At 39.6% G+C, this 72089-nt stretch overlaps 2 protein-coding genes across 2 annotated transcripts; both read right to left on the bottom strand.

The window, feature by feature from the left end:
• Nucleotides 1-33920: 33920 nt before the first annotated feature.
• On the bottom strand, nucleotides 33921-56473 carry LOC139760370 (uncharacterized). The gene is made up of 24 exons (XM_071683459.1): nucleotides 56362-56473; nucleotides 55672-55895; nucleotides 54893-54988; nucleotides 54108-54197; nucleotides 52658-52777; nucleotides 52341-52463; nucleotides 51788-51959; nucleotides 51314-51482; nucleotides 49591-49844; nucleotides 47854-49482; nucleotides 47393-47632; nucleotides 46573-46892; nucleotides 46211-46294; nucleotides 45252-45458; nucleotides 44536-44689; nucleotides 44208-44371; nucleotides 43916-44023; nucleotides 43548-43685; nucleotides 42867-43025; nucleotides 42432-42521; nucleotides 37577-37733; nucleotides 36148-36362; nucleotides 34678-34843; nucleotides 33921-34491 (listed from the first exon to the last, which is right to left on the bottom strand). The coding sequence occupies exons 2-24, from the start codon at nucleotides 55810-55812 to the stop codon at nucleotides 34277-34279; spliced, it is 5211 nt and encodes a 1736-aa protein (XP_071539560.1). The 5' UTR covers nucleotides 55813-55895; nucleotides 56362-56473; the 3' UTR covers nucleotides 33921-34276.
• LOC139759326 (uncharacterized) lies at nucleotides 55851-63623 on the bottom strand. Its single transcript, XM_071681455.1, has 10 exons — nucleotides 63600-63623; nucleotides 63124-63243; nucleotides 62407-62626; nucleotides 60871-60971; nucleotides 60564-60677; nucleotides 59387-59489; nucleotides 58714-58841; nucleotides 57752-57960; nucleotides 56362-56473; nucleotides 55851-55895 (listed from the first exon to the last, which is right to left on the bottom strand). The coding sequence occupies exons 1-10, from the start codon at nucleotides 63621-63623 to the stop codon at nucleotides 55851-55853; spliced, it is 1176 nt and encodes a 391-aa protein (XP_071537556.1).
• Between the last annotated feature and the right edge of the window lie 8466 nt (nucleotides 63624-72089).

The following is a 72089-nucleotide window of genomic DNA, read 5'->3' as shown; positions in this document are numbered from 1 at the left end:
TTCTAATAATCAAAATGATAAAATCCTTTTACGTACAATCTAAAGTATCTAAATCATATCTTGTATAAAGTATTGTTTTCCTAAAGGAAACCAATAAAATTCAAAATCATAATACAAAACTGAGCGTAATGAGAATGGTTAAGAATTTTCCTCTAGATGCTGAGAACACCACATGTTTCCACAAAATGAGGTCAACTTAGTTTTCTACCATTAAGGACCGAGAGAGTTTATCTAGCATACAGTGGACGTGTCCGATGTGGAAATACAACATGAGGGGGCAGGGTGTCTAGAGAGATGCAAGCAAGAACGAGTGCAGTGAACAGTTCATGGATAATAATGTAGGAATTTCCATGAGTGCCATAATGGATAGTGGCATACGTATTTGATATAGATTGACAAAAAAGAGAAAACCAGACTTCATCAAGGGATGCAAAGATATTAGATGGAAAGATGAAGGTGAAGGAAAAATATCACCTGAAACCCCATAACAGACTCATTCGAAAACATTTAAACAATTAATTTGAACTTCTGAAAAGCCAAGGAAAGTAGTGGAAGTGAAGAAAAATACGGAAAACTAAAATACCATTGCGTTTTCAACAAAGAAGCTATCTGCAGTTAAAGAATGTAAAGAAAAAGGAGAATCAATACAACCAGTGTTGAAACAGAAGTTTATCACTAGCAAAATGATCAATCTGGAAATGGTGAAACAAGGATCCATAAATGTTTATGTAGAGCATACAAATAAATTCCAATGTACAAAATGCATTCCGATCAACGTAGATCTAAATGAAACTGTGAGGTACTTTCTATTCTTTGACAGCAGAGTGAATGGGGACTAGTGCAAGCCTCTTTTTTTTCTTTTTTGCTTTCGCTGAAATGTTACCGCTCAACAAGGAGTATATATGCAGTGAAAGCACGTATGATCTTAGAATTATCTTCAACATCTGGAGATGGTGTTCAAGCTTACAAAAAGGATGCTGTCGATTTTAAAGGCCATACAGTCGATAGGCCTCTCTAACCGTAATAACCAACTAATCCGTGGGTCACACTCTTATCATTCGAATTCTAAAATAACTTCGTCTTTTTGAGGCGTCCTTAGGCCACTCATCTATTCAAGGTAACCTTTACGTGAAGAATACAGTGGTCTTTCATTTAAGATGAGGCGAAATGCTAGAATGGTAGTGTTACCCCTACGAGAAAACGTTTCGGTGTAATACAACCAAAGAAAATGATATTTTAAGGTATTCTACCTTCAGATTCATCGTTCTACTAACAGATGATGTTTATTTCCAACATATTTTGCAGCATTACAGGGAACAAAATATATAAACTAATTGTGACTGATAGTAGCATCACTAAATACAGGATGATGATTACATACATAAGATTTGCACTAAGATCTGATACTTTCTATATCGCTGAGAAGACCTTTGTGGAAATGATCAAAACGGTAGGTATCTTAGGCTTGAAATAAAAGCCAGAGCAGCAGGAAATATCCCGGAACGTCACTTTAACATTAGCGAATTAATAAAACTTAAGTATCGTGAAGAAACTCAAAATGGTAACAACTTATATTTCATTATGATTGAATTTAACAGATCCTGGCCAAAAGATTACAAAAAAACCCCGAAACATCAGGCTCCGTAACCCTTGGCTCACTTAAACCGATGCATTTTACAATCAATATGATCAACGCGATCATAAGGAAAAAAAACACACCAAAACCATCTTCATAACTCAGTTCCGGGCTCGAAGGTCTCAGCTCAGCGAAAATGGCACACAGACAGTGGGGTATCTAGGGTATGGCAGGTGCCCTAGGCGCCACTTGAAGAGGGGCGCCACTCAACAGGTTTGTTTTTTTGACATATGCTACCCGATTGACATTTTCAACAGTTTGGTTTTGTGAGACAGAATAGAAACTCGCCTACTTTTCAACTATCGTAATATTTTGCTATCAGTTGCATTACCGCTTCTACGTTACAATTTTGATTAAATAAGTCTTTAAGTCTTTAAGAGTTAATATAAATCTAAGTTTAGCTTAACTCTTCACAGTTTATTATTACACTGTATATATTCTTAAATACATCCACTGTATGTGCATTTTTTATCACGCCAGGGGCGCAATTTCAGTGCTTGCCATAGGCGTTATTTCCACTAGATACGCTCCTGCATAGAGGTATTTTTTTTTAGCTCAAAATGCGTTTTGTTTCAAAACAGAAAGATAAGATATTCAAGCACTTCTATACCTAAAATAATCATGGAAAATCTATCATAATGCTCTAATTTACCGATATATACTCATTAAATACGATGCAAGGGAACAGAAACATTTTAAAATTGACTTCATATAAAAGCTTAACCAAGTGTCATTAGGAGAACTAAACATTATTTTAAACCATATTTGTACTCAGCATGAAATATACTTCTTATAATGAATTTTTGAAGGAAACCTTTTTTTTTCTTTTGAGAAAAATACCAAAAACTGAAGATAATGGTTCAGGGTATTTTTAGCTCCCAAAACTTTTTGTTTCAAAATTGAAAGATAACATATTCAAACACATTTATACTTGAAATAATCATAGTTAATAAATCATAATGCTCTCAGTTACCGATACATACCTAGTGAATAAGATGCAAAGGGTCAAAAGATATCTTTAAATTTATTCTATTTAACAACTTAACTGAGTGTCATTAAAACGACTAAACGATATCTTAACACCATATTTGTATTCAACACGAAAAATACTTCTTACGTTAAGTTTTTAAAGGAAATCTATCTTTCTGAGTAACATACCAATTATTGAAGGTAATAAAAGGTTCTAGGAATTTTTTAGTCCAAAAAACGTTTTGTTTTACAATTAAAATAAGATATTCAAATACTTCTATGCTTGAAATAATCATAGAAAATATATCAACATGCTCTGAGTCACAGATACATACCCAGTAAATACGATACAAAAGATCAGCACCATTTAGAATTTAATTCATTTAACAGCTAAACTGAATGTCATAACGACGACTAAAAGATATTCTAAAACCAGATTTGTATTCAGCATAAAATACACTTCTCATAATGAGTTTCTAAAGAATATCTATTTTTCTGAGAAAAATGCCAATAACTAAAAAGGCAATACTTCCAGGAACGTTTTGGCTCCAAAAACTTTTTATTTCGAAATTGAAATATAAAATATTCAAACACCTCTATACTTGAAATAATCATGGAAAATATATCATAAAGTTCTCAGTTACCGACACATACCTAGTAAAAACAATTCAAAGGAGCAGAAAATAGTCTAAAATTGACTTTATTTAGCAGTATAAGAGAATATCATAAGAAGACTAAACGTATTTTAACACCAGATTTGTATTAAACATGAAAAATACTTCTTATAATGAACTTTTAAAGGATATATATATATATATATATATATATATATATATGAACATAGTGCATTGAAACGCGCACTTCATAGAACATACAAACCTCCAACAGCCAGGATCGAACCCGGGACCCCTGTGTAAGAGGCGGGAATGCTAACCGTTAGGCTATGGGACTGGCTAATAGGAAACAACTATTCGAATATTATGTACTCGAATACACTTCGTCTCACGTTGGTGAGCAACGGGGTCTACATCGGTTATTTCCCATCAGGCGCACATAGCCAGCAGATAGCATTTTACCGAACCTAGCATTTTACCTAACTAACTATAAAGACGACTAAACTATATTCTAATATCATATTTGTATTCAGCCCAAAACATACTCCTCATAATGAGTTCTTAAAGGAAATCTATTTTTCAGAAAAAAAATTCCAAAAATTTATGGTAATACTTAAGGGTATTTTTTGGCTCAAAAAACTTTTTACGAAACTGAACCATAAAATATTCAAACATTTCTATACTTGAAATAATCATGGAAAAAATATCATAATGCTGTCATTTACCGATACATGACCAGTAAATACAATGCAAAGCAGCAGAAAATATTTCAAAATTGACTTTTTTAACAGCTTAAATGAATGTCATAAAGAAGACTAAACGATTTTTAACATCAGGTTTGTATTATGCATGAAAAATACTTTTTATAACGAGTTTTTAAAGGAAATCTATTTTACCAAGAAAAATGCCAAAAATTGAAGGTAATAGTTCAGGGGATTTTTAAGCTCAAAAATTTTTTTGTTTTAGAATTGAAAGATAAGATATTCAAACACTTCTATAGTTGAAGTAATCATGGAAAATATATCAAAATTATCTTAGTCACCGATACATACCCAGTAGATACGATGCAAATGATCAGAAAACATTTCAAATTTAATTCACTTAACAGCTTAATTGAATGTCATAAAGACGTCTAAAGGATATTCTAACACCAGATTTGTATTAAACATAGAACATACTTCTCATAATGATTTTAAAAAAAAAAAATCTATTTTTCTGATGAAAATGCCAAAAACTAAATGTAATACTTCAGGGTATTTTTTGGCTACAAAAACTTTTTGTTTCGAAACTGAAAGATAGAATATTCAAACACTTCTATACTTGAAATAATTATGGAAAATATATCATAAAGCTCTTAGTTACCAATACATACCCAGTAAATACAATGCAAAGGAGCAGAAATATATCTAAAAATTTACCTTATTTAACAGCATAAATGAAAGTCATTGAGACGACTAAACTATATTATAACATCAGATTTGTATTATGCATGAAAATTACTTCTTATAATGAGGTTTTACAGGAAATCTATCTTTAAAAGAAAAATTCTAAAAAATTGAAGGTAATTTTAGCTCAAAAATTTTTTGTTTTAAACTATGAAAGATAAGATATTCAAAGACTTGAAATGATCACGAAAAATATATCAAAATGCTCTTTATCACCGATACATTACCTGTGGATACGATGGAAAGGATCAGAAGACATATGAAATTGAATTCATTTAACAACTTAATTAGATGTCATGAAAACGACTAAACGATATTCTAACACCAGTTTGGTATTCAGCATAAATTTGCTTCTCATAAAGGGTATCTATTTTTTCTGAGAAAAATGCCAAAAATTGAAAGTAATACTTCAGGTTATTTTTTTGGCTACAAAAACCTTTTGGTTCGAAACTGAAATATGAAATATTCAAACACTTCTATACTTGAAATAATCATGGAAAACATATCATAATGCTCTCAGTTACCGATACATACCCAGTAAATACAATGCAAAGCAGATATTTTGTAATTGACTTTATTTAACAGCTTAAATGAATGTCATCAAGACGACTAAACAATATTTTAACAGCAGATTTGTATTACGCATGAAAAATACTTCTTATTGTGAGTCTTTAAAGGAGATCTATGTTTCCTAGAAAAATGCCAAAAATTGAAGATAATAGTTTAAGGAATTTTTTTAGCTCAAAAAACTTTTGTTTAAAAAATTGAAAGATAGAATATTCAAACACTTCTATACTTGAAATAATCATGGAAAATATGTCAAAAAGCTCTTAGACACCGTTAAATACCTAGAAAATACGATGCAAAGGATCAGAAAACATTCAAAATTGAATTCAGCTTAATTGAATGTCATAACGAAGATTAAACGATATTCTAACACCAGATTTATATTCAGCATAAGATATAAGTCTCATAATGAGTTTTTAAAGTATATCTATTTTTCTGATGAAAGTACCAAAAATTGAAGGCAGTACTTCAGGGTATTTTTTGGCCTCAAAAACCTTTTGTTTTTGAAGTTCAAAACTGAAATACTGAAACACTTCCAAACTTGAAATAACCATGGAAAACATATCATAATGTTTTCAGTTACTGATACATACCGAGTAAATACAATGCAAAGGAGCAGAAAATATTTTAAAATTGACTTTACTTATGAGCTTAAATGTATGTCATAAAGACGACTAAACGATATTCTAACGCCAGATTTATATTAAGCATGAAAATTACTTCTTATAATAATTTTTCAAGGAAATCTATTTTTCAGAGAAAAATGCCAAAAATTGAAGGTAATAGTTCAGGGAATTTTTTACCTCAAAAAAACCTTTGGTTTTAAGATTAATAGATATGATATTCAAACACTTCTATACTTGAAATAATCATGGAAAACATTTCACAATGCTCTGAGTCACCGGTACATACCCAGTAAATACGATACAAAGGATCAGAATATATTCAAAATTAAATTCATTTAACAGCTAAATTGAATGTCATTACGACGACTAAACGATATTCTAAAACAAGATTTGTATTCAGCATGAAATATACGTCTCATAATGAGTTTTTAAAGGAAATCTGTTTTTCTGAGAAAAATACCAAAAATTGTAGGTATTTCTTTGGCTCCATATACTTTTTGTTTTGAAATTGAAAGATAAAATATTCAAACACTTCGGTACTTGAAATAATCATGGAAAATATATCATAATGCTCTCAGTCACCGATACATACCCAATAAATACAATGCAAAGGAGCAGAAAATATTTCAAATTGACTTTTATTTAACAGCTTAAATGAATGTCATAAAGATGACTACACGATATTTTAACACCTAATATGTATTAAGCATGAAAAATACTTCTTATAATGAGTCACCAAAGGAAATCTATTTATTCGAGAAAAATGCCAAAAACTGAAGGTAATAGTTTAGGGGATTTTTTTTTAGATTGAATAACTTTTTCTTTTAAAATTGAAAGATAAGATATTCAAACACTTCTATACATAAAATAATCATGGAAAATATATCAAAATGCTCTTATTAACCAATATATACATAGTAAATACGATGCAATGGATCAGAAAACATTTAAACTGAATTCATTTAACAGCTTAATTCAATGTCATAAAGACGACTAAACGATATTCTAACACCAGATTTGTATTCAGCCTAAAATATACTTCTCATAATAAGTTTTTAAAGGAAATTTATTTTTCCGAGGAAAATGCCAAAAATTAAAGGTAATAATACTTCAGGGTGTTTTTTGGCCACTCAACATTATTGTTATTCGACATATGCTACCCGAATTGACATTCATAACAGTTTGGTTTTGCAAGATAAAAAAGAAACTCGCCTACTTTTCGACTACAGTAATATTTTGCTACTATCAGTTGCATTACCCGCCTACTTTTCGACTATAGTAATATTTTGCTACTATCAGTTGCATTACCGCTTCTGCGTTACAGTTTTTGATGAAATATGCCAAACTTTAAGTCTTTAAGAGTTTTTACAAATTTGAGATTGGCCTAATCCTACAATAGCTTATAATCAATACTTTATATAATCTTATATACATCCACTGTATGTACACTTTTAATCAAGCCAGGGGCGCAATTTCAATGCTTGCCATAGCCGCTATTTCCCCTAGATACGCCCCTTACACGTAGAGAAACTTCATCTAAGCAATGCCAACGAGAAAAATCGCAGACTTCACCTTCAAAACTCCGTTCACAGGTCTAAATGCCATTGCTGTCACATTTGCTCAGAACATTGGTTCTGAACGTCTCTGCTGAGAGACAGTGACACACATTACTTAAAATGAAAGTGATCTACACAGATTGAACGAGAAAGTCTCTAGAGTCCTACTATTAAACCCTGTTTTGGGCACTAAACAGCATTACTGGCACATATTCTGTTCCGTAGGTCCCATGCGAAAAATAAAACTATAGAACATCTTTATATCATATAAATCGGAAGAAAATGCCTCCCAAAAAGCAGTATAACTTCCTTTGTATTGATGTAGGCTGGCGTACTGTGTGCACTACATGTACAATCAATTTTTTGTAGGTGGATGCTTTACGAAGGTCGCACAGTCCCCGTCTTACTGTTCTTGAATATTGCACCACAGTAGGGTATGGTTCACGTGCTACAGCTTCACGGCAACTGTTTGGCCTGGATAATGTGTATATCAAGAATTATATAAAGTCATGGGACAGTGAAATGCTCCCCCTATCATGACCCACTAGTATCAGTCAACAAAGTCCAGACAGCACCAAATACGTAATCAGCATGAAGGATGGTTAGTCCTATCAATGTTCAAGGTGAAGGGGCTTCCCAGAATATATATATATATATATATATATATATATATATATATATATATATATATATATACATATATATATATATATATATATATATATATATATATATATATATATATATATATATATATATATATATACATATATATATATATACATATATATATATATATATATATATATATATATATATATATATATATATATATATATATATACATATATATATATATATATATATATATATATATATATATATATATATATATATATATATATATATATATGTATGTATATATATATATATATATATATATATATATATATATATATATATATATATATATATATATAGAATACTGACAATATATTACATTATGCTTACGACATTACGAACGTCAGTGATGCAAATCAAAGACCAGCGTTCTGATATTACAAAGGCCTTCTTTGAAGAGCAAGAAAATACTAAATGCTCATCTTTCTTATCTGAAGCGACGCGGTCTTCCGAAAGGGTGCCTTCAAAAAAAAAAAAAAGAAAAAAAAGTTTTTGTGCAGACATGAGAGCTATATCCATTCCTTAGTCTCGTTAAGATTACGGGCTGCATAAAACCCTGTATATACTACACTGATGGTAATGATGTGGCGATACATGTGGAAGTCCTGATGTGTATTACAATTGTTGAAGTTATAAACTCGGTACAAACTACTGGAAAACCAGACACGACATGAAACTGGCCGGGTTTGTTTACCTCTGGCGTCGTGAGGCATCTTCATCACTGGGTCTTCAACACATTGTACAAGATGCGTTCGACTGACTACAAAAATGCGAAGGGCCAAGGGATGCAGGGACGATGGACTCCACGTCATCTGAGGAAGTCTTGCCCCAGGAGGTGGAGGTGGCCAAGTCCAAACCCCGCAGGAGGAACTTAGCAAGGCAACGTCAATAGAATTATCAGGAGCTCATTTCACAGGATCATAAAGATGTAAATTTTTCCGATACGTTATAATCTCAAAAGGCAGTCGTCTCCGAATCCACACGTGACCTGCATGTCCATGATGTTTTTAGAGAATGACAACCAGCTGGAATGAAAGATAATTAACCTACCAATACTGAACGTGTGTAAGAAGGCGACCAAGATGATGCATTGTGGATCACGCCTACACTGCGTGGGAGAGGCTACGTTGAAGTACACTGCGCAGAGCGGAGGACTCTGGGTAAGGACAACATTCCAGGCAATGAAATGATCCTACACTGGCTGGAGGGAGTATATGCAAGACACTGGAAGTATTTCAAACACCGAGTGTACGTTGTAGAGCCGACAAGGAGTTATAGGTGTCACAACTGTGGGTATACGAGACCCCGAGGACTAGGAAGAGACTATGAGAGAATTCAAACAGCGGTTTCCATAGACAGTGTAGTGATTGTCCCACAAGCAAAGCTAACAAGGCATTTCGCAAGGAAAACACAAACTGCTTAGATACCTCGCAACGAGCAAAATTTTTGTTTCAAGAAAAACGCACCTCCTCAGCAAAAGATGGAAGAACTAAACACTTAAGAAGCCTCATAGCATCCGACCAGATATTATCGAAGACACTGGTTAGCAACGCAGTAGACAGCGTCAGCAATAGCCAAGAACATCATGCAATCCACAACTCCATTCGTATAACAGCCTCAGTTCACACGAACTCTGGCACGCACGCTCCATCCAGAAACACCGTCGATGGGACACAAGCAAATCAGCAAAACTAAAACAGCGAAATATATAAATATCTCGGTTCTAATCGTTACTAACGAATGAACAACTTTCCCAACAGGTTCGAACGGGTTTGGATCAGGCATCACGAGTATCAATGGAATAGTTACTGACTGGTGTGGAAAGGAACAGAAGGTATTACAGGAGACCCATGATGGAATAAAATGAAAAATGAAAACATATTCTCCAGCCCATAGCGTCAAGAATTCACGCCCCCACTACCTCCCTGGTAGTTCAAAAGCTGAAAAAAAGGAAGGGATGAGCTGTTCAGGAGAGAATGGAGTTAGTTCCTGCAGGGTGAGGTCTGGATGGCAGCAGTATACAACAGTTTCACCTCCCTGGAAGTTCACGCTAACCTACGTGGCACAGGACCGGATCTTCCACTTCTAGTATTTACTACCGATAACTCCCCCTGGGCCTCCCCTGTTGCTCACCTACCGTTGTTCCAGCCATCCATCAGCAGATCTCCTTGAAATCCATAACAGGAAAATTCAACTGCTCCATCAACCTTTCATCGTAACATTTCTACAAACTCTGCGGTTCATTATACTGATGGTTCTGTGGACCACAAGTCACTACACATCATTTTCCCCATCACTTTCTTCCAAAATCTGTCCAGTCACTAACAGTGCTTTCACATTACAGACGAAATTAATCAATAACGCAACAGCTCATAATCATAACGCAGTGACAGAAGTATTGCAACAGCTCAATCATAATGTCGTGATAGACACCGATTCGAAACCTGCTATAAAACAAAAAGAATATGAAACCTCATGAATCCTACTGACAACGTAAATCTAATTTTAAGGATAATTTTACAACTCTGTAATCTACAGTTAGAGGGTACATGCGTTATCCTCGACCTGGTTCCGGGCCGTGTGGGGCGAAACGGAAATGAGGTTGCTGATAGATCAGCCAAACGAGAAACGAATCCCTGCAAGTGTGAGCCATCTGTAGGGAAGGTTGTAGTCAGCGGGCTGGAGGCGTGTCGTCTGCTTGACCGCCACCACAACACTCAGCAACTTTCCTCCTTCTGCCGTCTGGTATAAAGTCATAACTAGCTACCAGGATCCCGTCTTTGGGGGGACAGGACTACCAGGAGTGAGAAACGCCCCATTACCCCGTCTTCGCCATGGTTACCCAAACGCTTCGAAGCTTGTGGATTGAACCCTTCGGATGATGGAGAGAAATGCTGATAATGTGGCCATATCAACAGACATTCTCTAAATCATTTGTCACTAAACAGTGATGAATTGTTCTTCATGTGAGAATATGACTTGAAACTAACCATACCATGATAAGCGTACCAAGATGTCTGTTTTTGTAAAGGTTGTGTATTGTACGTTCTCGCACGAACGACTTCTGGTTCCAGTCAGGTGACTACTTGAACTGTAACTTGGAATCAGTTCAAGGAGATCATAGAAGTACAGCATCACGGTCACTCTCAAAATACTACAGCCCAACGAAAAATTGAAGACTGATCCTTAATTTTTTCTATATGAAAATTTTTGACTGAGATTGTACTCTATTTTTATCTTTTGATGTAACCTTTGTCCAACTGATTTTTTTTATGACGTGGGTAATTACATGGTTTGTTTTTGTTTTCTATAAATTTCCTGTTTTACTCGCAAGAGCATGACATATTTCCTCAGCAAAACTGTCACTGTTTAATATATATATATATATATATATATATATATATATATATATATATATATATATATATATATATACATATATATAAAATATCATCTATATTACCATTATCAATATACTTTGTCGCTGTCTCCCGAGTTAGCGAGGAAGCGCAAGGAAACATACGAAAGAATGGCCCAACCCACCCACATACACATGTATATACATAAACGCCTACATACGCACATATACATACCTGTACATTTCAACGTATACACACATATACATACACAGACATATACATATATATACACGTGTATATATTCATATGTGCTGTGGCGGGGTGGCGACGAGAATCAATAATGGCAGCAAGTATGAATTATGTACGCGTATATATGTATATGTCTGTATATGTATATATATGTATACCTTGAAATGTATAGGTATGAATATGTGCGTGTGTGGACGTGTATGTATATACATGTGTATGTGGGTGGCTTGGGCCATTCTTTCGTCTGTTTCCTTGCGCTACCTCGCTAACGCGGGAGACAGCAACAAAGTATAATATATAATATATAAATACATATATATATATATATATATATATATATATATATATATATATATATATATATATATATATATATCGAACATTCTCCACGATTAACGGGTTCTTGAATCTATGTATACTGCCTGCGCTTTAGAAATTCTATGACAATGACCAAACACTTATACTGTAAAATACTTCTTAACATCTTTAACAAGTTTCTAGTTCAAAGGGTGTGATCAATTCACCCCTTACTCTTTCAAAGAGTGCAAATTTAGTTTCTCGTATGTATGACTGTATACAGTGTATTCATATGTGTATATATATGCTTCGTGTTTTCAATGGAGCTGTTTTATCCTGCTCGATCAATTGGATTAAAGTCGTTTGTGTTCGTAGATTCCCTGATCTGAAATTCTAATTTGCTGTCATTGTATGTAAAAGTCTTGTTCCCAGTGTTATATAGATTTCTTTCATAACAGCTTGTAAATGTCTTGTATGATTATGTTATCAGTAATCAATTTCTGCGCTGTTTAAAGAGCCTTCTACGTAATGGTTCGTTTAGATAAGGTCGGCACTGTCTGTTCCATTCATTTCTTTACAATATGAAATCCCTTCCTTTCGCCATACTTTTTTACTTAAATCTCTGAAAATATTTTAATAATTATATGTCTTTTGATACGCATCAAACAACTGCCATCCGCCACTTTGTTGATTTTCGTTTTAAAAACTATTTACCCGGCGCTTATAATAGAAAATAACACGTACAGGGGAAAGTCGCCATTTAGTAATTACCATGATATGCATGAAAACAATAAAAGAAGTGAAGCGTTGATTCGTGGCGAGAAAAACCTATCAGTTTTAGTAATGGAAACTTTTGAACAGGAAGAAAAAAGATTCTAATTATCAGAATATCATTATTTTGCTCATACGTGAATTATCAAACCAATTCACGCTAATTTTCCTTTAGTTACAGGAGGGTAAAGCGTGAATAACCATAATTCTTCGAAAGATTCGAAACATCCATACCTGAATCAGATTCGAGGTCGTTTCTGTTCTCATTGTCCATTCACTTCGTCAAGGAACCCTTAAACAAAATGAAACGCAGATATGAAGAGACCGCAAGTCAAACGACCGCCAATACGAAGATTAAACTGACGCATCCCAGATATGATAATGAGAACTAACATCAAACACGACTGAAATACGATGGTTTACCCAGGTATAAGTGCGTACCTTTTTGCTTGAAATTTTTTGAAATGTGAATTTCAGAACTGTGCCAGGCTTACCAAATAATTCTACATTGTTGTTTATATTCAATTTCAGTCTTATGATATATCATTCTTTTATACAAATATCAAATATTCAGGTATATTTCACTCACAAACAAGCGTATGAAATATAACAGCAGACAACAGAAATATTAAAGGGACTTGCAGCCAATGCAGTTCCTTCACCCCGCTAACTGTACCAATACTGTTTTATCTTTAGAACATCATTGCCAAATAAGAGGCGCTGGCATATTTTTCCATGTCGACATCCATGGGAATGCATCAAAACACTCGGTCCTGCTGGCGAGTGAATGTAAGCGAATCGTACTTGTAGCGATTTTGCCGCTCCACACTGACGACGCCTGGACTAGGCGGCAGTGACAGCTGAGACCTTACCTAACCCAATAATCTTCGTAAAAAAAAATGTGTTTGGTGGCCCAACCTACAGCTGCACTTGCAGTATTATTCCTTGGCATCCACTCGCGATGGTTCGCCGGTAGCAGATCAAAAGCCGCCCCTGTGGTTATAGATAACCTGATTATTTCCATGGGATGCGTAGCTCTTGCCGACTTAACATTATTGTCCAACATCTTGTGGAGAGTTTATTCTCTTGTGACATCATCATTTCCCACTGGATATAAATGCCCTTCCAAGAACTGACCTCGCCGCGTCTTAAATACCCGGGTATCGTCACAGCACGTCGGTCAAGCAGTTGACACACCACTCGACAACAAGTGTACCTCTCTGGTACCAGAAGTCTTGGCGATCTAACTTCAGATTCACGCCGCCCTTTGGCGTTCCTCCGTTAGTCGATGTTCTAACGTGACTCCTGACGTTCCATCTTCCTGGCAGGTTTCATTGTGGTGACTCATCTGCGACGTCCATTTGCGGCAGGACTCCAGTGTGACATCGCCTCCGCTAGTCACGAGCAACAGCTCCGACATCAGGGAAACCACGGCCACGCCCGCAGCACTCCCGCAAGCCTAGTCGTACTCGATGAGCCTCTTGCAAGCTTAGTCATACTCCAAGACCTTCTCAAAGCCTAGCCCTACTCCAGGAGCCTCCTGCACCCTAGTCCTATTTGAGGAGCCTTCCGCAACCTAGTTCTGTTTGAAGAGCCTCCCGCAACCCAGTCCTATTTGAAGAATCTCCCGCAATTTATGCACTAATCAGCAGTCGCCGTACTCTCCAAGAGCCTCCTGCCACCCAATCTCAAACAAGCGGCAGCCGCTACAGGAACCGCGATACGGGCCACATCCACCTCCTCCTACACGAGTTCCACGTTGACTTGGCAGCCAGGCACTTCTCCCAACTGCTCCTGCTTCATCTGACGCCTCCTACCATCACCATCATCACAGGAACCCCTGCCACATCTGCCTCGTATTTCTCGACCTTCCTTACTCTACCACTTCTTCACCATAATCCTGAACCTCCAGTAGCCCACTTCCCTCGGTCACCTCAATTTATACATCCTGTCAAATACCTTACCAGAACACCCGCTAAACTGGTGGGAATGAACGGCGACTTCTGGTAAGTGCTTGGATTGCAGGCGGCGCCTGGAGTAGAGCTAGGCTTACATGAACGCCGCGGACGTAGCCATAGGTCATTTGTTACAGCTGCTGCTCGTGATGGGCGGAGGCGATGTCTCACGCGAGTCCTGCCGAAAGTGGACGTCGAAGATGAGACACCACAATGAAACCTGCCAGGAAGATGATACGTCTGGAGTCACGTTGGAACATTTACTAACGGAGGAAACGCCAAAGGGCGGCTTGAGTCTGGAGTTATATCGCAACTTGTCTAGTGGCGAGTCAACTGCCTGACTGATTGGCTGTGGTGATACCCGGGTATTTATAAGAATCAAGGTCAGGTCTTGGAGGTATAGTTATTCCCAAAGAGAATTACAGACGCCGAAGCCGAATGTCGGAAGCTTCTGACCTCTCTCCAAGTTGCTGGACTCTAGATAAATTAAACCCGTAAGAGCAACGCCTCTCATGGAAGTAGTACATCTCTAAATTACAGTAACAGATTTTGATCTGCTACCGCCGAAGCATCGGATGTTGGTGTCGGTGATTACTACTGCAGGTCAAGCTATAGGATGAGCCATCAAACACATTTTATCGAGGATTATTGGCTCAGGTGAGGTAACAGGCTGTCACCTCCCACCCAGTTAAGGCGTCGTCAGTGTGGAGCGACAGTCACAACAGGCATTTCGTTTGCCTGTTCCTGGCATTACCTCTCTAACGCCGAAAAGACGAAACTATATGAAAAAAAATAGTCCTGCGTTTCACAATGAAAAGTACGGCAAATACAGCGAAACCTTTTATATTTCATCACTGTAAAAGGCAGTCGACCGAAACATTATATTAAAAATCCAGTAATAGGGTGGATTAGTTGTAAATTGTGTACAGGTAGGGATCATCTGTACTTGGAGTTGCCAGCACCTGATACTGCTGATAAGCATCTGACAGCACATAACCTGCGTGTTGGCAGAATTATGTTTGAAATGTAATTAAGTTCTTCGATACATAAAACTACGTTACATGTGCTGGTGTGCAAGATGATACGGTTTTGCAGTTATATGCTATTATACAAATGGCTATGGCTTTCTAGGTTGACACAAGTTTCGTTTCCAGCTTACAGATGAATTATGTTGGTCGTAGATTTCATGTAAAGCTAATCACTTATCCACCGATCGATGCAGCGAAACGCCCGTTTTGTAGAATCGAAGAATGAAAATAATGGTGTTTTTAGCCTAAATGTGACACAAAATAGTTCTCGAATGTAAGTAATTCTCTTTTGAAATGACAAGTGCAGTATGTGAAGGTGAGAATATTTCTTTTTCATGATGATGGATGAGTCGATAGTGGGGAGGGCTGTGAAGATCAGGGAAAATGTAAGACGTAAAGAAGTAGGTGAAAGAAATAAAGATAACCTGTGAACATTTCGCCCAACTTCACTTATGGGCCAAGATCTCTTGATGTCTAGTGCCATGATTGAAATATACCAGCGTCACGGTCGTCTAGTGCGCCCTGCCATAAGCCAAGAAATATGTCCGCGAACGAACAGAAAACTGGGGTATATAACGAGACTGTAACATCACGTAGTTTTCATATAACATCGAACGTCAGGTAAATACGACTACTAGAGGGAGTTAAGCGTGAGATTTTCAGTTCTTTTGATTCCTATCAATGCTTCAGTGACACATTTTTCATTCCTACATTTTCCCTGATCTTCACAAACCTCTCCATGATGACATATCTATGTTCGAAGAATCACAAAAAAAAAACAAGAAAATCACGACCAACCACTCTTATTCTGTTTTACACAAAGAACACTACCACTACAAAACAAAATGTCATAAAAATATTTCTAATCATGAACTTTATTCAAAATGATTATGCAAACATTATCACTGACCTGCAAAAATATTGACAGGTTGCATTAACTCCCGTTGATGAAAACAATGATGGTTTTAATTCACCAATAATCAGCGAAAATAAATTGGTTCGACATGTAGCCTATTACTAGTTAAAACTCGACATATCACGTGTAATCAATTGAAACATGGCCACAAGGCATTCAACATGACTATAATCAGCATCCAGCAGATCACCAATATAAAATATATCAATATTTGACAAACGGAATATACAACAATGAAAGAATATTTAGAGAGCGTAGCTCTTCTTAGTAATATTCTCATTTGAACACAAAAAGAATGTTGATATTTCATAACCAATGATACTGGACACATCACCTATAACTATAATCAGTCGAAGATACATACTGTCACCACTCTCATAACGATAATGATATTACTTGTAAATAAAATGAAACTTCATGGCTAAAGAACACACAACATATCACCACCTATCATCAAGTAAAACATAATGACCAAACAACAATGGACATATCATCTAGGATTGGTTGAAATATCATGGACAAACAAGTTGACAAAAAATATTTACTCACCTTCTGCCGGCTGGTAGTTGCAGGGTTGTTGGGTTGTTGAAACCATCAGTTACGATTCACAGCTTTACAAATATTCTAAACCATCTCTAAACACAGTTTTGTACATAGTTAAAAAAAACCTGTACTATCTGATTACATTAACTATAAACAGTAGAAACCACTTAATATACCACCTAAGTATAATCAGTTAAAATATAATTGGCAAATTAGTTGAATCATCATGGGAAAAACAATAATGAACATATCACCTAAATTTAAGTTGAAAATTCATGGCCATACAAAACTAGCCAATAATCACTTGAAACATGGCCAAACAACCCTGGATAAATCACCTACAGTCAGGTGACACATCAAGGCTATACAAAGCTGGACATACCAACTATAATCAGGTGTTATATCGTGGCCAAACAAGACTTGACATATCGCCTATAATCAGCTGAAATATATCATGGCAAAACAAGATGACATATAATAATGTTACTTACCTTACGTCGGTCGGCAGGTGTAAGGGCCGTGGAAGCCATCAGTCACGAGACTGTATAACATTTCAACATATTTTTTCTCTAATTACTAACTATTGTCAAATTTTCCATGTCCTGACAAACTGTCACGATATATCGCAATGATCAACTGATAGTTTCAAGTATAGTTTTCTAATTACCGACCCACACAATCTTTTCTCAAAGTTGGTAACAAAACAGTCAAACGACTTTCGTGCCAGAAATACGTCACTGTCTCATTGCAAACATGAGCGAATTGTTATGATTTAACGTTAAAGAAATCACTCGAGAAAATAATACTTTCCACGTAAATACAACGAACACACTGAAGTCTCTTTAAGTATCTAACACTCGCGGCGGAACGCTTGTATAAGGTCAGAGTTTGTAATATAGTGACAACAGTCAATATTTGCGTCTAGTTCACTGCATATCATTATATAATCACACACTCTATCTATACATGTCCTCCGTACATCCTACCTCATCCAGGGTCTGGGTAGGACTGTCAAACGTGGTCTCTGCCTCCAACCTCGAACCGTATGGTAGCGCCCGCAATAGTTCATGGCAAAAGTTTAACAATTGCATCGCTTATTTCACTGGTTTGTGTTGGTTATGAGAATATGTGTTTCGATTGGGATTACAAGGGAGAATTTGTGAAACTTATCTATAGCTAATAAGAAGTATGTTGCAAAGATTAGGTCATCAAAAACGATGAATTTTAGTGAGAACATACGGGTGTAAACAGCCAAACTCCGTTCTCTCTCTCTCTCTCTCTCTCTCTCTCTCTCTCTCTCTCTCTCTCTCTCTCTCTCTCTCTCTCTCTCTCTCTCTCTCGATAAAATCACACACAAAATGAGGTGTTCTCTGTATTAGGTTAGTCGCCCGGTAGTTTATTATACAACCTACATCAGTATCCTTCGACAATGTGAATTTCTGATTTTTTTTTTCCCCTAAGGGGACTACAGAACAGATGTAGCGATGTAAAAAGGAAAAGAAATCACACTTCCGTTCTGTGTCGATCGCCTTTGTTAAGACTGCCCATCTCATATTTTCACCCATAGAAATGAAGCTCGTATATAATATAACTCATCATAGAGTACAATGTACGGTAAGCATGATGGTAATTGCGCTGATGCCATACTGGGAGCTGTTTTGTGATTAAAACTAAGCCTGTTGATAGTATCAATCTAGCAATGTTGCCACCAAACCAGAGGGTCTGGAAATTGGCTCAAGTTATTATGTCAACCTTGACAAAAAAAAAAAAAGTATGGGATGGTCTTGGTGGTTAGAAAGTGGAGAGGATCACACGAGCACCATCTACAAATATTATTGCCAAGAGTTGCTTGTTGGTATTTCGATAGTGAAAGAACTGGTGACTGATGAAAATATTGATGGCGACACAGTGAATACCGTGATGTATGTAATAATGATGATAATGACAAAGATAACCATCTATTCATACATATTTTTTTTCCATAATGCACACATAATGCTAATTGTTGTGTACATACAAAGTTTGTGAACTAATTCGAGAATTGATGTTACCAGTAAAACATATGGAGATAAAATTGTGATAAATAGTTGTTTCCCACTTTTGGTAAACATAAAAAAATCTTTGAAGTTAGAGGTTAAACAGTACAACCAATGTTAAACCATCCAAAACACAGACGCATTATTTCAGTAGAGCTCGTTACCTCATGCACATTAAAGAAGAATTTGCCCTCACATGATATATTTGTATCATATATCATCAAAGAAAATACCTCCCCACATGAAAAAAGAAAAATGTGGCATACTTTTCTCTTTATTGGAGTTGAGGTGGGCTTAAGCGAGCGGGCCGGATCTTCACAATTTATATAAGGATATGACGATTATCTTTCATTTCTTATCTTTTATCTAGATGCGATTTCAATCTACATCAAAATACATCACACCCTTAATGGCTTCATACCAGGAATGATTTCTCATGCGCATCATTTCCGTGTCTTTATATATATTTTTCATATACCCATAATTCGCATAGTTTACATGTTTACATATTTCTATAACTAGAACATTATTTGCATGATATGAGAGAGAAAAAAGCTTAATCGTAGGCTAAGCTAGAGTGGGTTAGTTTGAGTAACTCAACCTTGCCTAGCAACATTCTGTGGATATAATGTGGAATTATACATCAGCTGGGAATTCAAACGAGCTTGTTCTTAACTATCAAAACCACGATCGTAGCGCGGAGCACCAGGCGCCTCGCTTGCACGGAGACTGGGTGTGGAAGTCGAACCAAGGAATCTTTTGTGGAATTTCTACTAATGGGACAAATTTTCAGAAGGGCTCATTTATGTGCGTGGAGGATAAATCATAACGAATAGCGCAATTTACATGGTAATACCAAACAGGGCTTCAGAGGGCCTAGTTTCTTGGGACAAAATTGGCTATTTACTTTTGAGTATCTAGGGGAGAGGGAAGGACCTCCTAAGGGAGATGCCCCACTGCAAAATATGTTTAAAGATGCCCTTTAGCACTCCGTTCTGAAGGCCATAAGCTAAAATGATGCATGTTACGTAAAATGGTATGTTCTGCTCCATACCAACGAGAAAACATTCAAAACTCGTGTGTAAAACTGCGTTGTTGACAGCACCTAAAAACCCTGTTCTAAAAGTGTCAGCTGAGAAAGATTAATGAAAGTTACTGAGTGAAAATAAAACCGCCAAACCCAAAATGAAATCTACGTTCCGGATTATAGGTAAAAAAAAGTAATTCAAGCGCCCAATCCCGGTCATCTCATGGTAGTCAAAATGACTCTCATTAGAAAAATGAAGATAAGCTACGCACAATGCTTACGAGGCAGCACCCAGACACCCCCCCCCCCCCCCGTTCAATCCTCTGTTCCAGGATCTAAATAACATTCATTTAACATTCATCATTTTGAGCGAGCCAAAACCTATGGAACTGGAATCTTTAAAGGAGGGGATCTGCATGTCTACTCTTCATCACTGGGTGGATCACAGTCATTTCAATAACGGGTGTGATTTTGAGTGTGATGAGACTATCAGAAATAGGAGTTCCGGGACGTTTTATCGCTGAACAAGAGGGTTTATGGCCAGATCAAGTTCAATCCAATCAAAATGAAACAATAAATCTTTGTCATGAGCTTGTCCAAGCCACGTAGTCTTCTGCGTTTTCCTTACTCTTTCTTTTTCATGTTGAAATGCCGTTCTGGGATATTCCCAGCTGTTTCTCCAACACCTTCCTTGACTTGAAGGGCGTTGGATTAATCTATGATGTATTTAAAGGTTAATCTTTTTGTGATTCTAAAATGATTCTTGGCAAAGCTGGAAAAGAAAATGATGATTAGGACATTCATTTACCTATTCCTATATATATATAAATATATATATATATATATATATATATATATATATATATATTTTTTTTTTGCTTTTCGCTGTCTCCCGCGTTTGCGAGGTAGCGCAAGGAAACAGACGAAAGAAATGGCCCAACCCACCCCCATACACATGTATATACATACGTCCACACACGCAAATATACATACCTACACAGCTTTCCATGGTTTACCCCAGACGCTTCACATGCCTTGATTCAATCCACTGACAGCACGTCAACCCCGGTATACCACATCGCTCCAATTCACTCTATTCCTTGCCCTCCTTTCACCCTCCTGCATGTTCAGGCCCCGATCACACTAAATCTTTTTCACTCCATCTTTCCACCTCCAATTTGGTCTCCCACTTCTCCTCGTTCCCTCCACCTCCGACACATATATCCTCTTGGTCAATCTTTCCTCACTCATTCTCTCCATGTGCCCAAACCATTTCAAAACACCCTCTTCTGCTCTCTCAACCACGCTCTTTTGTGTGTGTGTGTGTGTGTGTGTGTGTGTGTGTGTGTCTAGGCTGAAGCGTGAGCTGATCTGAATTACGTTTTACTTACTGTGATGGTTGTGATCGTCACAGCATATTCCCCGAGGATTTACGCTTGTTGAATATTTGATGTGGGGACTTTTCCTTGGCTCTGGAAAAAATATGAAAGAATTGGAGCAGTCATTCAGAATATCCAGAAGTGAGATATTCTTTTTGTAAATATTTAATATACAAGGCTTAGAAGACTGTTGGTAAAGAGGACACGCAAATGTTTTTCTTAGAACTGTCTGAGCCTTCCTCCCCGTAGATTTAAAACCTCCCCAAATAGATTTGGAAGCGAAGCCCTCCTTACATAGATTTAGAAGTTTAGACAAAGAAAATATATGTAAAGAGCGCCTTATGCTGTAATCATGACAAAGATCTTGTCTGATCTTAATTCTAAAATGGTACTAGGAATAATTTAGAACAATATTTATACGGAACTATAGCTTCACTGTTAAATCAAGAAGCTTTATAATTGACACCTAATAATGACTCTAAATGGATCTGTCAACACGCTTGTAGGTTGTGGCTAGGTTAGCGATGAGCTTCAATTTCTTGCCTTACAAAGGTTAGATAAGTGGACCACTGTTGTTATTTCCTTATCTGTGCAAAATGACTTATCAAAGAGGGTCGAATCGTATCTCAATACATTTTCGGATGTTGCTAAAGTTATGAGAATAAGCATGGTGTATTCAGGATTAAGATATCGTACAGTGGAACATAAACACAGTCTCTGGCATTGCTAAGACTCACTTTTTTCTTAAATGCTTTTTAATACGAAGTGAAGAAGATAAGACGATGGAAATTGTTGTTCCTTACGAAACAAATCACTGGAATGTTCCACTATATTAAGAGAGTTGTAACAGGTGAGTTATAAATGCTTACGTCCAGTTTGATTCCACCATTTGTGGAAACGTTGCTTAGGATCCAACGGCTAATGATAAGAATTATCCCTGTAGTTAGGAACTAATTTACAAGGCTGTTATACAAAGGAGCTCTTTGAAATAGGGATAGAAAAAAAGAAGAAATAACCAGAGAAAAATACAAGAAGCACGTTGTAAGAAATATCAGAACATATTCCATTCATGATTACAATAGCTAAGACATAGTGAACGTGGAGGGGAATAGCACGTGAAGAAGCTGCATGATACAAAAGATTACAGGAAAAACCCTATACACACAGACAGACGCAGGCATGAACACAACCTCGAGATAATTATCAATTTCCCTGACGTTTCGTATTCCACGCTTCTCCCAGGAGCCATCAAATTCCCCGTGGCTTTACAGTATCCCGGAAGCAGCACCACCACATATAGCCTCGCTCCCTCTTCCTCTCTAGATCATTATCTCCGGCGGGCGTGTCCCCTTACCTGTCGGCAGGCGAAAATTACCGTGATGAAGGTAATCCTGACCACATCCGACCGTAATTTGATAGTTTAGTATTTAAAAGGTTAGCATCCCTGCCGACGCTCCCTTATACTCTCATTATATGTGTGTTATAAATAGGTCAATTAATAAATAACGGTTTATTGGATTTAGGCAGCTGTTTGGCCAAAGATAATAGTTGAGGTATTTCATATATTACAGAACTGGGAAGTCGTGTTAGTTACTTGTTACTTAATTATACAAGAGCTTAAGATTAAGGCGAGCTGGGCATTTCCACGCCTTAGAGTAAGCATACAGGTATGGTACATCCAGACAAAGAAGATGGCAGATATACACAGACGTTTCGAAAATGAATAGTTATAGTAATAAAGTAGTTGGTTGTGTGTGTGTGTCTGTGTGTGTGTGTGTGTGTGTGTGTGTGTGTGTGTGTGTGTGTGTGTGTGTGTGTGTGTGTGTGTGTAATCACATATACAAGCAAACATGCACAAACGAGAACACATATCACACACGGAGCACAGTTCCACCAGCTCCACAGGGAAGGTAGGAGTGTTATGTGATGATAACATCAGACTGAAAGTAATGTATGCAATTGCTGATGGATATTTTTAGCTCATGATAAAGAGCTAGAATTCAAGGATCGTATCAGCAAAGGTGTGACTGATATTGCTGGAGTCGTGGAAATAAAGCTTAGTAAAGAGAAAAGGTCTCACCTGTTCTACTTAGAAGGGGTACATCGTAGTAAGGAGACAAAGTGAAGGGAAAGGAGAAAGAAGATTATTCCTCTTAATGAAACATAGATAAGTTTCAGGGTATAGTATTAAATGACTCAACGAGATTACATAACGAGGAGAGTAACTGTAAGAAAGAAGTGCATAGTGGTGTACATACCTAAACCAAATTGCCTTAGAATGGAAGAAATTCCTTAATAATTTTGTTTGGTAATACATCAAGATGCAATAGTATGAACAATGTAGATTTAGTTAACAAGCTTAATAACTACTAGGTCGATTTTGATTCCAAACTAGTACATTTCGATGTGTCATCCTTGTTCACAAAAAGTTCCCGTTGATGACCTATTAGAACATTTAATGGGTGACTTGGATAATCTTGATTTACCTGTTTCAAAGTCTATGTTTCTTAAACTAATAAAGTTATGTATAAATGACTGTGCATTTCAATTCAGGGGAGAATATTACGTTTAAACATTTGGTGTGGCACTGGGTAACCCTCTTTCATCAGTATTGATTAATCTATATGTGGAACCTCTTATGAGATTTACTGTGGAAGTGGGAAAACAATTACATATTACCAATTTCCGATTGCATTTCCATACGGTTGGAAATATGCTTAAGTTTAGTATCTACAGAAAACCCACCAATGCTTATTCTTATATTCATTATTACCCAACTGAAAATGATAGAATAAAACAATGATCACTCAAGTCGATGTTCCTTTGGCCATTACGTACATGCATTCCAGAATCTATTAATAAAAGGTTGAGAAGATAAATCCTATCGAATCCAAGCTAAAGTATCCTAGATCTTTCAATGATAACTCTCTTAAGCTAGTAGATAAATCATTTCATAGAGTTAACCCCAAACCTCCACTAGATACCAAGAATATTTTAGTTCTCCCGTTTAGTGATGATTTTACTTTAGTTCCTAGCTTACTTAAATCCTTTTAGGTGAATGTAGCTCTTAGCAATAACTATACTATGAATAAGTTAAAAAAGATTGCCAGAAATTCTGCCGGTTATGTTTACAGAATACCTTGTAAAAGTTGTAATACGTTTTATGTTGGACAGACTGGTAAGGATCTCTGTGTTAGACTTAAGCAACATGAGTATAGTGTAAGAGCAGGACTAGATTCAAATGCTTTGTTTAATCGCGTTAAAGATTATGACAATTATACTGGTTGGGAGAAAGCTAATTTAGTTATGACCTGTAACTCTTTGACCAAGAAAAATGTCATTTAATCTTCTCTTATAAAATGCACAAAGATTTGTAACATGAATATTAGCGAAGGTCTATATATAAAGTGGATAGCTTTGTCGTGGACAAAATTTGTGAACGGTTTCCTGTCTTGTCCACATAATAAGAATTTATGACAGGCACGTTGCCAGACCCGAAAGACCACACTTGTGTACCAACGACGTCTTAGTTCCGACTCTCTTGTATGTATATGTATACTGACTGTAAAATGCACTCGGCTTATCGTGTTTCAATTTTCCTCATAGTTATTAGCATTAGCATATATATATATATATATATATATATATATATATATATATATATATATATATATATATATATATATATATATGTGTGTGTGTGTGTGTGTGTGTGTGTGTGTGTGTGTGTGTGTGTGTGTGTGGTTATGGGTGTGTGTGTGTGTGTGTGTGTGTGTGGGTGTGGGTGTGTGTGTATGTGTATGTGTGTGTGTATAAGCATTCAACTGCCCGTGTCATCTAGAGTACCAAAAAACAACACTACCTAAAATCATAAATGCATTCAAACTACAGATATCTATTGAGTACCCACTGAAAAAAAAAAAGATCAAAATCAAAGGATTAGCGAGGTACGAAGGTAATCCAAAACTCTTCTTAAAACTTCCTGTAGATGAGAGCAGTATTAACTCCCCTTTGCAAAAATGTAAATCCTCTAAGAAAAAACATGATACTCAAAATTCTGAAGATTTCAGCAATTTGCAAATGCCAAACTAATATATTCCCCCTACTCCCTCCCCCAAGAACTATGTGTTTACAGATATTCTTAACAAGAGAATGCAGTCTCAACTTCTGTATCTTGGCCTTGGCTAACACGGCTCATAATTATTTCAAGCGCTTCCCAGAGAGAGAGAGAGAGAGAGAGAGAGAGAGAGAGAGAGAGAGAGAGAGAGAGAGAGAGAGAGAGAATCTTTTTTTGCATGGAAACTCTTACGAGAGAACAGGAGTTGTGAAAGCGAGGCCGGTAGGGACAGGAGGAAAAAAATATCGCTTGCAGGGGATTCATCCTGGGAGGAAAATATGTTAATCTAGAACTTCCTGGGGATTTTAGTTGAGAAGAAAACAGAGATGAGAGTGAGGAAGGGAAAACAGGAGTTCGTGTGGGTGTGTCTGCATGCTTGGTTAGGATGGTTGGTTGATGGACGTGTGTGGGTTGATGGTGTGGCGAGGTGGTGGTGTTATGCTATTGGTGGTGGAAATAGTGAAAAGGTGTGAGTGGTGATGGCATAAATGGTGACGGGTGGAGAACTCGTGGTAGTACAAGTGATGGTTGTGATGATGCAGATCGTAATGGAGATGCAATTGGTGGTGATGATGTAAGTGGTGTTGTTTTGGGTTGATGATTGAGGATGAGGCTGCTCGCTTAGACAGGGGGTGGGTAAGACGGTATGTTTCTCTGTCCTTGCCATAAATCATTGACGGGGCAGGTTCCGTTCGTCTCACGTAACTGGCCATTAAGGGCAAATTGCTCTCCTGTCGCTTCCATGTGTAATTGAGAATGACAGCAGGCTTTTGTTCGGGTCGCTGGCTCGTCTCGTCATTATTGTCTGAATGTCTTTCTTTTTTTTTTCTTTTTTTTCGTCTGTCTAACTTGCTTGTCACACACATTGATTTCGTCTCTCTCTCTCTCTCTCTCTCTCTCAGAAATTTGTCCTTCGGTAATTATATATATATATATATATATATATATATATATATATATATATATACGAACATACTGCATAGCCTTTAGGTTATGGGCCATAGCCCAGCGGTTATCGTTCCCGCCTCCTGCACAGTGGTCCTGGGTTCGATCCTGGCTGTTTAGAGGTTTGTATGTTTTGTATATATATATATATATATATATATATACATATATGATCCTATGATCCACTTCCGCTCATAGGGTGGGGGAGGGGGTGAAAATCCTTTGAGCCTTGAAGAATGTGTGGAAGTCGAGAACATTATCTCGGAAAGCAAAAATGGGTATGTTTGAAGGAATACTGGTTCCAACAATGTTGTATGGTTGCGAGGCGTGGGCTATGGATAGAGTTGTGCGCAGGAGGATGGATGTGCTGGAAATGAGATGTTTGAGGACAATGTGTGGTGTGAGGTGGTTTGATCGAGTAAGTAACGTAAGGGTAAGAGAGATGTGTGGAAATAAAAAGAGCGTGGTTGAGAGAGCAGAAGAGGGTGTTTTGAAATGGTTTGGGCACATGGAGAGAATGAGTGAGGAAAGATTGACCAAGAGGATATATGTGTCGGAGGTGGAGGGAACGAGGAGAAGTGGGAGACCAAATTGGAGGTGGAAAGATGGAGTGAAAAAGATTTTGTGTGATCGGGGCCTGAACATGCAGGAGGGTGAAAGGAGGGCAAGGAATAGAGTGAATTGGATCGATGTGGTATACCGGGGTTGACGTGCTGTCAGTGGATTAAATCAGGGCATGTGAAGCGTCTGGGGTAAACCATGGAAAGCTGTGTAGGTATGTATATTTGCGTGTGTGGACGTATGTATATACATGTGTATGAGGGTGGGTTGGGCCATTTCTTTCGTCTGTTTCCTTGCGCTACCTCGCAAACGCAGGAGACACCGACAAAGCAAAAAAAAAAAAAAATATATATATATATATGTATATATATCAGCATGGCAGTAAGGTCCGAGTGATGCATGTGTTCTAACATTTGCTAATAACCAATAGGAAAAATGAAACACGATAAACCCCGTGTGCACTGTCGCGTACATCACATCTCCAGGGGAGACACAGAAATGAGACGGAAGATTTAGAACAGTCGACAAAATATAGAAGAAACACGTAGTTAAGCTGCTGTTGGTACACGTGTATGAGTAGTCTGTGGTCTTCGGGGTCTGGCACCGCGTCTGTCATAATATTTACGATGTGCTCAAGGCACGAAAGCTTTTACAAGCCTCGTACAAGGTAGAACTTTGTAGGTAATTTCGTCATCGGTTTCCTGTCTTGACCACGTGATAAATCTTATGACAGGTGTGGTGCCAGACCCGTTAACCACGAACCTCGAACACGTCTATGTCACCGGTGTCTTAGCTCTACCTCTCTTATCTCATTTCTGTGTCTCTTCTGAAGATGGGATATGCACGAAAGTGCACTCGGGACTTATCGTGTTCCGTTTTTCCCCCTCGTGGATATCGGCAAATGTAAATATTTCACAAAGTGGTAAATGGTTATATGTGGAGAAATTTTGTGATTAGTTGTAGACACATAAATGGCCAACATTATTTATCGACTGTGCATGTTACCAGGAAGTGCATATGTATAATTAAGGCCTTAATGAAACTTTCGATGATTAGTTCCATTTTTTTCTTACTAGTCCAAGGAATAACTCTTGTGTTCCAAATTTGGGCGAGGGACAGCAGCACTGGTCTGGGACCTGTGACACGATTTCATCTTATGTAGTACAAAATGTCAAAAACAGGCAAGTTCACGTCATCATATCGATGGTTCACATCACCACACCTTTGCCCCCCACACCACCATATCCTTAGCGTAGATCACCATACCCTGGTCCACATCACCACACCCATGGTCCAGATCACCACACTCTAAGCCCCACACCACCACACTCCCCTGGCCCACCTCACCACATCTCCAAACACACACACACCTTTTCTTGAGTCCCTTACACACCTACCACCCCTCCTGGCTCCCAGGAGTGTGGGGAATTGCCTGTTGGTAATCCTGGAGGGAAAGTGGCAGCCATTAGCGACGTCGGCAACCCGCACAGGTTTTTACTTCATTAGATTCAGGAAAAAAGCTAAATGGAGAAGTGACCTGGGACATTACGTCTGGGGAGACCTGTCCATTTACATCGTGCCTCCCTCACTTCCGTCTATGCTCTCTCTCTCTCTCTCTCTCTCTCTCTGTATATATATATATATATATATATATATATATATATATATATATATATATATATATTGGCTGAAAATTTACTTCACCTTGCAGAGAGATATACTGGAAAGTGGTGATTGTTGCATATATATATATATATATATATATATATATATATATATATATTCCCTTTTCATGGGTGTTTTTCTCCAAGCTTCTCTCTCTCTCTCTTTCTGTCTGCGTTTCTCTGTCTTTCTGTCTGTCTGTCTCTGCCTGTCTGTCCATCTGTCTGTCTCTTTCTCTCAGCTGTGGCTGTGGGGTTATCGTTTTGCACATTATCTCTCTATCTCTGCCATTGGGTTATTTACCTTACTGGAGATCATGCTCTAGATCCATCTGTAAATAACGTCGATTGATGACCTCTCAAACACTTTAATAACACAGTCGGTTTGTTGACCTCTCTGACTTTTCTGTTGGTCATTACTTTTCTTTCATCTTTAGATACACTCCAGGTATTAAGATATTTTATTTTCTGTTGTTGATTCATACGCCAATCAGTTGTTTAGAAGTTTTACTTATCGTTCATTTTTTTATCCCTTTTTCCATCAAACAGAAGCTGGCTTTTGTTTTTGAATCTGGCTTTTATTTCTTAATCATTACGGCTATTGATCTACCTGCTGTTATCATTGTTATCTTGACCTTTTTAAACAATTTATTATCTTTTCTTTTTTTGACATTACAGTGTTGTAATTCAGGTGTTGACCTTTCTGTTACTTATTCAATGACCTTTCTAACTTTTTTTATGTTAGCTGAAATGGCAAGGACAACTGAGGCCCAAATCAAGGCCATCCCATTAACGATATATATATATATATATATATATATATATATATATATATGATACTTCCCACGTATTCCCTGCGTGTCGTAGAAGGCGACTAAAAGGGGAGGGAGCGGGGGGCTGGAAATCCTCCCCTCTCGTTTTTTTTTTTTAATCTTCCAAAAGAAGGAACAGAGGGGGCCAGGTGAGGATATTCCAAAAAAGGCCCAGTCCTCTGTTCCTAACCCTACCTCGCTAACGCGGGAAATGGCGAATAGTTTAAAAGAAAAAAGAAAATATATATATATATATATATATACCTAAGTATGAGTCAGGTACTCATTTTATTGACCCACCCTTAGGAGTAGATGAACGACAGGGTTGACTGTGGACGGTCTGCCGCAACCCGGATTCGAACCTATGCGCTCGACCCTGAGCGGTCCGTGAAGGCGTCAAGGTCCAGGAACGCTAACCGATACACCACGGGCAGGTCCATATAGTTAACCATTTTCCTTCTTTTTTGATGACCTCTCCGGAGCTCAGCTGCTTGACGATGCTTTGAGATGACGAAGGTCAAGTTTCCTCTGTGTCCGTAGCCATTGCTTCGAGTGTGAATAATAATGATAATGATAATACTCTAATTGCCTTGTTGGTTTCTTTCTGCGTCAATCATCCGTTTCATTGTTTCCACTCGCCACTAGCCATCTTATACGTATAAACATTCCTTGTTTGTGAGGGAGTGTCCCGTGAGGACTTCGCTATATACCATGGCAGCATTTATGATGATAATGGAACACCTGTAGGACAATTATCAAAATATGACCAACGATGATCAGATATTCAGACACAATGTGTTGACATATATATATATATCAGCCTCGAAATCTATCTCTCTCTCCGATTCCCAGCAACGGTGGAGACGGGTCTAAGTCATATACGTAGTTTCTGGGAGACGACAAGAGCCAACTGGTCTCAAAAGGACCCTCTCAGACTCTTATTTTGTATGGAATTATTGGTTAAAAAAAAAGAAAAGAAAGAGCCATACCATCCTATTATCTACAGGTAACCATAGAGTTAGCAAGTTTTCAATTTCATGGTGCCTGTAAGATATGGATTTACGGCACACATCTGGCTCTCGCTTCCCATAGTTTCTGTGCCGAGACGAGCTATATGGGGATTGACCGTTATGATGCCCCTTCCTTCTCCGTCTTTCCCTGTGTGGCATGAATGTGGAATTTTCTTCCACCTTTTGTCTTTCCCTCTTCCTATAGCCTTCCCACCTCTGTTATTCGGACTTACAATTATTCCCTGCTTTTTTTCGCACATTATTTTACCTTTCATCCAAGATGACCATGGCTGGGCTATGCCCTTGCCTCTGCTACATCGTCTATTGTAGAAGATTCTGTGGCTACTTCCACCTCAAACAAGAATGATACTATAGCATCTAGGTGGTATAATGGCATTGATTGATCTGTAGAGCACCGCTGATCCAAACTTAAAACTATATCACTGTACTTAATGTATCTTATTTAGAATCACTGTTGTAATGTTTTTAACGAAGGCTCTGCGTTGTTGGAGATGGCTGTTTACAACAGTGAAATAACTGGACCCCACAGCTGTGTCCTGAGAGGGAGAGAGAGCAGCGGCAAAGGAGAGACAAACAAACCTTCCATGAAATATGGTTCAGTAAAGCTTCGAAGTGGACGACGCCTGTTTTGATTCACGGAACCTCCAGGTGCGCGAAACGCGTTTCATCAAGGTTATAAAGTGGGCGAAACCAATTCAATCACTGGGTTTTAAAAGACTAAAGGTTGCTCATTTAAACAATAAACTTTAACATTTAGTTCATCAAATCCTCGAGACGAATGATTAGTCATTCATTACAGTTCCGAAATCCGTCTAAACCCTTAGGATCGAACCCTTTTTAAGTCTTACCTTGTACCACCTTCTCTTCCCGATTTTATCCGAGTCTTCCCCGGCATACTTCTCTGTCCCCTGATCGCCAGCACCTTTGCAAGTTATGATAATCCGAACGTACTGTCCCTCTCAAAAGTGTCAGATGGTAGCTCAATGCTCATTTCTAAACAAGATGAACATGTCCATAATCATACCCACACCAGACGCTGGAGATCATACTAGGCTTTGATGATGATGATGCTCTTGTCCTAGTCTAAATAGGCCTCATCGACCTTACCCATCCACATACTGATCATAATGCCTTTTTCTTTTTTAACTTTTGCAGGCTGGATGATAATTCCAAAGGGATCATATAATATGCAAACTCGTTGAACATGTGTGAGAATTCTAACACTTTACATTTAAGATTATGTTGGAGAATAATGATAATACAGCCTGCGCCGCCGACATGACCGGAAAAGTTCTAATCTTCAGAGCTCTCAAGCTTAACCCTGGGAGATATATGCTTGTTGGGGCTGAAGGTAATGTTGGTTAAATATTCATCATAGCTGTGTAAAATTCTGTGTCCCTCTCTCTCTGTATCTGGCGATATCTCAGCCTCGAATCTTAGCTGTGTGTAGTACCATTCCATCTCCGCCATAACGTTCCATGGACCATATCCATGTAAATAGGGCTAGGCTGCATATAGTTTTAGAATCATCTCTAACGCGAGAAAGGTCTTCAGAAACTTATTACGGTCATAATAACTTGGTTGATAGACCCGATGCCTAACCAACCTAATTGGCTGTAATTGGCTGTAATCATTTATGTTCTACACGTTATCATATCCTCTCCACATCACGTGGAGGGTTGTTAGATTCTGTCTTCGTGCTTGGCGCTCATGTGCAATTGCCCAATTTGCAGTACGGAGAGTTTTTTATGCACTCTTGGTACTCAATCTGTTCGATTATATGCAATTACTATGCATGTCTTACGGCAAGAGAATTTCGCATTGATAGAACCCTATTTTATAGCTTTATATGTATACTGTGCCTTAACGCAAACCCCCAGCGGTATCCACGTACGTCCCTAAAGTAAACAAAGAAAAGGAATCAAAAATAATTTGCTGTAGCCTAGCCGCTCTATAAGCATATCTAACATTAGCCCGAGAAATTAGGGGCCCGCTATGCTAAACCATTGACTCGTTTGTAATCACTTACGTCCTGTACACGTAGTGTGTACTACTATTGCATTTGTGGGACTGTAATCTTATGAACCTTTGCAATTCTAAAGTATCAACCAAAATTGTGCGCGTACTTAAAAACAAAAAAAAAAAGCATTTATCGGAGTTACTGTAGAGAAATCAGATAATGGATATTTTTCTGCCGGTGCGATTATAACCAAACCATTAAATTTTAATAGTGGGTGCTGCGTGTCGTCTTTATATTAGTTGCATCAAGGGTCTTGGGGAAATGTTGAAGCGATGTTGTCGTGGTAGAGCGATGGACGAAGATGACCAGGTTGTCAGCGGGAGAGGGACTGGTTTGCCTAGGAAGTGTGGGTTTCAGATTCGTGTATATCCGGAGCGTTGAAGTAGAGACAGTGCTTTGGGTGGTGGTCGGTCGCCTAGCTGCTGGCCGTGTCACTTCTGTAAGAAAGTTTGTCTTTATAATTAGAATTTAAACTGCGATTAGAAGTTACAGAGTTGTTATACAGTGGTAAGTTATTTTCTATTTCTTTGGCGTTTAGTTTTAGAGATGGTAAAGTGGGAGATGTCCAGTGCTGTTACATAGAACATTATGCCGAACATCAGGTTGTGACTATTGGGAGCAATGTTTTTTTGTCATCGTGTACTTGTTTAGTGTGTGTGTAGTTGCTAGGAAGCTGGCGGGTGTTCAGTGTGTAATATTTTGTGTGGTTTGCAGCTTTATGATGTACATTCTCTTGAGAGGGTGGGATACCAGGCAGGAAGGGCATCGTTAGGAGGGAGCGGACGAAGTGTTTGTATACATTGCCTCGGGATACACTTATCCAAATCTGGCGCAAGTAAGAGTTCCAAGGGCATTTAATTTGAGTGTTAGTCTTGTGTTAATATGGGTGTAAAGATCGAATTTCAATTGTAATTACAATGTGGGCATATTATATTCATTCCCCCATCCTAAGGCATATTGAAGGATGTTATTGCCATGTCCTGGAAAAGGAAATTTGATATCCTTTGATAATACGTATAGTCGGCTATACACATCCAGAAGGATCAGTATTTTTGAGCGTTAGGTAGACGTTTGCACATTCTGAAAACCTGACCACTAGTAAGGATATCATAACGAATATGCACATTAAATATTTAATTAAACATTTCGAAGCCATTAAAAATTAAACATTTAAAACGATTCTATACACATTAACAAAAGACTAGCAAGTTTATGCAAATCCCTTTGTTTCTTTGGCCATTCTGGGTATGGTACGTAGTGGGCAAAATCCTCTCCATTATAGACAGGATGTCCATTATCTTGCAAGTTGTAGTCCTTGTCCAGATAATCAAGGACATACATTGCCTGTCGGTTTGTCAAAAATAACGTCTACCAAATCCTGTAAAAGTCGCATCTCTTTGTTTTGGTAGCCATCTTAGTAGCCGTTCCGATTCAACGCACGTCAGAATTGGAGATTCTAATGTGGTTAAGTAGGGCTAAACGAAATAGTCCAGTTGGCACGTTATGTTCTTCTCCGGGAGTGCGGCGCCCTTCATCACCAGCTGCGTGAGGATGGTCGTGCCGTCGTTCTGGCCCAGGAGGAGGTAGTGGTCAGAGAGTTCATCAGATATGTTCGTCTTGGGCAGGGGAATGTGTTGAGCCCAGTCTACCCTCGGCGTGCTCAGATGAGCAATCTCTTTCAGAGTCTCTCCTGAAAGATAAGATCTCTTCAGTACGTGTAAATATCTATATATAAAAGATACCATTATCTAAACCATTCTTAAGATATGATCAAATGCGTTGACAAAACCAGTATCATTCATTTGCTTAAGATGTACCCTGGGTCTCGCGACCTGTTGGTTTGGTACAACTATATATGTACATCTCTCCCACTCACCCAACAGAGTATACACCACTGGCATCCGGTTCTCCTGAAGAGCTATGACGATGCAGGAACCCGTCGTTCTCACCCCGGCGAAGAAGGCCACCACTTTGATTCTCGTCGGCAAAAAGTGAATGTCCGACCAGGTAATAACCTTTTTGCGTAGGTCCACGGAATATAGCTGGAATAGAGGTGGCAAGTGAGAGGTACCATCGACTCTGAGACATTAGGAGAGATTAAGATAAACGAAGATTCAACGTAGAGCAATTTAGATTCGGTGGAAAAACTCTAACGTGTCATGTTCCCCACCTTTCCATTTCCTTTTGTATTGAAGCACAATGGTCTTTTTGCCGCAATGTAGAAGTGCCAGCACTTAAGCTGGTGCCTAAAGCATTCCCGACTTATTAGGAGATTCTCATTCTACATCCCTCAGTTTAGAAATACAATCAACCGTCATTAATACTTTTCCTCTCGCCTTTGGCTAGTTAACACAAGGACACTTACCCTATGTCTATTCGAAGTGGATGATCTTGCTGTAGTATGATACTACCCAGGAAGTACACAATCTTCCCAGTTAGAGGACTACTCCGTCATGAGCGACGCCTCTCCCCCCCTCAGCCCTCACTCACTCTCTTTCACAAGACTCCATCCCCCTCATTACCCTTTAAACCCTCTTCCCCCTCCTGAAAAGTCCCCACCTCTTTTATAACCAAGACCCTCCCTTCATAATCAACCCGAAGGCGCACTTTCCCCACACATGAGGAATCGCAACGACTCTGCTGCCTCTCGAAGAACCTCAGAGACACTATGCCCATTATGAGAAAGACTGAAGGTTTCTCCCTTCCCATCGTGAATAACCCTAAGCCACTTCCTCTCACGAACACCGAAGACTTTCCCTTCGTGAAGAACGGTAAAGATACTTTCCCCCCTTCATGAACACCAAAGACATTTCCCCCTTCGTGGAGGACTTCAAAGACATTCCTCCTTCACGAGAAACCCCAATGATTCCCCCCACCCCCTTCTCATGAACTACGTCCAAAACAACTTCCCGACTGTGGACCACAAGTCCCTTTGTCTGAACACAACCCTCAAGACTCAACAAACCAGAGTACCTCCTCACCTTCCTCTATGTATCTATCCTTGTCATACCCCCTCCCCCCCTCACATAAGCGCTCCACATAGTGAACCACGAAGATCTTCATCCAAATCACGAACTACATAAGACTACCTCGTTATCATGAGCCACCTCTAAGACGCACCCCTTCCCTTTTCGTGAGCTACCCAAAGACTCCCTAGTACGCATCTTCTATCCCCGATAGCCCTCTTTCTCTTATGCTTCCTTGATACCCCTTTTTTTGATACCCTCTTCCTTCATGAAGATCATTTCTCGAATGCCCTTCCCAAAGAAAATGAACAAATGCTTTGTCTCAACCCCTTTAACTATCCCATCGAACCCATAAGCAACTTTTAGTGGGTACCACTCACCTCGAGAACGTACAGTTCTTTGTGCATCTTCAGCCTCGTCACACTCAGGAGGAGGAAGACCTTGTCGCCTTGCTCCATCAGCAACACGTCGTCGATCCTCTTGGCCACTTCGATCACCGCCCCCACCTGGCCGTTCACGATCAACGTGCCTTGTCCTCGAGAAGAACGGAACTCTACCGAGACTCCTGACCTCGTAAGCAAAGTACTAGAGAGATCTGTTAAGAGGATCGGGACAGTAATGTCATTAGGGATTACACATTTCCTCGAATTTTGTGAAACTTGGTAGTTTCTTTATAATGCCACCAAATATTACGTATTTTGTTCGGTAGGTAATGTAATTTTTTACGAAAGGAATTGGCAGAGTTATGCTGTACAGTTAATCTGAAGAGCCTTAGTAGGTATGGCGAGAATGTACGTCTATAGAGAACTAAAGAAATCTCCAGAGTACTATGTGACAGGTCTCAGAGAATAAGGATTGTTAAAATAGGTACCATCAGCTCCACACTAGTACAAGTACTGCTTATACTTCAGCACTACTAGGGTTTCATTCCATGTGGAACTAAATGCCTTTAGATACCCCAAGAAAGTCATAGGGCATTGTACAACACGCACCTATACAGTTACACCAATGTGAGGCGAGTCTCCATGGTTCTGTGTGGATAGTGCCTTTTGCAACAAGTTTAAGGACTTATTAAGAAGCGAATATCTGTGACCAAGTGTAAAAGTGTGATTGAAATGGCAGTCAAGAGCAAAAGGTTCCATTTCATTTGGTAAATCCTGGTGTTATGTTCTATCCTGAGGGTTTACGATCTATCTGAATGAATATCCTTATCCATTATAGGAACATTGTTCCAAAAGTGTTGAGAGCTGGAAAATTACGAGGTTAAAAAGAGGATATTTGCAATCGATCATACCTGGAGATGAACTTGGTCTAATCATTTTTTATGGATGAATTTACCTCGTTTGGATATATAGAAGCGAACGAAAAAATAACTAGAAAATAGTTCATATAGATCGATGACAAATGTTGGAGAATCATTAGCAATAATTACAGGAATTCTATGTGATTGAGAAGAGAACTCACGTTCAGTAATAGATATATAAGAGGGAGAGAGAGAATGAATATATCGAGTGAAGGCAGATATAAATTTATTGATCGAGAAGGTAACGTGCATGGCATTTTATATATATGGAGCGAATAGTTGCATGCCTCAAGTCACAAATACCATAAACAAAAAGCGAAAGTCTTGCAACATTGAAAAGTCTTAACAGTTTACTTCGTCACGCTGTGTGTGTGTGTGTGTGTGTGTGTGTGTGTGTGTGTTTGAAGAAGGGTCCCTGCACCTGGCGTAGCCCAGGGAGATTGGAAAGGGACAAAGGATTACGGAGAGTCAATAGGATTTATACTTGCACCAGAGACTTGTCTTACCAACATGTCCCCCAATCCCAGTTCCTTCTTGCAGGTCGCCCGTGAGAAGGTCGAATATGTAGGCAATGGTGTGGTCGAGGTCGTGCACATAGAGGTACACCAACCCAGCTCTAGTCACTTGGGAAAGGCTCTCACCAGGAACCAGCTCCTTGTGCACCTGAAAACAAATCATCTACTGTCAAATCCAACCTCGTCAAGACGAAAATGTTCCATCAGCCTCGTGATTAAATTTTCAAGTTCCAAGACTTCCCCCTCTTTCCTATTTTACCCTATTCCAGTATGTTTTGAGAATCCTATTGACAATATGTCATGGAATTTATATCCTGCCCCTTTTTTACACTGGATTTAAGTCTACCTGATGTAGTGACGCGGATACAAAATTCTGATTCGTGTAGAAACAGTTTGTAGATAGAAATCAGGAAATTAAAGTTTAAGATCTTACGAGGCAATGAGAGGTATTTAGGATTATCCCTGCATGACTTATACAAGTCTCTTCTGTCATAGGAGGATCGAACTATTCCTCGAGTCAGTCTAAGAGAATCCAGACCCCAAACAAAGTCCCTAAAAACGCTTGAAAAAAAAAAAAAAATTAATTTAACTATCGAGTGATAGTATGTGCAATTTACGTGATGAAAGTTGCCTTAGACAAGCACACGTAGTGGGAGTTAAGAAGTGTTTATTGGGTTGGACCGTAGTAATTATCAAACTAAAAACCGATTTTTTTTTTTTGAACCGTCTGCTGTGCAAGTCTTTTGAAAACAATGTAAATGAAATGTACATTTTCATACGTAATGACCAACATAATCCATATCTATATACCGATTTCCATCGACAAACTACTAAATCCATCATCTCCAAATATACTCTAGTTTTGTGCCTCGTATCATTGCCACCACACGAGTATCTCCCAGTATACTTCATACGTGTTCCTTGTAACACACGTACAGGTTTCCACCACATACGCCACAGTAAGTGGCACCAGACTGCACAAGATGAAGTCTGGTCTCCTTCCGCTAACCACCACTTATAGTCCACTTCTCAGCCTTGCTGGAATCGCTTCTCTTTACTGACTGAACTGAACACTTGCCACCCTTAAGTGTTGATGTTCCTGCTCCATTTTTTCCCCTCCTTCCAAGTTCTACACAGACAACAAGGCCGAGAGACAAGTGGGAGAGTATACATAGAGTTTCTGTTCATCAAACGTACCCTTGATGGCGTTTGCGTGAGAGTCCTACCAAAGTTTAAAATAGTCAGGTAGGTGTGTGTGTGGTGGGAGAGGGGAAAGGTTAATGGGAATGCCTCAAACTCCTTCCGCGGCGTAACGAGCTAACGTACCCATCACCTGCCGATGATCATACACATAGTATAAAGCTCCATCTTTGCCTCTACTTAATCTGCACGTACTTCAACGACTTGTGATTATTATATACGAACATCTACGCCGAGTATCTGTCAAGGTTATGATCAGATGCAATGACTCGTAACATACGGGTTACGTTGTTCAATACGCTCGTGATCATGTGTAAACCACAATTACCTGTACAGTCCATAGCAGATTCAGGGATTTCTCCAGATGAAACTAGTGAAAAAAAATTGTCACTAACGAGTTAAGACTAACTCTCCCGTGCCTATCTACATTACCTATTTCTACCACCGATTATCGATTAGTTGGATTGGATTATGAAATATAAGTTTATAATCCAAGCACTGGAGACCCAGCCACCTTTGAATGGTTGGGTCACACTTTCGCAAGATGTATAACCTTTGACCCATGTTGATGTACAAAGTACATGGGGATAAAAAAAAAAAAAAAGGTAATGGGTTTGGGATGCTTTTGGACGAGGTGACCAGCTGGAGGACGGTAATAGAATCCCGTCTATCGATCTAGTATCCAAGTATATAAGAAATAAGACTAGCAGAAAGTTCCTCCTTCACAGATCCTTCATATCTTTATACAACTCTTTAAACGTCTATATCGCGGCGCTTCAAGGAACTTTGAGGAAGATTAGAGAAGGAATCCAAGTAAATTATCTAATCAAATCGAAATATCCATTAAATTTCAAATGCTCTAATGATATTGACCGACTATTACTGAAAGACATGGCACTACATGTATATTATTTCAGACTGCTTGGAAGAACCTAGATGTCAAAACTACAAACTCCTAGAAACGACAGCTCTCGCATGTGTCAAATTTCATGGTCTGGAAATTACTTGCATTGTTAGAGCCACCGAGTCATTTTTTTTTTCGAGAGCAACAAATAGAACGGTCTTAACTACAGTATCCTCGAGATTAGGATATAATTTGCCAGTTATCTGAAACCTTTAAGGAAAAGTTCCGTTAAATTGTTCACTCCATCTAGTTTCGTGCATTTCAATAGAACTTATAGAGTCCCCAGTAACAATATGTTCGGAGGAAGCTAAGTTAAGAGTTCACGAAAAAAAATTCTACACCTGGGGAATATAGAGATACATTATAGAATGCTCTTTCAAGATTTAAGAAACAAGAGGCGTAGAAATGAATTACTTTTTTTTTGTAACATCATAAATGAAGTTTGTAGAGGCAGTTTCTTTTCGCATTCGTACTTTCTATAATTTCAATTTACTTCGTCTTTGACTGAAGTGTAATTAAGCCATGAAGTACAAGGCTGTTCGTCTATTTCTCAACTACCTAGGCTGCTTTGCTTCATCTGGCACATCTACAGACCTTCCGAACAATTTCCCTGCAATAATCCATTTAACTCTAGTCCATAAATTTATCAACCTTCAACCCAGACAAGAGTTCTACCAACCCAAGAGGTAAAAAGTGTCGTTCTTCGTGGCAGTGGTGCGTGCGCTTGGCAGACACACTTGGCCATTATAAAAGTCAAAGTGTTTCATGAAAGCGTGCAGGCACAAAGATAGCTGCCAGGTTACATAGTCAAATGAGAACCAAAATCTCAAATAGCTTCCAGGTGGACGATGCACTTTTTAGGTGATGTAGTGGAGGGATGAGTCTTATCCCTTACGGCTTCACAATGAACGTATTCTTGCAGTCTGCCATGACATGTATTCCCCATCTGTAGTAAAAGACATTAACCTTCTACACAGGCAGATTACCCATGAGGCAAGAGTTCTTAACCAAATCTGACCCCGACCTCTCATTCCTTCTTTCATACGACAGCGTTATCAACATTCAATAGAAATCTAATAACACAATTGGTACTATGTAGTGTCCAACATGTCTTTGAAATGAACCTCATCTTCGACCAAACTAGTCCTAAGTACATTTCTAATATAATCCGTTTGAATTACTTAGTCTGTGATTTCCAATGTACAAGGAACACTTTTGATGATCAGTAACAATCGTTTTCAAACTATGAACATTTTTACGCAAGCCAACCAGCAGTTTTAACAAGACGTCCCGTTGTATCTTCTTTGTTAGAATTGATAAAAACCATTTAAAAAAAAAAAGATAATCGCGATGCTCATTCGTTTTCAAATAACTTGATAAATTTTACAATCATTCCGGGAAATTAATGTCAAAAAGACTATTGCACTTCGATTCTTCGAGCAAGTATAAGGATTTTAAGTCCTTATAGGAAATGGATCATTTTTTTGTATCAACAGACTCGCTTGTGATGGAGGAAAATAAAGGAAACTTAGTAAAGGTCACCGACAAGTTAACTTGGCATTCACACTAGTTCACAGACTTACCATCGTACATCTTGGCACGACAAACCAAGATCTATAATCTTTGGAAACCCACAGACCTACTTAAAACAATTCAGATTTCAGTAAAAGAAAAAGTATGTGGACTTAATTAAACCAGCCTACATTATATACAACCCATGTTTTAGATATATCATTCAATAACCTTATTAACCCATACTTTGATAAATCACAGTCCATACCAATCGACATCAATTGCCAAGTGTATAAACTTAATATTCACCGAAAATGTTTGAAATCAACTCACGTTATCCAAACGAGATCATCACGAACTTGCCACACTATTTTGATACACGTTTAATACGTTCAAGTTGAAACCTAAAGAAAGTTACAAAATTCAGTAACTTTGTTCTACATCAAAATAGTCCTACGTCAAAGGTGTTCTGGTGATCGTTCATAGCCAATAATGTAATCATTCTCATTTCAATATTTTTTTTAATCATTTCCATCACTTGTAATATTACATGCATTATTTTTTCCGCATCCAAATGTGTTGGGTTTCTTTTAGAAGTTTTTTGAAACCATGTTCTTCCTTTTGTCTCTCGTGCTGAAATTAGTGGCTGACATCCTTTTCATACAAGTACAGTACTGGGGTGTCATTGCATTCCAAACAAGCTTAGTGTCATTTCATCAGTAATAGTGATTAACGATTTCAACGCTGTTGAACGAGTGTTCCACAAAGCTTAGATTATATTTAGAATATACATCGCTTTCGTCTGCCAAGGATCCCATTGTTATCCTACGCAATCTCATTGCTGTAATTTACTCTGCAGGCATTGGGGAAAAGGAGCCATCGCCTGCAACGTACACTTCAGGGAAAAACCCTAAGTAATTGATAATAGTTGGGAATGACACGAAACCATCCTGACCATATAAAACCTCCACCCGAAGTAAAACCCAGTGGGAAAGGTAAACCAAGCCTCCCTAAACCTTATTCACATCCATTATTAGGGCTATTCTATTATAACACATTTCTAAACTTAAACGAACAAGAAGGGTCGTCCGTTTGCATCCACGGTAACTCCATGAATTGAGAACCATTCCTAAGATATCGGCCAAGTGAGCTACTATGAAAATAAGTAGTCCAGACTAAATGGAAATCTTCAAACCTTTATGAACGTTAGATGTTCTACACGTCACTTACATAGATGGATGTCTTGGTTAGTTTCCAGATGACACTGTTCCTCCTCCTGCAGGTGTTGTTTGTGGTGGAGGCAGCCATAGCCAGGTACACCTGAAGGTACGAAAAAACACAAGTTCTCCTGTTTAGTCTTGATTAGCTTTTCAACACTGAAAATCAATGAATTTGTTATTTATGACGTCTATAAAAACTTATGGTCTATCAGTAGATCAAAATTGTATTAACTAATCAATGGCTTTCACAACTATCGCTCTTTGTCTAGGATTAATTCACAATACACTAAATATCTAGAACATTTCGAGGTGCATTGCGCTTACCAGTAACCTCCAAATATCAAAATTTGATAGATTTACGAAAGAATTTATCAAGACCATGTCTCATTACTGCTACAGACTTTTTCCCTTATCTTCACCTAAACTTGGTTCTGTCGCCACTCACCTCCTCGTACGTGGCTCCCAAGAAGATCCACTGGTGACCAAAACCAGAGCCTGAGATCGTCAACACCTCCGTCAGAATCGGCGACGTTTGACTTATCGAATACAAGACAGAGTCGCAAAGTCCTTTCCAGGTGATCACCACATACGTTGTGTTGAAAGCCTGCAAGAGAGTTTTAGGAAGCTTTATGTACAAACTGTTTTAGCTTAACTTTAGCAGTAAAAGCTTTACAAAATTATTTTTGATGCAAGACCCTCTTCCTTCCTGTCTGCAAGTACCATACTGTGATAATATTCTTTTAGAAATTTTAGAAGTAAATTACCCAGCACAACGTATTTTAATATCAAAATGTACATCCTTGGAGCCTCGACCCTTCCTCCCGGGCACTTATCCAGGTTATAGAAGGCCTTATGATTATGTTCGACGTTATCTGCTGGTGGACAGCAAGAAATATTCATCCATAAAGAGGCGAGAGGATAGAGAAACAGAATACCTCTCCATGTAGAGAGGCGAGAGAAATAGAAGACCTTCCCCCGACGCACCAGTAACGAGAGACAGGATGCTGAAGCACAAGGCTTTCCCCAGACTTCGAATCAGACCAATGGTGTTCATACAAGGATCCTCCTCACCCACCACTATACACGGTGACAGTCGAAGTCGAGGGCAATGCTGCTATCTACTCACGAAGAAGGTTGTCGACGAGTGTCGCTGGTAGGGAGAGATATCCTCGTAGACTGACTTGAAGTAATCGCCCTCATATATGGCGGTGCGAAGAATCTTGTGTAGTTTCGCGATAGGCGAGCAAGTCAACGGGAACCTCTCCTGGTGGGGGATAAGGAATAGGAAGAGTTGCAAGTGAAACAATTGTGGTTAGCTCGGCAGTAATATCACAATCGTGGGTATTCTAGAGTTTACTTTTGAAAGAGAGAGAGACTAGTTTACCAAAGGTTTACTCATATGGAACGTTTAAGGAGACCAAATCCCGCTGTGTCACTATCAAATACTCATAAAAGGGTCTTCACGTTATCTAGCATTACATAACCTATACGTACGCGCAAGTCTGCTTTTATGACTTGGTAGTCATCAATAGCTTTAGTCAGATTACTGCGGAGATCGCTAATCTTGAGGGGTTCCATTGAAGAGTTCTTCAACAGGGCTTCCTGAAGGGGAAGAAAAAAAAAACACAAGACATGGGTAGAGAAAAAAAAATCGCTACAATTTAGAAATCTTAAAAGCATAAATAAAGTCCATAGAAAGCACTTTTTTTTTTTTTGTTTTTAAAACCACGAAACAAGTAGGATATTCTCAACCACTATAGATACGAAGACAACATCGAATTCTTACGAAGAGCAACACCGGTCCCTCGAAGACCATAAAGCCGCTAATGTCAGTAGGTTTGTCGAGAAACCAGGCGTTATAGTAGAGGTCTGGCACATCGATGCCATTCACAATCCCAGTTGAACTTGTGAGAGTCGAGGTGCTCACAGGGGCGTGGAAGATGACAGAACCTGGTATAGACCAACACACAGACGACAACTATTAGTTATCTCTCTATTTTGTATATTAACGATTCATCTTACTCAGTACTTCAGAAGCAAGTGATAGAGTCTTACACAAGCAGATCTTAAGTTGTTTACAGAACCATTCATAACGAAATAAGTCTCCGTTTTACCTTGTATTTCTGCCCTCTGCTTTAGGTTGATGGCCTGCTCGGACAGATCTATCTTGACGTCTGTGCCCACGTAACCAGTGAGCTCCACGTTGCCCAATACTTCCGCTGGGTCCTCCAGAGTGAAGGATCCCGTCACTGTCTGGCCGCTCACAGCCTGCGTGAAGGTCATCAGGTGCAACAGACAATAGAAAGACTAATTTATGAATGCGGATGACACGATTCTTTTCCTGACAGCTACTTCAAACTAGTCAACTCTACCAACTCTCCAGTCCACTTACGTGACATGCCTATCAAGTGCCTCCACCAATTTCCCGGTCTACTTGCATGACATGCCTATCTATCACCTAGCTTGACCACGTAGAGTGACCACACGTACCCACCTACCACTTAGTGTGACTATATACACACTACAGCCTAGTATGACCCATAGCTATCCACCTACCTTCAAGTGCATCCCGTGGCTACTATACACCTACCTCCTAGTGTGACCTGTGGTTAATGCGATCCCTTAATTACCACCGGACCCCTAACGAAGCTCTCCACCTACCACCCTGATATGACTCCCAGACATCACTTGACATCTGGTGTTACCCATCAGATATAACAGTGTGGCTCCCATCTACCATCCACGCCTCTAAAGATCTCCCCACCCACCAATTGTGGCCTTAATCACCGTGACCTATCTATGCGGTGACCTCCCCCTAATGTGACCTCACCTTCATCGTGACTGCCACTTCGTCAGGTAGGTACCAGGAATTGACCAGACCGTCGACCTGGACGTCAGTGGTGGTAATGTTGCCAAAGGTGACTGTGGAGGTGATGGTCTGGGCAGTGTTGGTGGTGAGGAAGTCAGTCTCCAGGTTGAGGCCGTTCAGATGAAGGGTCTGGATGTCCCCTAACACGTTTAGATCCTTAGTAAACACCTGCAAGATTGTGTCAAAATGATTCGATCCTCTACATATGATTATCCTAGATACAAAGAAAAAAACAGTAGGACTTGTACAATTGCTAATTTGCTCAATTTGGTTAAAAAAAGTTCAATAGTGCACGAAAAGGTTAGACGGAACATTAAAGGGGAATGATCTAATAGCCTATATACAGGTTAATTGCCATGGTAGTAGGATTCTATACATTTATATAGATAAAGAACGAATAGTAACACGAAATGAATGATAGGTCTTCTGTAGGTTCTTGAAGAAAGTCTCTCTGCCTTACGAGAACTTAAAGAGTTTATAACGCCCACTTGGGCGGTTACTACTTTATGCGAGCCAACCACACAGAGAGAGAGAGAGAGAGAGAGAGAGAGAGAGAGAGAGAGAGAGAATGGTTGATGGTCTTACGGTGAAGCAACTCTGGCAATAACCCGGTAGCCTACACTTCAGGAAGAGGTGGTTGTTGGGTGGGAAATATTCGGTATTCATATCAATATTTGAATACTCTTATTCCAGTTTTATTAGGCGAGGCGAAGTTAAACTGATAAGGAACATGTCAAACTTCCTCATGGTTTAAAACACGAGGCCTCTAAGGGGATCCCGGTCGACTTCAGCCCAACCCTTCCATCCCAGAGAATCCCTTTGGGACACGTCTGAACAAAGACGCTTCTTTCCGTGTGACCCTCGTGGGTAGAGCTTTATTCTGTACTCTGCCTTCCTTTTGAGAAGAAAGTTGTACTTACCAAGTTGGATTCTATCGTCTGATTCTTGTTCAGGAACACAGCATCACGCAAGAGCCTGTTGTAGTCTACTCCATCAATCTTGTCCTGGATAGAGTAAAACAAGAATGCTATTAATCAAGGATACAATCACAACACTTTCCGTATTCATAACACAATCATCGCATATAGAGGTGGTTATAGACACAAGCAATCATATGCACCTTTAGATACAAGAAGCAAACAATGCCGTAGAGTTACTGTAACTGAAAATTCTAACTCGAAGTAGAGACAGACCCTCAGAGATGTAGTGGGAGGGACGAGTCTCAAGATGGCTTAAGGAGCCAAGATCTCCAGCCCTGCGGTATGGACGGACCATTACTAACCTTGACTGTAATTGACTGTGCAGTCACCTGCGGGCTGGTGACGACACCCTCCACGACTATACTACCAGTCAGGTTGCTGTTCGAATCCCTCAGGACGACGTGCTGAAGGTAGTTGTTGAAGGGGATGTTGTTAAGGCTCCTGACGTTCAAATTCCTGAAGGTGGTCATGTTGGAGAGGAAGTTCTTCTTGCCGGAGATGATAACGTCGGTGTCTTGGATCCGAACAGCTTGAGCCATCCTTCTCTTGGTGTTTATGCCGTTGAAGGACCCCTGGAGACGTAGATGGTCCGTGCTAACCTCGCCGAAGAAAGTGACATTTCCTGCAATTTTCAAGATTCCGAAATCAGCTCCAAGTAAAACTAGGCAAGCATTTAGTTACAACTAACTTAGACCGCATTTAGTTACCTCCAATTTAAACTTATACATTAGTCTTTCCCATATTCCGTGACAGTGGTTCATTTTCCAATGCTCAGCGTTGTTAGTCTCAATATCAGTGTTCGAGGAGAGGCAGAAAGGTACCCAGAGTTTGGGGAAAATACGAATGCTTGCTTATTTATTGTCAGATGAAACAATGAACCATTTGAATTGTGCAATAGCATTCAGTGTTAGGAAATTATACCATATAGTCAAGTTAAATTTGATGTCATCAGCTACTTTCAAAGTGATTTTACTCAAGGTATTTTCACAAGAAATAGATGAAGTAACGAATGCTTTTTAGAGACGAGCTTGTAACCTCCATTGTCTTGCCATGTCTGGCATTTAATGGAAGATTTAGTACAACTGTAACAGCATCCAGTTCCAAGTTACTAGGGATCCTAACCATAGATCGTCTCCCCAGCTCCAAGGAGGCCTTGAGAAGTCAGCCGAGTGAGATTAACCTCGTTGAACAAGCCCCTTATTTCGACAAAGCCTTTAGTCTCTACGTCGACGAAGGTGTAGGGAGCACTGATGGTCTGGTCAGTGTGGCGGGTCAGAAGAGACTTCCGTAGATCGATACCATTAACTGTCAGAGCTTCGATGTCGCCCTGCACCGTTAACCCAGCTTCGAACGTCTTCTTCCCTGCCAGTAAAGTTTAAAGATCTTACTATCCAAATTATACGTTAGTAATAGTTAAAACAGTTTTCCGTGAATCTGATACGTAAAGAAAAAAGGTACTTAAAACTAAAAATTTTACTATCCAAACTATATGTTGAAATAGTTAAAACAGTCTTCCGTAAATCTAATGTGGAAAAAATAAAGTTACTTAAAACCTGAGGGGTTTAAGATCCTTCGTTACTTACCAGTTATGATCTGGATGTTGTTCGAGTCCTTGTAGACGATGTCCTCATTAAGCTTCCGTAGATCTATGCCGTTCACAAGCCCGCCTACCTCTACGTCGCCGTTGAAGAAGAGGTCGCCCCAAGTGGCGCCACCTGTCATCTCAGTGTTCCCAGCCAACTTCACAGCATGGTAGTCAATATCACTAATATTCAGTCCATTGGCACCGACGGAGTTCGAGGTGGTGATAGGTCCGTTGACAGTCATCGCCAAGAATGTCACGTCTCCGGTAATGACCGAAGACTCGTCGTTCAAGACGAGGTTCTGCGTCAAGAAATAGAGATCGTAACCATTGATGGTACCCACGGAGAGAGGACCCTCCACCACCACTGGGCCTTCCACAGTCAGTACCCCGGAGTGGTAGCTGTTAGATGTTAGACTCACGTGTTTACTGTTGAGCAACGATATGTCTACCGTGTTCACCGTAGCCCCGGGGATCATGTCGATGGACTTTACCTCCAGATCGTTAAAGGCAGCGAAGCGCAGAGACTGTGGAGCCGTGAAGACCTGGTCAGTACTCTTGGTAACTACGTTGTGGAAGTCGACATTTCTAATGTTTTCCGTGATGTCCAGCACTTTCGTGGCCAAGGTATTTGTAAAGGTCTTCTTGCCCCTCACTACTTGCCCGTCCCTGTTCAGGTACACTGCAGATTCGACCAAAGTCTCCAGGTCTATCCCAGCTAACAGATCGACCGTCAGGGAACCAAAGGTAACGTCGTTTAGGAATGCCTTCTCCCCAGTGATGATCTCGTCGCTGCTCGTCGTGACCAGGTTACTGAAGCTCTCGCCGTTAAAGGTATTCTTGAAGATGGCGTCGGTGATCGTCAACCCAGCCTTAAAAGTCTTGACGGAGGAGATCGTGACAGAGGTCTCGTCGTCGTACACAATGTCATTAGCGAGGTAATTCCAGTCAAGACCATTCAGCTTCCCACCGAAGGCTATGGATGGAGCGTGCACATCTTTCTCGAATATCACGTCGAACTTCCAGTCCGACGTGTTCATGTACGATAAGCTGGCATTCAGCTCGTCCAAATTCACACCATCGATCAATTTCGAGGTTACGTCTAAGTCTCCCTCGATGAACACGCCCTGGGCGAAGACCTTCCCTCCAGTGATGACCTGGGGGGTATGGAGAGTGACAAGCTTGTCGAGTGGTAGGCCATCGACCAGGAAGTTGGGTCCTACAGCCACAGAGCCGAAGTATACATTGGCGAATTTCTTCGCACCGAAGTTAATGGTGGTGTCCGTTTGGAGGGGATAGTCCTGAGGAAATCTGTTGCCGTTGATGGTTCCTTCAACGAACAAGTCTTCCTTTATGTCCACAGAGGGCACGACGAGGCTCCCGCTCATGACAGCCGGCTGGTTTCTGAACACCGTGGTCGACATGAAGTGAGCAGTGTTGACTCCCATGATAGACTTCGCCTCGAGGGTGTGAATCTTCAAGGAGTTGGTGAAAACGAGCGAGCCAAGGATCGTGCCGCCGTGTGTGGTGAGGGCGTTGGTTTGCAAATACTCGATGTTGACACCGTCGACGAGTCCAGACACTGCCGTCATCTCGTTCACATAGAGGTCGTCCTTAAACACACAGTTACCTGGAAAATGAAAAAAACATTTAAAGTTGAACTAGTGGAGGAAACACGTCTCAAAATTAGGTAGATTTAGCATTTTAGAAGAAAATACGACTGCGTCGCATTACATGCCTAATGTAGCGTCTTCGTACAGGAGCACAGCTTCTTCAGACAAGTCTATCCCAGCGACGGTGCCTCCGGGCGTTACGGAGATGGTGTCAGCCACTAGGCCCGAGGCGAAGGCGGCGCCAGCGATGGTCTGGGATCCGCTGGTGGTTACGATGTCGCTCACTGGGATGTCGTCCAGGTACTCTGGGTATAGGTCGACCACCTCCAGTGGCTTTAAGAAGGTCTTCCGTCCAGCAATAACCCGGGTGTCATTACGTCTGTAGACAAAGATAACCAAGTAACTATTTCCTCAATCCTGTCATGTTTCCCCAAGGATGAATTCTGAAAAGTCATCGTGTATGTGGGTGAAATTTCAGGTTGGTTTGGATTCAACACAAGTTGTGTAGACATTCTGTTCCTTGCAAGATTTATGTGATAAGTTTAATATAGAGGTTAATGGATCTTTCATATTGAAATCAAGATTATTTAGTTCGAATGAAATCAAAACTATGGATAAAGTATAGAAGCTCTGCATTTCTCTCGTATGCCTTACGGGAATAATAAATTTACCTTAAAAATCACATTCAATGTTTCGATATTCAAAAGAATAGTCCGTCTCCCTGCATACCTTCGTTTTCTATCAATAGAACATATCGCCTACCGAACAAACATCTAACTTCACCATAACACTCTCTCTCCCTCTAAACTACATGCATTTTAGGCAGAGGGTTCATAATCTCTTGTAACGAAAATGAGGTTCCTGGTCACGTCTCTCAAAACTTAAAATCTTTTTACTTTCGTCACTTTGGTACACAAACCCCTCCCTTCCCTCTCCTCGTCAGAATCATGTTGAAGCAAATTCTTGTGTGTTGGTGTCGCTAAAGATTTTGCATACAAGACACTAATACAACAGAAGTTTCATTATAGTGAAAACACTTACGTAATTGGGTTTTTCATTAATCTTTTAGTACATTTAAATACTTCAGACTAAGCCCACTTAATATCTCGCAAATCCAACTTTTCATTTGCTTGAAAAAAACATCCTTCAACTGATGGTACGAAACCTGTGCAATCCTTCAGTAGGATTTGCAATGGGCAGATAACCTGTCTGACAACATACCATTTATACATTTCTACAAAGCCTGCACACAAGGTTACACCACGAGTAAAAAAAGTCTTTGGAGAGGCTGTATCACCGGCATTCTAAGAACTTCACTCCAAGAGAGTATTATATTACCCAGTTACTGGATGTACCGTAGCCATGGAAGAGCGGGATCTCCTGGAAAATGTGGTCCTGGAGTAACTACAGGACCCCATCAAGAGAGAAGTCTTTGGGTAATTATAGATGAAACAACATTTGGAGAGAAGTAGCTTCAATATCTGGCTTAGGGTTCGAGATCCAGTCCAGACAGCTAGTTTGGCTGGCCAGTGTGGTCGCTTACTATCCCTTTAGGGTTCCCCTCCGAATGGATATCTGGTCTGATACGGGAGAGGTTACTTGCAGACTCTGGTCGAAATGGCCCGATAGGTTGAATAAATGGACTTGTCCACAGCAGACTATGGGCAAAAAATGTTTTAGGATATGGTGAATACAGGGGGATAAAGCCATGCCCCTTACTTATTTGACGAACAGAATTTACCTCAATATTTTTTTCCCCCAGTTGGGGAAAACAAGAGGCTAGCAAAATGGGGCGACTAGGCTCTGGAATGATAAGATTGAAATGGAATTTCCAGGTTGTCAGCATACCTGATTATTCCTCCCAGGATATCGTCCAGAGGGAATGGATTTCCAAAGACATCCAGCGGTTGGCGGACAGTGAGGTGCGTGGTGGTGAGTGTGGTGATATCCAGTCCACCCTCTACCACAGACTTGACCCCAGTGATCAAGCGGGTGCTGCCAGAAGACGGCACAGCATCTGCAGGAGGAGAATGGCAGGAAGTAGAAAAGGGAGGGAGAGAGGGAAGTAAAAGTAATGAATCAATATAGTCGTGAAGGACAGAATACGTAAAAAGGATGAAGAATTGAAAGAAATATATCGCAAGCAAGAGTGTTTAAAGCCTTTTTTATACCTTCTAACGTACCGCAAGCAAGAGTGTTCAAAGACTTTTCGTTTACCTTCTGTAGTGTTTGACATTCCTCATTCATCAAAGTCTCTCTCAAACAAGAGTGATGTATCTCTGCAATACAGAGTCACAACGGAAGTCCATCGTATAATCTTACCGTCCAACCTTAAGTGCAAGCTCCTGAGGGTGCTGTTGAGGGTATCCAAGACCCCATCGTAGTAGCCGAGGCTGCTGATGTGTTCCTGGTAGCTTTGGTGGGTCACCTCCCCAGCAGGGTCCACTTGTTCGAGGAGGATGTTCTGTGCGTCCAGCACCTCCGTGTCTAGAGTCTGTAGAACGAAAGAAATTGATAGGGACTTCAGCCGTCCAATTCTGTTTAGATTACCCCTTTCTCTTCATCTCTTTTGGTCTCTGCTTTTTCAGTTTCACACAATACCTGGATTCTATGGAGACTTTCCTTCGGGACGAGAGCTCGATAATATAAAGTATCTAGCTAGAAGCTAAGGCTTTTATATTCACCCAGAAAACTACAGGTTTTCGAATATTTAGCAACATGAAAGATGATGATGTGGTATTCAAAGGCACCGCTCAAAACCTCGTGTAAGCAGTAGACCTCAAAGGTTTAACATTTAAGTTTTGTTTTTGATTATAGTTACGTCAAGCACCTGGGTTACCCGCGTTTACAATATTCAAATAATCTCTGCACTTACTCCGTTGACTTTTATTCCATTCACTATGACGATGTTTCCTATGATGGTGTTCTGTCCTTCGATGCTGAAGTCTAGTCTGTTTTGGGCCAGTTCAATCACATTCTGTTGCCTCAAGTATTCCTCCTAGTGATCAAATATAAACCAAAAGTGTTTATTCATCTGTCTGTACAAGACTATATAACAAACAACCAAGACTGGCTATCACTTCACAACATTGTGAAAGCTCAGGAGTTATTGAGCGTCCAAGATAAAAAGTCCACCATAAGATCCATAACTTCATCCATTCCTACATCCACCACCGGCCCTCCACCACTAACCTCAAGCGCGTCGATGACGACCTGGAGAGCCTGGTTCTGTAGAGTGACGGGGTCTGGAAGGTCTTCTAGCTTCGCCTTCACCTCCAGCGTCAAAGAGCCAGTCTCACCAGAGATAAACACCTGCCAAGATAACCCTAATATCAAACTCAAAGGGTTAGTTTACTGGTTATGGTAAGCTAATGGCCGAATGATTTTGCCAAACTATAGCCTCTCTGTCTTTTGAAGTACGGTGGCTGTGTTGCTTACCCTTGGCTGTGCGAGTATAAAGATATTCCAGATTTTCCTTTAGTGGCAAAGATGTTCGTCTAGAATAAAGTCTAGCACCCATAAGATTAAACGATCAAGACGAAGGACGCACATACATACAGAAAAGGTAGCAGATGTTGCTTTTCACGGACGGGTGATGTATCCTTCTAGCAGCTCTAAGAAAGGGGAGAGTTATTGCAAGTGGTCGAGAGCATTAACTAGAGAGATCTATGGTCTAAATATCTGTTCCACAGAAATATCCAAAACTGCTTTATACACAAGTTATACCAGTATGGACATTAAGGAACATATAACCAGAAACTGTAATGATATTTGTTCATGTCGTTGGATTAGTCTGGACAAGACAGGCAAAAAAAGTACCATACTTTTATCAATAAAAAAATTCAAATTGGAACAGACCTTTCAGTCCTTCTGTAGCAGTTTGCGATTGGAGATACGAGAAACTTGTAGACCGATGTGGTCAAGAGTAGAAAGACATTTACAAAAAATGCAAACGACAGATGATTAAGGATGCACAAATTACGTTAGTCGTGGCCTTTAAGTGAAACATTAAGAATTCTTAAACGTATCTATGGTACTGGTTTCATGCATTTTATTATGGAGTTATCTATATGTACAATCATGTCAATGAAAATTACGTAGCCCCATTCGAAGCCGAAGGTTAGTGCAAAATTTTATTCACAAATCAAACTTCTTTAGCCTCAAGTAGAACAAATTTCGGCATTTGACTACTTACCTAAAACCAGATTGCACAGAACACCATTTGCTACCAAGCTACAAACGCTCAATCAAGTTAAAATTAAAACATTACGAGAAAGAACCAGTCAACCTCACCAGCACCAATCTTCCTAAACAAATTTACGCCAAAATCACTTAATTTATTCATTCGATTCCAGACCATATTTGTAAATCGACATTACAAATTAGGGGCTAAATTTCAGAGTATTACAATCATACATGACCGGAGAATGAATGAGAGCGAATGACCCCTTTATCTTTCTCAGTTCTGGCGCTACGTCGATAACTCTGAAACGGCGAACAAGTACGAACACAAAAAAAAAAATGAAATAACATCGTTTGATAACACTGAAGTCTTTGGAGGCATCACAGTAAATACAGACAACCCACAATGAGACCTGTTAAATACAGGCCATAAGGTGACGCTGACCTGTTTCAAACTTACAAAATTTGAGCCGTGCTTTAGGTTGCTTTCCGCGTGTCCAAACCCAGTGTTCCAGTCTTTGATAGCCACAGGCAGATCAGTCTCGTACGTCTGGAAGTGAAAATACGACATTATGAAAAGAAAAAACCTGTTGGTGTATAATCTTGATGATCAAATTGAGGAAAACTATTTTATAATAAAAAATAATATATCCGATGAAATTTAATTTTCTTTAGATAAAGCATATATATATATATATATATATATATATATATATATATATATATATATATATATAACACCGAAAAATACTGCAACCATATAAGCAATGGAAAAATATCATCCAGTTCGTAAGGAAATCTAAAGTTACCAAATCTCACCTATTGATGGATTTCCAGATTAAAAGATTTATCAAGTTTTACTGCAACCTATGTGCTGTTCCTCCCCATTCACAAAAGGGGAGATAGTCCTTCCTATTGCTTGATCTACCTTTCCACAATCTACACTGTAGGAATGACGTGATAGACACAACAGACAAAAGCTACCAAGGATATCTAGCCAGGTTTTCCCCAGCAATTATAGTAATTCATCACCCAAGTAGTTATTCATCGTCCGACGTGCTCAATGAACCCCCACACCAGTTGTTTCCAGTGGGTAATCTCCTTTACCTCCACCATGACCATCAACAACCACATTGTTCCACATTTTTCATCTGCATAAAAGCATTTTTCATGGCGAAAGTTGAAACAGTGTATTTGATCATTAATAAACACTAGGTAAAGGTCATTAATTAAAGGGGTACCTACCACATGAACCTTCTGTGTGGCTCCGTTCCACACGTAGGCCACAAGTCGGGTTCCAACCCCGGTCAGCAGGACAGACTTGCCCCTCCAGGATGGTATCTGCAGTAACAAGTAATCAAGTTACCTCTGGTTAGCCTTGTATCTTGATTCTCCTCAAAGTCGTCCTCCTCCAGTCACTGAAGTTATGACCCTTTTGCTATAGACATTGTAAGGTTTTTTTTATGTGGTTTGGTAACACAAGTTCCCTTTCCCCTCAAGACTCGCCCCCTCCATTATAATATCTGTAGCCATGGGTTATCAAGTAAGCATTAGTATCTTAAAGTCCTTTTCCAATCATTGAAGCCATGACCCTTTTGCTATAGATATGCTGCAAGCTGATTGTGGTTCATGAATTGGCAAAATAGGTCTCCCAAATTTATTATCATAATTATGCGTCATTTATGTCGAAATCTCAAAGGAAAATAGGTACACCTAGTGAAATATAAATTGCTAAAGATTACCGACATTTAACAGACTGCATATAAAGAACATGCCATTTTTTCTCAGACGATTCAACAAATATAAAAGCTAAACAGTCGTCCATACTTAAAATGAACACACTCTTAAGGCATTCTCTGTTTAAGCAAAAGTACCTAGACATTTCAAAAACCTATTGTCGAGTATTAATCCTGTTTTAACATGTGTGAACTAAGGTTGCTAAAACCTCGGTGCTCAGGGGACAACGTCCTGGACCACATACCAGTTCATCAGAAGTCCTATTCACATCAAAAGAGAGTACTTACACTGAGGGGAATAAAGGCGTGGAAGTAGGAGAGCCCATGGCCTGGGGTCAGATTCTGCACCGCCTGGTAGTACATGCCGGAGTGGAGGTAGAGGCGGGCGACCGTCGGCGTCACCAACACAAGGTAGTTCTCGAAGCCCATGGTAAAGCTCCTCCATGACACTATAGGCTCCCCGAGGCTCAAGTCCTGCAGGCTCGCACCTGGTACTCGTACCACTGGTTAGCCTGGGAATGGGCAGTACACCGTCAGGGATGAGGAATAAACCGTATGCGGGAAAGCATTGTAGATGTTCCTCTTTAATCTGATGTTATGTACACCCAGTACAAAAAAGTACATTCCCGGGTGGCTCAGATATTTTCTCGAAATGATCAATATGACTACACCTCGGTAGGGTAGGCCCAGTCCATAGTCATCTCTATCAAAATATGACAATTATTACAAAATGAAAGCAAAGCCACCAACGCAAGACTAGACCTATGGTTATTTCTTAAAACTCTTGTCACGGGCGTCACACTTTCACACAGTAGGTGGAGAGATACTCCCCTCACTGTGTACAGTGAAGCAGCTAAAGAGAGAGTGGAGTAGCTTATCAAAAGGCCAACACCACCAGCGACTTCATATGGGCATTCCTATGCCGTGCTCTAATGGTTACCATACTGTAGAAGATGAGCCAATCTGAAGCCTCCTCACCTTGAGCTCGTACACATGGAGGATCGTCACGTTGAGAACAGCCACCATCACACGGCCACCACTCTGCCACACTTTCATCTCGGTGCCAGACGCTTGCCACAACTCTGACATCCTGGAATATGGAGGGAGAGGTTCTTTTTTCATAGTGACAAAATTATACAAGGAATCAGATCTGGTTAGCAAGGCAAAAAGTAACGTCAAGAACCATTACAAAGTCTTCAGCATTGTTACAAAAATCTATTGGTTTAAGGTACCCAAGACAACCTTATACATATATCAAGTTACAAATACATGACAATAGCAACTAACACTAGACTCTGATAGATACGAAGCCTGACAACTGCAACACCCGTTCTTTTCCTCGAAAAGCAAAACGAATTCTCCTACAACCTAACTCGAAGTCCTTTTTCACGAAAGTCCACAAAGTGTTAAGAGTTCTTATCAATTTCTCTGTTTCTGGCCATCTCAACAGAGATTGCCATGACCGAGGAACGTTTTACCTTGCCTCATCAGCCATACACACACAAGGATCAAGGTATCGAATGGCCACCACGAACTATATATAATTTTTTCTTTCATACATTCACAGTTTCCCGTGTTACGGAAGTAACGTTAAGAACAGGGGACCGAGTCTTAGAGGGAATATCCTCACTTGGCCCCGTTCTCTGTTCCTTCTTTTAGAAAATAAAAACGGGAGGGGAGGATTTCCAGTCCCCTGGTCCCTCCCCTTTTCGTCGCCTTTTGCAACATGCAAGGAATACGTGGGAATTATCCTTTCTCCCCTATCCCCAGGGATATATACATACACAGATTCTGAAATTCTTTTTAGATAAATGTCTTTTCAACATCGTAGGATTACACGATTATTTACAGTGACTGGGATGTAAATGAAAAGAGCAGAGACTAGAAAACATCTCGACTATTATCTTCAAGGTTGTGCCAAGCCCGTGTACCACCACAGAGACACCACGGGTGTAGCGAGGGAAAAAAGACACCATTGGGAAGAAATTACGTGATGAACTAACTATTACCAGACAAAAGATCGTTCAAGAAAACGTAATGGGGAAAGTTGCAGTACATCGGAAAACTTGTTAAATCATGACTACATCAAGTTTTTCAAGATTCAACAAGTCCGCTAGAAAATAGTGGTACACCGTGTTTCGAGACATAAGGGTTGACTTTAACAGCTTTGTGGTAATCATATTGCCATAAGGAAAGGAAATAGTAAAATGTGTAGTTCCTTCCTAGTCTCTAGCTCTCCCACAGTAGTGCTAACAAGGATAGCAGTCTTAGCTCCTTAGTAAGCCATAACAAGAACCTCCCTAGTGTGAGAATCAAACCTTCCACATCACTCATTCGAAACCCTCCAACCCTCATCTCTGCCACCTACCCACTAGCCATTCCCGTCGAGTCGATGTTGATGCCGTGGAACTGCTGTGTGGACTCGTCCGCCCTGAAGGTTATGAGGAAGCGGTCCTTCTTGATGATGCCGTGGAAGTCCTTGTAAGTCTCCCCGTAGCCTAGATGGGTCACAGGCCTGGCGAAGTTGATGGTTCCCAGGCCATTCTCCGCTTGCATTGGCTGTGCGCTGTCCTCATCCTTATATAGAACGTAAGTTAAGGCATTAGTTAAGCAAACTTGGGGTAAGTCATGGTGTATTATTTTCCCCCATGGAGAGGCAGAGGAGGGGAAACTATTTATAGACATATTTCCCTTGACGGTAGCTGGGTCACAGACTGAACATTACAAGAGGAAATCAGGTCATGTGGTGTCGCTCCAGGGGGGGTAAACAAGGTCATTGATGGACAGCTTTTGGTTCAAGGGAAAAGACGACGACGGCGAGGTAAAATTTGACCCTTCCTTGTGGGTTAACGTTGAATGCCGTTCATACACTAATTTCCTCCCTCATAAAGCCCAAGATCCTCTTAATGGCTGGGTCGAGACTAACATGATATTAATGAATTAAACACTGTATACGATTTATAACTGAATATAGTTATACCTTTTCATATATACACATCAGAATGCTAAACATCTATCTTTTAGTCAATGATGAACACATTCTGATAAGAGATACGCCAAAGTCCGAGATACAATTATACATTTGCTGTACCTCCTTTTTGTGCATTGCATCCAAAGTAATTTTCAACGAATTACAAATTTTGAATACGTTCACAATGTGCAATAAGGTACAACAGAAATGTAAACGTGATTGTGTCAATATCCTTTAAGGAGACGCGATATAGATCTTCGTTCTGAAGGAGTCATCGAAAGCTTCGTCGAACATAGACAAATGATGGTTCAGAGGAACCTTCTGGTTTCCATCTGTTGATACGAAGTGGGAAGACTTACTATCTTGTAGAAGCTGACTGTGGTGTCCCGGGAGGTGACTATAACTCTCTGGAGGCCAGCGACTGGGTCGTAGTAGTCGAGGTAGTACTGGAAGCCCACAGCAGAGTCCAGTTCCAGCAATCGAGGTCCTGGAAGAATGGACAAGTCCTGCTGTGTATGGAAGCTGTTGGTGACGTGATGAATGACCGAAGTGCACTTGTGACAATCTTTTTACACTTGTTGATTTAGTAGATACTAAAGACAGTTTCGAAGCAAGCAGATATGTTCCCAGAAAGTAACTAGTTTTTTGTGATCAGAAGATGAAAAGAAAAGTTAAGGGAAGCTAAACATTTCTCCTTGTTAATGGCTTTTGTTATGACATTAACCTATCCTCAATCCTTGTGGCGATATGCTACAATAGACTACCAAATCCTACACAAATCTATCATGTCTTTAGAACAAAACTAGAGCATTAGCTTTACCTTGTGATATTTATGCCTAATCCCTGTAATATACATCATTCATAACCAAAATATATTGACTGTACGAATTGAGTAACTATTCTGTGTACACAATTCGAAACTTGCGACGTTTGTCCAAAGTGGGGAAATGATACAATGAGGGAAGTAGAGAGGAAGAAGTTAAGGGGTAGCGTCGTCAAGTGGTAGCATCAATACCTCCAGACAAGACTTACTGTTGGCATCACAGAAGTGCTGGACGTAGTCGAGGCCACACTGAACACAAGTGTCCGAGGCTGTCTGGCACAGACACCCATCACTCTCGCAACACGCACAGTTCTGAGGAAATACATCAATTTCTTATAACGTTCACGACACCAGAGGCAGCCTATTTAACAGTTTAATAACCCATTACTGACACAGGCTTCCTCCAACTGGCAGTGTAATCGGAATCACTACACCCTCAAAGGGCTTACAGTTATCTACATGTTGAGTTCCATCACTTGGTGTAAAGAGGTGTTCATCTTATGCAGCGTCCAACATGATGGTTTCGAAACCTTCTCGACTCTTACAAGTCATAGCAATTGTCTCTTCTTACTAATACTTGGCTAATTCCTGTTGTAGTCTTTCCCCTCCTCCCATACTCTGTTCCCCATCTCACGTCTCCAGACCATAAGTTACAAGAGTACAGTAACAGTACGAAGTTTTCGTTTTAAAAGTACAGAGATCTTGTAGAAAAACATGCCGAAGTTCATCTTCCTAGATGATCTTTGATCTAAACTTATTTGCCTTCATTATACATTAAACACTCTTGCCTTAAAATTCACGCACAGGTGAAGACAGTAGTCTCAATTTGCTCAAGAATTGAAAAGTTTAGCGTATGATTTCGCATTCCTTCTCTTACAAGTTTTTCTTTGTAATGTCGCTAAGAAATCAATCTCAAGAGGTCTGTATAGGAAAGCAGCTTTATGCATGTACCAGCGATTTCCTCTCATGACTTGAAAGCTTTTTAGTTTATCGGAATGATGCCTCCTTAATATGATCGATTGAAGTTTCAAGTCTCTCTCAACTGCCATACTGGAGTGGACTTTAAGTAGAACATACCTCAACTTGTTGGTTATCCACGTCTTTATTATATCACAGTCAACCACTAGTTCACACACAGATTCTACTGTCGTATGGAGAGGAATACTGTCTTTCTACGAGTAACGCAGCAGATCTTGCAATACTTTCTGAAGGGTGTTAACCAAAGTCTCTCCACGACTAAGACATTCAAACACCCTCTTTTGTACGATCAACAAACACACTAAACAGATTCGCCTACACATAGCCATGAGATTTACAAGAAAAGTTTTACCTCCACCTGAAGATCTACAGGTGGTGTTGCCTTCAAAGGCCTACGTTGTGACTCACCTTCGAGTGATCGTCCAAGCAGGGACATCCGGTAAGAGATTTGGTCCATTGGTTCCTCACCTTCACCGCCTCTAGCTTACCTTTGACCAGCACATGCCCAATGTGATCATCGCTCTGAAAAAAAAAAAAAAAGACCGTAATCACAAATACCTCTTGTAGACATCTTAAGTTCATGTCATTTTATCTGGATGAAGACAAACCTAATGTACAGGGTCAAGAATTACGAGCAGTCGAAACTGTACAAGAGAAACATAAGAACGCTACACAGTTATGCCAGACTTAGACGAGCCTTTGAAAGTGTCCTCACCTGATATATGGCAGAGAAGTTCCAGAGATTGAGAGGGAAGACATTAATGATCTCTATGTCGCCGAGGTGGTGCTTAATGGTGATGTCCTCGATTTCCAATCCTACAATTGTAAGTAATGATTGAATACCGTAAAATTATTTGATAAAACTATTGCATAGTCAATATTCATAATACAGTTCCTTACGAAGCAATGTACTTTCAGATCTCGAGGTAAAGTCCAAGATTGTAGACTAAGAATTAAAACTACAAAAATTAAATTACTGAACATTTAAGGTTCCTCTACTTCCCCAACTTCTTCGCTGGCTCCATTCTATCCCTCACAATAAAGACTTAGTGCAACGTCCTATCTTAGAAAGTATACACAACTCGTACTCAAATTGAGATGCGGCAAATCACATGTGAACAGTTTCTTCGACGGTATACAAGATATATTTACTCTTGTGTGGAACAAAATTCATATGGGAGAGTTTTACTCCAAGTCCAAAGTAATTATAACTATTCTTAATCAGACGTCTAAAATCTCCACTCTAGTTTATCTACACTGTAATCCTCCAACCTTCTTCCATAGACCCTTCTCCGGCATCCGCTTCAAAGAATTGCTTTCAAGTACGCTTCTGCCATCAGCAAGAACGCACGTCACACTCTGCAGGTTACGGCAACACAACGTGGGTCGTTGGGTACCCAAGCGATGGATCGTTCTGGTACCTTCCCTTTATGCACTACAGTATAGAAGCTTTATCTACTCTCGTTTTTCCCAACAGTTGCGTTTTTAAGGAAAGTTCTGCGAAGTCCTCCAAAACCCACGATTACTTTTTTCCTTACATCCAGCCCCTTTTGATTTCATGTTTAGCCTCTCTGAAGAGTTATGAGAGACTTAAGCCTTAAAAAATACAAGAGAATAGATTGAACACTCAAGAACATGATATTGGAAGTCTTCATGCTTCTCTGTACACAAGGTTATGATCTGATGTACAAAAACCCTCATATTAACAGGCTTTGCAATACTTTTACATATACATTTCTGCTGGATTAAACTTCCAAAAAAAAAAAAAAATTCCAAATGTTTATAGGATTCTCAGTTCGCCAGCTTCACTTTTACAGCATCAACTATTAGATAGCAATATCTACCCACATTGGAATGTCTCTTACGTTCTATATTATATATATATATATATATATATCCCTGGGGATAGGGGATTAAGAATACTTCCCACGTATTCCCTGCGTGTCGTAGAAGGCGACTAAAAGGGGAGGGAGCGGGGGGCTGGAAATCCTCCCCTCTTTTTTTTTTTTTTTTTTTCAAAAGAAGGAACAGAGAATTGGGCCAGGTGAGGGTATTCCCTGAAAGGCCCAGTCCTCTGTTCTTAACGCTACCTCGCTAATGCGGGAAATGGCGAATAGTTTGAAAGAAAAAAAAATATATATATATATATATATATATAAACCAGTTGTCTTCAAGAAATGTTCATCCATCGAAAAGACATTTTCGCAGAGACCCTTACCATTAGCTATCTCAATCTGGCGTCATGACTTACTCTCTCTGTTCCCTATCTCGGTGTCGTAGGCATACGAGTGCCAGTACTGCGGGCCTGTGTTGCTGGAGGAGGGTGTATTGTGATCGTAATATGCCGCTGTGTCTCGTCGGTAGCGATGCAGGTTCTCGACGTTCGTCTCGTGTTCTCTTAGCTGGTCCTCGTAGCTCTTCACGATGTCCTCTTGAAGCTCCTCCAGGCGAGACTCCAGCAGGCTCTCCAGCTGTAGAAGTGGAATAGAGGAGGTGGTGATGGCAGGCACAGCATAATGAATGGTTGCACAGGAATGGTGGTCAAGGAGTCAAATTGTTGGCAGACGTACACCCACAGATAGTGACCCAAAACACGTCAAGAAAACTTCGTTACCTAAAACCTGCCAACGTGAAATGGTTTCTAACAGATCAGTTTGATCTAATCAAACATTTAGCCAAGAGCAATTATCCTCAATTATCCTAAAGGAACATTATTTACTTTTTTTTTTAGATATCTGGACTTTTTGTTTTACTATATAACTTGCAGATCTTTCAATGTTCTTTAGGATAGATCTACATTCACATGGGTATAGCTACCACCTTACAGTTTACAACGACCATGAACTTAACCAGAACATTGACAAAGATCAAAAGAACTTAACCAGAGCATTGACAAAAGATCAAAAAAATGGACAATATTCTATTCCCTGTATATCTATTAACCAGATATAAAACTCCCCTTACTCACCCTCTCTGGCGAGAGATTTCTCAGCAGGATCTCGGAGGGTTTGAGGTCTTTCTTCGGCAGCGCCCACACAGCGGCCACGCACAGGAACAAGAACGTCACCATCACCTCCGCCTTCATCACCTGCAGTGAGGATGTGGTCGAGATTGTAGAGGGTTGGTTAACCACACACACACACACATTGTATTACCCGCCTTTCCACTACACCCTCTTTACGTCTCGGCAACCTTTCCTTCCATATATTCTTTTCTACAAGCTTCCCCTCTCCCTACATGACAGTAACTCTCCCTACATTATCTCTCCCTCAATCCTCGTGACTTCACCCACTCTACCCCCTTCCCCAGACCCGCGTTACTCACCCTCCTTACTTGCCCATATATCTCTTCCCTAAATCCTCACAATCCACCACCTCTCAGAGGAAAGGCGACGAGTGTTGGAAAACTTCACATGACCAGTTCCCTGCAGCAATCTTTCCGTACCACTTCACCTTCAGCAAACCTCATTTCCTTCGTACCAGATGAAGACAAGAGCAAAGCCTTACTTCCACGGCGATTCTGCCGTCTACCTCCCAACCTTCTCCATCTTCTAGATTACTTAATTCCTTCCCTTAAGTTATCATGATGGGCGGAAGCTACCAGGCTTCGAAGCACTGGAAATAAGAGTTCGATCTGTGTCAGAATTTCATACCTCGAGGCTCCAGCCACGGACAAAAGCACATATGAAGACCAGGCCAAAGTTGACATACAGTGATTGATTTAATGTAAGGAGAGGATATAAGGGAAGGCATTTATGAATTTTGTAGAAAGTGAAAAATCTGTCTTAAAAGTACCTGGTGATAGTTGATAGAAACACACGAGAATGTAGAGAGTTCAAAAGCTTCGAGATGTATGAAAAGAGTTACAAAAACAGCCCATCCCTAAATTGCCAAGTGCCACACGGTCATTTGATGCGGCAGCCCGTCGAGTATTGCGTGGTCTAGCTAGTGGTGGGGGGCACACAAGCAGCCACCTCTCGGGAGCAAAAACCAGAACAATACCTACAGAACAGGGAAAGTTAACCAACATTGCTACGTAGGAAAATCGGGTCAAAAAAGCTTTCAAGACTTTATATGTAGGACCAGTTTAAACTCCACTTGGTCAAGTAAGGACGCTGAGCTAGAACCAACCTAGATGCGAGAACAGTACTCCATACGCGCACGAATAAATCTGTTGTTTAAACCAAGCAAGTGTACGTAAGAAAAATTTCGATATGCGAACTGTATTATGAAGCTCAGTATGTATGATTAATATGTAATCATATACCATCAATACATTTCAAAGATTAAGGTTCTTTAGAGGAAAATACACGAGAAGTAATGTTGTACATTCACATTAAAAAATAGTAACCCGATGTTACGATAAAAAACCCAGTCAAACGTTGAAGCAGTACTGAAGGTCGGTTACATTAAGATCGAAGAAACTTCGATATGAAACTTCACAAGTCAAACTTACAACGGTTTTTGATATCTAGACAACAGACCAGAGTTTTTTTTTTTTTTACATCTAGTTGAATTTGGCTACTTAAGGTGAGTAGAAGCAGTTATACCTGGTAACGCAAGACATTGAGAAATAAGACATCACAATCCTACCAATGTTGAACAAGGGAACATAAGAGGCTTGTAAGCAGATTAGATAGCCAAGCACTTGAAAACTATTACGCCTAACTTTGAAGAGCGATGAGGAATCTAAACCCATTTGACTTTTTACAAACTATTTTTTCACGATTCTTTTCTCAAGTAATTTATCTATTGGCTAATCGCAAGTATTCGTATTTCTTCATAACGCAAAGTAGGCAGACAATCTATCACTATGCAAACTTCCATGTTATGGTAATTCTAAACGTTATTTAAGGATCAATTTACGTGTAATTACAAAGAAATTACATATTTCCTTAGAAGATTCAGAGGACCTCATTTGCCAACTGAACAAGATTCCGTAACATGATGATTAGGAGGAACAATTCACTCTCTATCACCACCGAATCGTCTAGTTACATTTCATTTTCTTCAACAGTTGTTTTTTTAGTTGGGAGATTTCGAGAGAATTTCTTTTATCGTGTACATATATACATCCCTCCCCCACGTTGTCTGGTTAAAAATGAGACAAGAGGATAGAACATTATCAAGAAATTAGGTACAAAATTAAATCCCTAGTGTCTATTTTCGAATCTACACTTTTCGAATCTTTCCTTTCACCACTGAAGAAATATTATCACATCGAAAAGGCATCCGATGGGAATGTGATGTAAAGTCCAGCGGTGGTAATATGAAAACAGTTCCTCTTTGAATAATATGGGGCAAAGCAGCTCGATCTCCATGATGTAGTAACATGTTAAAAACATAAACTAAGACTTTCGTAAAACTTTCCCAGAGAGGCAGTTGCGGGAGAGAAGTGAACTCCCGCACGCAAACCAAAACCTCGTTGCTTTAACATTATACAATAATTTGGGTAAAGACCATAAATAAAATATCATGAAAATAAAGCGTAAAGGCCATAAATAAAATCAGTTATGAAAATGAATGCGCTTAGAATATTAAAAAATGCTGATCGGATTTCTTTTATCACAGTACATAAATGCTATTATGATCTGGGATTTCTTTCATCGTAGAGTACATTGAAGTACAAAGTGAGCGAGAATGTTTTAATACAGTCTTTGCCAGGCTTATTCAAACACCTGTCTATTTAATTTATACACACTGCCCATAGGTGCCAGCTCAAAAAAAGAAACCATTTTTGCTACGAATCGAAACTAGAGAAAGTAGGTTTGGATACACTTCTGTAGAGGTATAGTGTCTATAGAAAATATAAAATGTGTATAACGCGATTCAAAGAACAGATTTGCTCGGATATGAAATTAGCCAAGAGGATTATATGTCGAGGTGTCGGGTTAACGTCAAATGTAAATCTAAAAAAAAAATAAGCTTGACCAATCCAGTAGCAGAGATTTGTCAGCAAGCAACATTATAGTTCAAATGTACCATTCACAGCCATGACTGATGATGGCGCTAGTTACATAGAAAACCCCAAGACCACAGACCAAGCGATTGTTTACACAACCGATACAGTTTTCCGCACATTACGGCTATTCCACATTGCCTCCATCCTCACATAACATTGATCTTTGTATCTTAGAAACTTCTTGATAGCTGGGGCAAATTAGATGAAGTTTTGCTACTTTTTTTGACAGTTTATCCCTTACAGAAGTCACGAAATTTCTGTTAAATGCAGTCGATAGATCTATCTTTTAGAATTCCCCGACAAGGTACACTCATCCCCTTGGTAAAGTTACGTTAGGCTCATTAGATTAGGATGTATATCATCGCTCACCATCAAATGTTGGGAGAAAAAGAAATTACCAAGGTTTTTACACGTTCTGTCAGGTTTTGATATTCCAAATCTTCCCGAGACGTTGACAACCCTCACCACTGTTTCTTTAAAAGATCGTAACATGGAATATCCTTCAAATCAAGCTCCGCTGCTTTTACCGTTACCTAAACTACCATTACAGGGCAAAATGTCCTAAGGTGCTTTCTAAATCTAGCTGAACTGGGAACTTTCCCATACAAGTGAATGATTTAACACTGCTAGCTTCAATTGTTCGGACATATTTGATTTAAACGGAAGGAAGAGAACATTTATCTAAAATTATTCTCAGAAAATGGGTAGTTCCTTGTTAGGAAAACATAGTATGACATCTATGTTGAACTTCGAATCCTTTTGTCCATATTTAGGCAAGGACACGCAAGGCACTGTTAAAACCAAGAAAAAAGTCAACACAATCTGTTCTGATTGGTAACGGCCAAAAAATGGTGCACACAAGAACATAATCGAACATGTTGTCTAAAACAATCGAACGCATCAAAATCAGATTCGAACAAAACGTAAACTGAAAACATGAGAATGAGTCGTGAGGCTTTGCTCAGTGAAGTTCTTACTTAATCATATGCAAATATATTTTGCGGTCAAATGCACAGACTTCTGAAAGGTAACAATGAATGTGATTTTGATCAAAGTCCTTCAATATCTGTACTACAAAGATTTATGCTATCGAAAATGCGTACCCGTTAACTGCACGACTCACATTGGCAAGGTGGACGGATCTGTTTTCTTTACGATTCCTTTCGACACGAGTTCGAAGCGTCTCATAGAAGTTTGTTAATTCATCATTTACAACTAGATTCCTGTGTTTCAACAGCAGAATTACTAGTAAAGACCAAGCACAAGGTTTTACCAACACCGATACCATGTTCGAAATTAGAACGAGTGGTTCAGATGACGTGCATTTCCTATGAGCAAATGGACGATTCAGCAGTCCAGATCTGTAGATGATATCCCAGCAAACTAAGAATCCACAGACAAAACACTGTCCCAAAGCACTGAAAAAAATTTAAAATGATTGACCTTATCTTCTGCAGACTTAAACGCCACATCAAAAGTCTTGCAGAACACTCAACCCTCCAACCTTGTTCACAATTTACCCCCAAAACCTTCAATTCACTCGCCAAGACCACATCATCCTCGCCTAGCCTTAAACTCTCCACGACTCACCTCAGTGATTCGTCAGTTGGTCGCTGGAAGCTCGGTGCAGGGGAAGTACACACCCTGTGCTGTCTTGCCTCTGTGTCCTCCTCACTCCCGGATGCCGGACTCAGGCGGAGTGGTTCAAGTTCCTGTTTAGACTAACACGTAAGGTGGTTTTTTCCTACAATTTTAGGCAAGAGGTGAATTTCAACAAGATTCCCCCACGTGCATAGCATAACGTTGAACTGCACCGTGTCCTGCCATCTATCGTTGTGCGGAGAAAACTTTTCGTTTGAGTTACATAAATCTTTTGTCAAGAAGAGACGTCGGGAACCGAATTAGATTTCATAAATGATATTTGTTTTGGAAATCCCAACAAAACAAATGCTATATGTACAGTGAGGGTAAGAAGTCATATAATGACTTAATATTATACTGAATGTGGGAATGGAGAAAGTGGTTACAATTTAGGTTTAGATTATATTAGCTTATTTAGAGAAAGCTTAGCAACGAAGCTAACTCTGAAGCTAAGTACTGTGCTTTTGGAAAATCAACATGTGCAAAGCTGTACAAGCTATAAAAGATAGAGCCCTCTTTTCCTTGTTGAAGTATGTATATATCCAGCTCATGGAATGCAGGCAATTGGAAAGCCCCTTTCTCCACAAGGAAAGTTGGTAGAAATGAAAAAAAGGAAAAGTATATCGAAACCAAAGACACATTCCTTGAACACGAGTTGAAATAAACAGTCTTCATCTTCATGGTGAACATCACTAGTCCCATTTCGTAAACTCGTGTAGACAGTTACAAGACAGGTCATAAAAGAAAATCCTGTAGACTTAGGATACTGTAGGGGCGAAAGTGCCAAAAAATGTAGAAAAGAATAAGGATGATAAATCAACTGAGAGATCATCCCTCTGTAACTTTTTGACTGTCCAATCATTTAATCATTCCTTTTCTTTCTTTAAAACTGAACGTTCCCATCTCAGTGACAGTTCCGTGCAATGACTGTATATCAATCCACGACAAGTTTTTAAGCACGTGAATGCTTCTACAACGAGTCTACATACTTTGATACTGTACATTGGAATACTCTCTTATGTGTAAACCATAGTGCTCAGTGCATGGTCATATATAGGCAGGGTATACAGCTGGCAATAACATATCAGGCATCATTGCTCTCATACCAACAACAAAAGTAGCTGAAGTGCAAACTACATCCATTTTTCTTTGTCAAAACTACTCCTTTGTAACTGAATCATTTTCATTACTGTTAGTTTCCCGCATCAACAATTGTGTCCATCGATCAACTTGTAAACTATTTTCTTGCATGTTTATCATATCTTTATATGTGTATAATTCACATCGCCTCAGACATAAAGAAGAGAAAGTAGATAAAACTTTAAGAGGCGAGGCCGTAGCTTTAGTGACCTTACCTCATCTGACAGCCACCCGATCGCCAGGCCTCGAGGATACGAGACGACCTCATACTCGCCCTACAACGGTTTGTCGAGTGCTAACGAAGCGATAGCAAAGGGCACAGGTCCTTGGTGTGAGCTACTGATTTGTGAGCGAACCAGTTTTATAGAGAGTGATACGTTGTTGCTGGAGAACTTGTAAAGAAGCGGGAAAAACTAGATGAAGACGACGACGAAGAAGAGGAACTGTTTGCAAGGTTTGACTGATAATTGTTTAGTATCTTAAATGAAGGTTTCTAGCTATGTTTATGGGTCTGTTCGGGAGAGAAACAGCCACAAGTAAATGTTAAGTGTACCTGTTATGACAGCTCATAATTTTTGCTTATGACGATATATATATGTTTTTTTTTTTTTGTATATTTGTGCTACGCATATGGAGTGTCTTGGCCATACCTAGATACAGAGTCAGTCGATTTCTTTTTCTTCTTGCTAAGGTATGTTAGTTATGTTCTTGATCAGTGCATCGAGACGTAAATGGATAACTTACCTTGACTAACTTCGATCAATGAGATGAAACACTATTGTCTTACATTTGCCGTGACTTCGTTTTCATTCATATCAGTAAAGTCTTCTTTTAATTGCTTTATTTCAATTCGTCAAGGTCAAATCTTAGTCACTGTTTGCTCTTTATAGAAAGCGTCAGTAGCAACATCATTGTCACTAAGGCAAACTAATTTTTGGGAGAGTTTCCGTTCTTCGAAATCTCTATCCCTGAGCTGCCAAATCTCTTTTGCGACTCTAAATTGCGCATGCGCCATAGCCTCATTCTTCCTCTACCTGAAGGGACTACTTTGTTGTCTAAATCCGGTTCAGCCCGAACTCCAGGTCTTGCTGGTAGTTATCCTTATGTTTGATTTTGATGTTAATGCAGGTGTTGATATTTCATTTTTGATGGAGTTGGCAAGATTTTGTTTATAGTTTTCTACCAAGTTTCGATAACATTCTCCAATACCTTAGTGACCTTGATAGCCCGACTCCAGTTTCGAATCACTTGAATCACCGATTCCATATTTTAGAAAATTCATGTTTTAGACTGGATTCGAATGCATTTAAGGAGCAAATAGTTTTTCTTTTATTTGTTCGCATTTCTATTGTAATCTAATTACGGGTTAGGTTTATGCTTCATACAGTTACTGAATTAGACTTTTGTATAAGAAGTTTTCACATTATGAAGCATTTGAATGAAACACACATCACTGTCGTCAAATACGATGGAGCAACAATCGTTTGTTATGATTTTTAAAGACAGTTCAGTATTCTGACGTCCCTGACATTATACTGGAACTTATTAACATCAAATAGAAGATAATAATGCTCAGGCTTTTATAGATTTCATTATTTTTAGCAAGATATACGACCCTCGTTCACGACGGTATGACCCTTGTGCACAATGGCACGACCCTTGTGCACGACGGTACGACACCTGTGCATGACGGTACGACCCTTGTGTGTATTGGTCAATTAGCTCAGAGGCTACATCATCATGTTTAAAGGTCGTGTCTTCTTACTCAAGAGGTCGTGCCGTCGCGCTCAAGGATCGTGTTTTCATCCTTGAGAGTCGTACCCTCGTGCTCAAGGGTCGTACTATCGCACTTAATGGGTCGTATAGTTGAGCTCAGGGAGTCCTATATACATGCTCTCAAGTCGTGTCCCGAAGGGTCGTACCGTCGTGTGTTAAATGATCGTACCATCATTCTCAAGGGTCGTATTCTCGTGCTCAAGGGTCGTACCGTCGTGCTCAAGGGTCATACCGTCGAAGCTCAAGGGTCGTACCGTCACTTTCAAGGAGTTAAAATTACGTTTTGCCAACTTACCACTCCCCACTTACCACGTCTTATTGGGGCGCCAGACGTCTGGTAACTCACTGAAAACAGGAATTCACTTTCAAAATCTAGCAGCATGCAAAGGCTGAAGGATGTATATGGCCTTACTACTGGGTGAATCCGCCTTTATGGAGAGTATTTCTGTAATTAGGCAAAAAAAAAAAACTTGTTAGGAATGATGTATATAGAAGTATGTTTATAGTGTAGGAGCAGTGAATGTGGAGAGCATAAAGAAAACTAGAAAAATAAAGAGATGGGGCCCAGCGAATGTGGAACGCCTTCCCCAAATAGTACAAACAAGTTTATATATATATATATATATATATATATATATATATATATATATATATATATATATATATATATATAAAACTTTGTTTAGATTTAGTAATATTTTCTTATATGTTAGTGAAACTTTTCTGATAACGTCTGTGTTATGAATAATAATGATGATAATGTTAATGTTAATGATAGTTATAATTAGAAAAATAATGATGGTAACGAACAGGTTAACTTTATCTCCATACTTAATCATATAAAGATAAATTGCATGCCAACAGCGGAAGCTCACAATCGCCAGTGTTCGCTCTGTCTTATATATTTCGCACTGGCTAAAAACATGTAAATTAGTACATCATTCATTTCTAACTCTCGCTGGTGCGAAATGAATCTGAGAAATCCTCGAAAGATTGAACTATTTTGTTTTGGTAGATATCTAGAAAACACGAACTAGATTCTTTTCGAACACTAGACTACACAATCGCTGTCATTCTAGTTATCTTCATGTGTGTTTGGTGGTTAGTTTCTGTAAGATCGTTGAAGTATAACTTCCCTAAGATTTCTTGCTTGATAAGAATAGAAGTCAAGACACTGCCATCCGCACCCCTGGAGGTACGAAGGAGTTGAGGCCTCAATATTCGTCGGAAAAGTGGTTTATGAACTATGAGAACGACTTTATAAAGGTGTCATTTCTTTTCACCCCAGCGCGCGAAGGGTTCGCTCCGGAAGTTCCTCGGGGTCGAGAGAGAGAGAGAGAGAGAGAGAGAGAGAGAGAGAGAGAGAGGAGAGAGAGAGAGAGAGAGAGAGGGAGTTACGTCAGGTCAGACATCTGT

This window comes from Panulirus ornatus, chromosome 3 (genome assembly GCF_036320965.1).
Source record: "Panulirus ornatus isolate Po-2019 chromosome 3, ASM3632096v1, whole genome shotgun sequence".
Classification (NCBI taxonomy): Eukaryota; Metazoa; Arthropoda; class Malacostraca; order Decapoda; family Palinuridae; genus Panulirus; species Panulirus ornatus.
Note: the sequence above shows the minus strand (reverse complement) of the source record. Positions and strands in the feature narration are given on the sequence as shown.

Excerpts from the sequence above, each read along its gene's own strand:
- LOC139760370 (XM_071683459.1), bottom strand. The coding sequence starts at position 55,812 with ATGGGCTTCGAGAACTACCTTGTGTTGGTGACGCCGACGGTCGCCCGC. Across the intron at positions 49,845-51,313 it reads ATCCTGGGAGGAATAATCAG|ACGTAATGACACCCGGGTTA; the intron begins GTATGCTGACAA and ends CTTTGTCTACAG. Across the intron at positions 45,459-46,210 it reads AGACGATAGAATCCAACTTG|GTGTTTACTAAGGATCTAAA; the intron begins GTAAGTACAACT and ends ACAATCTTGCAG.
- LOC139759326 (XM_071681455.1), bottom strand. The coding sequence starts at position 63,623 with ATGAGGTTTGCTGAAGGTGAAGTG. Across the intron at positions 59,490-60,563 it reads GCTTGGACGATCACTCGAAG|AACTGTGCGTGTTGCGAGAG; the intron begins GTGAGTCACAAC and ends GTATTTCCTCAG. Across the intron at positions 58,842-59,386 it reads GCACTTCTGTGATGCCAACA|GACCTCGATTGCTGGAACTG; the intron begins GTAAGTCTTGTC and ends CCATTCTTCCAG.